We start from the raw sequence: 63,466 nt of genomic DNA, 5'->3' as shown, positions 1-63,466 counted from the left end.
CACCCACAACACACTCACTCTTCTACACACCCACAACACACTGACTGTTCTACACGCACACACACACACACACACACAACACACTCACTCTTCTACACACCCACAACACACTCACTGTTCTACACGCACACACACACACACACACAACACACTCACTCTTCTACACACCCACAACACACTCACACCTCTTATCTCTCCCTCCCTCATTCACCCCCCCCCACCACCACACACACCTGCCGTCTTTCATCTCATCACCACCACTACAAACACACACACACACACACACACACACACACACACACACACACACACACACACACACACTCCTCTCCACATACATACATACATACTCTACCTGCTTTCTTCAACCAACACAGACCCATGCTCTACAAGATGACCACTGTCCCCAACACAGACCCATGCTCTACAAGATGACCACTGTCACCAACACAGACCCATGCTCTACAAGATGACCACACCAACACAGACCCATGCTCTACAAGATGACCACTGTCACCAACACAGACCCATGCTCTACAAGATGACCACTGTCACCAACACAGACCCATGCTCTACAAGATGACCACTGTCACCAACACAGACCCATAACACAGACCCATGCTCTACAAGATGACCACTGTCACCAACACAAACCCATGCTCTACAAGATGACCACTGTCACCAACACAGACCCATGCTCTACAAGATGACCACTGTCACCAACACAGACCCATGCTCTACAAGATGACCACTGTCACCAACACAGACCCATGCTCTACAAGATGACCACACCACACCTTCATTTTGGCCATTCAGACATGTTGTAGACTTTTGTACACATAATCACTATGTTGTTGCCTTTTCTATCCAGTAGGTGGCAGTGCAGGATAGGAAATAGAGCAGTTGAAGTGCTTTAGTAGAAAGAGAGGAAACTAAACTGTAGGAAAACCAGACAAAGAAAAGCAGCGTGTGAACTAAAATGTGTGAAGTTATTGGAAATAAGTGTAACCACCTTCAACATACTTGTTGTGCAGACATTCTGCTTCAAGTGTCTAACATCTGTACTGCAATTAAAATGCTGAATCTACACAAATGATGCCACTAATGCATCATTAGTCACCCAGACACACACACACACACACACACACACACACACACACATATATACACACACACATACCCACACACTATATGAAATGTACTGTAGTTCCTCCAGTTTGAAACAGAGTTAAACATCTGAATATTAATCGTCAATCCTCTACTCTCTCTCTCTCTCTCACACACACACACACACACACAAACCTTTGCACCACCCTCTCTCTCTCTCTCTCTCTCTCTCACAAACACACACACCCTCTACCACCAGCCAACACACACACAGATAAGCAAACACTTCCCAGACACTACGGAAGGGATAACGGCCGCCGAGGTGTCCTGTTATACGGAATTACTGGACGAGGGCGAGAGGCAAAGAACTCCCCGACGCAGCAAGGGACATGGACATCGCCATGGTTACCCACAAAAACACTTTTTTATGAGCAGAAATAACAGCAGATTGCCATCTTAGTGCATTAGCCGTGGAGGCAGTGGTTCTCAAACTGGGCCATCACACACACTGGTGTGCTTGAGTGGGTAAGAGCCAGGTGTGTTTGGTGTTGGTATTATTTATGAGGATTTACACAGCAGTCACATTTTGTAAAGGTCTGTCAGGGAAATTCTTGCTTTCTTAAATGGCGTGTTTTATCCCAAAAACACAGATTCACTGAGCTCAACCAGCTGGCTATGATCAAGCGTTCTCCTTCACCAGCCTGTGAGCCAGTCACGTCAGTGGCACGCTGAGGCCCTTCTCATCTGCTGATACAGCTCCACTGCCATCCTTGATCAATAGCGGAGTGGGAATCGGGAGAGTCGGGAGAATTCCCGGTGGGCCGGTGGCGTTTTGGGGCCGGGGCTGATTACTCTGAGCTAAAAAGTGCATGATATTGCTGTTTGAATATGTTCTTTGCTCTGCCCTCCGACAGCCTGCACTGTGCAACTGCAGTTTTCAGGATGTTCATTATATCCATAACCAGAAGTCTTTCTTCAGCAAGCTACCATCAGAAGCCCACACTCATATACGACCTGTGTGCGCTCTCTCCCGTGCGCATGGAAATTGTGCTCCGTGTTGTAGATGTTTCAGTACTTTTGATCTGCTTTCCATATCTACATATACCGCTATATACTGCATACTGTATATTCTATATATTCTATTCTATAGAGAGAGATCAGTGTTTAGCTGCGTCATGAAACAATAGGCTTTGTCAGTCCACTTCTAAAGTCATATTGGGGGCTACACGTAAAACATGGCCGCTCGGTACAGGCCCTAGACCACCTGTGCACTCGCATACACAGACCCACACACTGCCCACACACACACCCTCCCTCTGCCCACACACACACACACACACACACACACACACAAACACATAGACACACACACACACACACCCTCCCACTGCCCACACCTACACACACACACACCCTCCCACTGCCCACACCTACACACACACACACCCTCCCACTGCCCACACACACACACACACACACACACACAAACACATAAACACACACACACCTATATACACACACACACACACACATACACACACCCTCCCTCTGCCCCCCCCCCCTCCACACACACAAACACACACACACACACCTATACACACACACATACATACACATACACACACACATACTGTACAAATACAGTTAATGTGGATGTTGTGTGTCCATCAACCGTCACACACACACACACACACACACACACACACACACACAGTCCTCAGTATCACGGTATCACAGAGCAACTGATTTCACATGACTAACCTCAGTGTGTCCAGTCTGCAGTTAGTGTGCTTCAGTCCAGCAGACAGCAGCTCCACTCCAGAATCCTTCAGGGGATTAAGGGTCAGGTCCAACTCTCTCAGCAGTGAGTTTTCTGACTGGAGAGCTGATGATATTTCCTTACAGGAATCTCCACTGAGACCACAACTGTCCAGTCTACAATGAGAGGACACATATATAGCCGTGTTATTCCAACTCCATGTTACATTGCTTTACTTTACTTTTGACTTTATGGATGCAGTTTGTAGTTTTGCAGTGTACACTGGGAGTACAAATATACCCAAACAGTCAAAGGTTTGGGCACCTAGTCATGTATGCTTTTTTTGTTTACAATGTTCATATTGCAGAATGAAACAGAGGGTCAAAACTATGAGCTTACACACATTCCAGGTGTCTACCTGAAGTTGGACAAGAGAATGCCAAGAGTGTGAAAAGCTGCTATCACAGCAAAAGGTGAAAAACCTAAAATATAAAACATTTTGCTTTGTTTACACTTTTTCTGTGTGAACCCTTTCATAGTTTTGACCCTTCAGTTTTGTTAAAACTAACTCACAACTGTGTTGGCGTGTCCAAACATGTGCATGGTAGTGCATCGCCTTGTGATTTCAGCTCAGTGTCACATGAGAGAACTTTCAGTTTAAAGATGCAGTATGTTGTTTTGAGCTACAGCTCTCATGGCGTGATCTCCTTCTCTGTTGCTGTGAAAGATCACGAATGTAGCTCTGCTAAAGTCTCCAGTACCACTAAGCATTTATATCAGCCCTCATATTCAAATGTTAAAGTCTCCAGTACCACTAAGCATTTATATCAGCCCTCATATTCAAATGCTAAAGTCTCCAGTACCACTAAGCATTTATATCAGCCCTCATATTCAAATGCTAAAGTCTCCAGTACCACTAAGCATTTATATCAGCCCTCATATGCAAATGCTAAAGTCTCCACTAAGTGTTTATATCAGCCCTCATATTCAAATGCTAAAGTCTCCAGTACCACTAAGTGTTTATATCAGCCCTCATATTCAAATGCTAAAGTCTCCACTAAGTGTTTATATCAGCCCTCATATTCAAATGCTAAAGTCTCCAGTACAACTAAGCATTTATATCAGCCCTCATATTCAAATGCTAAAGTCTCCACTAAGTGTTTATATCAGCCCTCATATTCAAATGCTAAAGTCTCCAGTACAACTAAGCATTTATATCAGCCCTCATATTCAAATGCTAAAGTCTCCACTAAGTGTTTATATCAGCCCTCATATTCAAATGCTAAAGTCTCCACTAAGTGTTTATATCAGCCCTCATATTCAAATGCTAAAGTCTCCACTAAGTGTTTATATCAGCCCTCATATTCAAATGCTAAAGTCTCCAGTACCACTAAGTGTTTATATCAGCCCTCATATTCAAATGCTAAAGTCTCCACTAAGTGTTTATATCAGCCCTCATATTCAAATGCTAAAGTCTCCAGTACAACTAAGCATTTATATCAGCCCTCATATTCAAATGCTAAAGTCTCCAGTACCACTAAGTGTTTATATCAGCCCTCATATTCAAATGCTAAAGTCTCCAGTACCACTAAGTGTTTATATCAGCCCTCATATTCAAATGCTAAAGTCTCCAGTACCACTAAGTGTTTATATCAGCCCTCATATTCAAATGCTAAAGTCTCCACTAAGTGTTTATATCAGCCCTCATATTCAAATGCTAAAGTCTCCACTAAGCATTTATATCAGCCCTCATATGCAAATGCTAAAGTCTCCACTAAGTGTTTATATCAGCCCTCATATTCAAATGCTAAAGTCTCCAGTACCACTAAGCATTTATATCAGCCCTCATATTCAAATGTTAAAGTCTCCAGTACCACTAAGTGTTTATATCAGCCCTCATATTCAAATGCTAAAGTCTCCACTAAGTGTTTATATCAGCCCTCATATTCAAATGCTAAAGTCTCCAGTACCACTAAGTGTTTATATCAGCCCTCATATTCAAATGCTAAAGTCTCCAGTACCACTAAGTGTTTATATCAGCCCTCATATTCAAATGCTAAAGTCTCCACTAAGTCTTTATATCAGCCCTCATATTCAAATGCTAAAGTCTCCACTAAGTGTTTATATCAGCCCTCATATTCAAATGCTAAAGTCTCCAGTACCACTAAGCATTTATATCAGCCCTCATATTCAAATGCTAAAGTCTCCAGTATCACTAAGTGTTTATATCAGCCCTCATATTCAAATGCTAAAGTATCCACTAAGTGTTTATATCAGCCCTCATATTCAAATGCTAAAGTATCCAGTACCACTAAGTGTTTATATCAGCCCTCATATTCAAATGCTAAAGTCTCCACTAAGCATTTATATCAGCCCTCATATTCAAATGCTAAAGTCTCCACTAAGTGTTTATATCAGCCCTCATATTCAAATGCTAAAGTCTCCAGTACCACTAAGTGTTTATATCAGCCCTCATATTCAAATGCTAAAGTCTCCAGTACCACTAAGCATTTATATCAGCCCTCATATTCAAATGCTAAAGTCTCCAGTATCACTAAGCATTTATATCAGCCCTCATATTCAAATGCTAAAGTATCTAATACCACTAAGTGTTTATATCAGCCCTCATATTCAAATGCTAAAGTCTCCACTAAGTGTTTATATCAGCCCTCATATTCAAATGCTAAAGTCTCCACTAAGTGTTTATATCAGCCCTCATATTCAAATGCTAAAGTCTCCAGTACCACTAAGTGTTTATATCAGCCCTCATATTCAAATGCTAAAGTCTCCACTAAGTGTTTATATCAGCCCTCATATTCAAATGCTAAAGTCTCCAGTACCACTAAGTCTTTATATCAGCCCTCATATTCAAATGCTAAAGTCTCCAGTACCACTAAGTGTTTATATCAGCCCTCATATTCAAATGCTAAAGTCTCCACTAAGTGTTTATATCAGCCCTCATATTAAGAGTCTATTCAACAACTTCAGGTTGGTCAGAATTCAGCTGCCAAACCTATAACTAAGACCCAGAGGTGCGATCACATCACTCCAGTTTTAGACTCACTGCACTAGCTCCCAGTATGTTTAGACTTATTATAACTAAGACCCAGAGGTGTGGTCACATCACTACAGGTTTAGACTCACAGTATGTTTAGACTTCAAGATTCTTCTAATTACTTATAAAACTCCTATACAATGGGAGTACAAATATACCCCAACAGTCAAAGGCTTGTGCACGCCTATGACTTTTAAATCAGTGACTTTAATGATTACATGTTTATGATTACATGTCACTACTACCACACACACACACACACAGTTTTACCTACTTAGCGGATGTGCATGTTGTGATCACTGGCAGCACCTTCTGAAGAACTTCATCTGGACTGAGGAGTTCAGTCTGATTTTCCTCTGGTGTCTTTATGTACTTCTGCAGGTCAAACTCAGCCAGCTGCTCCTCTGACATCTTAAACTCAAATGTCTTAGTCCCCCACTCTCCTGGTAAGAGCATCTCTACATGCAGATCTTCTGAGTTCATTTTGTGTTCCACTACAGCATGGTGATTCAGCTCATTCAGACAGTAGAACAGGTTGATCCTTCTGTCTGAGCTCCTCTGATCTCTGATCTTCTGTTTGACATACTGGACTGTTTGCTCTGAGCTATCTGATTGGCTACTGCTCTGTGGCAGTAGGTGCTTTAAGAGATTCTGATTGGACTCCAGTGAGAGGCCCAGAAGGAAGCGGAGGAAAAGGTCCAGGTGTCCATTCTTACTCTGTGAGGCCAGGTCCACTGCAGTCTTGTGTAGGTCATGAAGTGTTGCAGCTCTGAACAGAGCAGAGAGCTGAGAGCTTTGCTGTTGGCCAGGCATGTTTCTCTGTCTGTTGCTGAAGCAGAGGAACACATACAGAGCTGCAAGAAACTCCTGGATGCTCAGATGCACAAAGCTGAACACCTTCCCCTGGTACAGCCCAGCCTCCTCTCTGAAGATCTGAGTACACACTCCTGAGTACACTGATGCTTCTGTGACGTCAATGCCACACTCTCTCAGGTCCTCCTCATAGAAGATGAGATTGCCTTTCTCCAGCTGTTGGAAAGCCAGTTTCCCCAGTTTGTAAATCACCTCTTCATCTGTCTCTTTTCTCTCTGTGAACTTGACATGTTTCATGCCTGTCTGAATGACCAGGAAGTGTGTGTACATTTGAGTCAGAGTCCTTGGCATTTCTACTTTGTCTGATTCTTTTGATGTTTTCTCTACAACGGTGGCTGAAATCCAGCAGAATACTGGAATGTGGCACATGATGTAGAGGCTCCTGGATGACTTCAGGTGTGTGATGGTTCTGCTGGCCAGGTTCTCATCACTGATTCTCTTCCTGAAGTACTCATCTTTCTGTGGGTCGTTGAATCCCCTTATTTCTGTCACCTGGTCCACACAATTAGGAGGGATCTGATTGGCTGCTGCTGGTCGGGTGGTGATCCAGAGGAGAGCAGAAGGAAGCAGATTCCCCTCGATGAGGTTTGTCAGCAGCACGTCCACTGAGGCTGGCTCTGTCACATCACAACACTTCGGGTTGGAGCGGAAATCTAGAGGAAGTCGACACTCATCCAGACCATCAAAGATGAACATGACTCTGTGCTCTGAACTGGAGAAGACTCTGGGATCTTTGATTTCTGGGAAAAAGTGCTGAATAAGATCCACCAGACTGAGTTTCTTCTCCTTCATCAGGTTCAGCTCCCGGAAAGGAAGAGGAAATATGAAGCGGACATCCTGATTGGCTGTTCCTTCAGCCCAGTCTAAAATGAACTTCTGCACTGAGACTGTTTTTCCAATGCCAGCCACTCCCTTTGTCAGCACTGTTCTGATGGGTTTGTCTTGTCCAGATAAGCGTTTAAAGATGTCACTGCATTTGATGGGTCTGCCTAGTTCTGCTTCTCTCCAGGATGCCCTCTCTATCTGTCTGACCTCATGCTCATCATTGACCTCTCCTCTTCCCCCCTCTGTGATGTAGAGGTCTGTGTAGATCTCATGGAGGAGTCTGGTGTCTCCCTGCTGTGAGATTCCCTCAATCAGACACTGAAACTTCTTCTGCAGGTGGGATCTGTGGATCTGCTGATATCTGTGTGTAAAAACAAGATTAAAGACCATTCAAAAACACACATGCCTACACACATGCATACACACACACACATACAGATGATTAAAGGCCATTCAAAAACACACATGCACACACACACACACATGTACTTCCATGAGCCAGTGTGCCTGCCACACACACACACACACACACACACACACACACACACCTCACCTGCTAGCTCCATGGCTGGTGTGTTGTTCCTCAGAGAGGCTGGTGTTAGAGGCAGCACCCCCCTCCTCAGGAGCAGATCTTACTCTAGAGAACAAGCAGAGAACAACCTCCATCACCACATGAACTGACTACATTAATCACACACACGCGCGCGCGCGCGCACACACACACACACACACACACACACACACACACACACACACACACACACACACACACACACACACACACACACACACACACACACACACACACACACACACACACACACACACACACACACACACACACACACACACACACACACACACACACACACACACACACACACACACACACACACACACACACACACACACACACACACACACACACACACACACACACACACACACACACACACACACACACACACACACACACACACACACACACACACACACACACACACACACACACACACACACACACACACACACACACACACACACACACTCCTCACCTGCTAGCTCCATGGCTGGTGTGTTGTTCCTCAGAGAGACTGGTGTTAGAGGCAGCACCCCCCTCCTCAGAAGCAGATCTTACTCTAGAGAACAAGCAGAACAAATCCATCACACACACACAACCTCCATCACACACACACAACCTCCATCACACACACACAACCTCCATCACACACACACAACCTCCATCACACACACACAACCTCCATCACACACACACAACCTCCATCACCACATTAACACATTTCTGTGTTCTTATTTTTGTCTACTCTGTATGTTCCATGTGCTTGTGTGTGAACATGAACTCATTACATTAAACACATGACCTCATTACATTAAACACACACACACAAACACACACACACATGTATGACATTCTATAGCATGAAGACTAGAGTCAAGATCTTACTGTCTAGTAGTAGAGTCTCCTCCTGTAAAGTTGATTATTTGACCCATGGACTGATCACTCTTCATGGACACACGGGTGGGTGTAGGGGAGGGAGGCCTGTTAGAGCTAGCACCCTCCATCCTAGAGAAGAAGAGTAGAACTTCCATCAGGAGAACATTCCTGTCTCTACTCACACACACACACACACACACACACACAGTATGGCCTCCTGTTAGAGCTAGTGCCCTCCATCCTAGAGTAGAAGAGGAGAACTTCCATCAGGAGAACATTCCTGTCTCTACTCACACACACACACACACACACACACACACACACACACACACACACACACACACACACACACACACACACACACACACACACACACACACACACACACACACACACACACACACACACACACACACACACACACACACACACACACACACACACACACACACACACACACACACACACAAACTAAATTTAGCGAATATGTGAAATCGAAATGCTATTGTCACGTTTGATGCAATTTAGAAATGGCAGAAAGCGATGCACCATGAAGATCACCACTCCTGAGCTTTTAAGAAGTGATGTGTGGACCATGAAGATCACCACTCCTGACCATTTAAGTGATGTGTGGACCACAGAGATCACCACTCCTGACCATTTAAGTGATGTGGGGACCACAGAGATCACCACTCCTGACCATTTAAGAAGTGATGTGGGGACCACAGAGATCACCACTCCTGACCATTTAAGAAGTGATGTGGGGACCACAGAGATCACCACTCCTGACCATTTAAGAAGTGATGTGTGGACCACAGAGATCACCACTCCTGACCATTTAAGAAGTGATGTGTGGACCACGGAGATCACCACTCCTGACCATTTAAGTGATGTGTGGACCACAGAGATCACCACTCCTGACCATTTAAGTGATGTGTGGACCACGGAGATCACCACTCCTGACCATTTAAGAAGTGATGTGTGGACCACGAAGATCACCACTCCTGACCATTTAAGTGATGTGGGGACCACGGAGATCACCACTCCTGACCATTTAAGAAGTGATGTGTGGACCACGGAGATCACCACTCCTGACCATTTAAGAAGTGATGTGTGGACCACGGAGATCACCACTCCTGACCATTTAAGTGATGTGTGGACCACGGAGATCACCACTCCTGACCATTTAAGAAGTGATGTGTGGACCACGAAGATCACCACTCCTGACCATTTAAGTGATGTGTGGACCAAAGAGATCACCACTCCTGACCATTTAAGAAGTGATGTGTGGACCACGGAGATCACCACTCCTGACCATTTAAGAAGTGATGTGTGGACCACGGAGATCACCACTCCTGACCATTTAAGTGATGTGTGGACCACAGAGATCACCACTCCTGACCATTTAAGTGATGTGTGGACCACGGAGATCACCACTCCTGACCATTTAAGTGATGTGGGGACCACGGAGATCACCACTCCTGACCATTTAAGAAGTGATGTGTGGACCATGGAGATCACCACTCCTGACCATTTAAGAAGTGATGTGTGGACCACGGAGATCACCACTCCTGACCATTTAAGTGATGTGTGGACCACGGAGATCACCACTCCTGACCATTTAAGAAGTGATGTGTGGACCACGGAGATCACCACTCCTGACCATTTAAGTGATGTGTGGACCACGGAGATCACCACTCCTGACCATTTAAGAAGTGATGTGTGGACCACGAAGATCACCACTCCTGACCATTTAAGTGATGTGTGGACCAAAGAGATCACCACTCCTGACCATTTAAGAAGTGATGTGTGGACCACGGAGATCACCACTCCTGACCATTTAAGTGATGTGTGGACCAAAGAGATCACCACTCCTGACCATTTAAGAAGTGATGTGTGGACCACGGAGATCACCACTCCTGACCATTTAAGTGATGTGTGGACCAAAGAGATCACCACTCCTGACCATTTAAGAAGTGATGTGTGGACCACGGAGATCACCACTCCTGACCATTTAAGTGATGTGTGGACCAAAGAGATCACCACTCCTGACCATTTAAGAAGTGATGTGTGGACCACAGAGATCACCACTCCTGACCATTTAAGTGATGTGTGGACCACAGAGATCACCACTCCTGACCATTTAAGAAGTGATGTGTGGACCACAGAGATCACCACTCCTGACCATTTAAGAAGTGATGTGTGGACCACGAAGATCACCACTCCTGACCATTTAAGAAGTGATGTGTGGACCACGAAGATCACCACTCCTGACCATTTAAGTGATGTGTGGACCACGGAGATCACCACTCCTGACCATTTAAGAAGTGATGTGTGGACCACAGAGATCACCACTCCTGACCATTTAAGTGATGTGTGGACCACGGAGATCACCACTCCTGACCATTTAAGAAGTGATGTGTGGACCACGGAGATCACCACTCCTGACCATTTAAGTGATGTGTGGACCACGGAGATCACCACTCCTGACCTTTTAAGAAGTGATGTGTGGACCACGAAGATCACCACTCCTGACCTTTTAAGAAGTGATGTGTGGACCACGGAGATCACCACTCCTGACCTTTTAAGAAGTGATGTGTGGACCACGAAGATCACCACTCCTGACCTTTTAAGAAGTGATGTGTGGACCACGAAGATCACCACTCCTGACCTTTTAAGAAGTGATGTGTGGACCACGAAGATCACCACTCCTGACCATTTAAGAAGTGATGTGTGGAACGTGTTTGGATTTCCATCAGAAAGCGGAAAAATAACAAGTAGCCTAACGACGTAATCTATAGAATATTTAGGCTAACGATGTCGTAATCTGCAGAATATGTAGCCTAACGATGTCGTAATCTGCAGAATATGTAGCCTAACGATGTCGTAATCTGTAGAATATGTAGGCTAACGATGTCGTAATCTGTAGAATATGTAGGCTAACGATGTCGTAATCTGTAGAATATGTAGCCTAACGATGTCGTAATCTGCAGAATACGTAGGCTAAGGCCCAAATGAAATATCACTCCACAGCGAGCAGCCTGAGTGCACATCTGATAACGCTACACCCTGATAAGATAGGTAGGTAAACAGTCCGAGGGTGAGAAACTGCAGCTAAAGCAAGAATGAGCCTGAGTGCACATCTGATAACGCTGCACCCTGATAAGATAGGTAGGTAAACAGTCCGAGGGTGAGAAACCGCAGCTAAAGCAAGAATGAGCCTGAGTGCACATCTGATAACGCTACACCCTGATAAGATAGGTAGGTAAACAGCCCGATAACGCTACACAGCTAAGGCAAGAATGAGCCTACCGGGGTTTTGCCTCCCTCCTCTATGTCCGGTGCTTTTGTCACTTGTCTGATAGGCAGAATGGTTCATGGAGTCGCGGGCCGATAGAAAAAAAGAAAGCAAACTTTTCCCCAATCAGGAAATATTTGCTAATTTGGCGTCATCAAACATAGAGGCATACGATTAAGTGGTAGTGGTATGAGTGGTATGAGTGTTCATTCAGTGTGTGTGCGCGTCTGCGCGAAAGAAACTGAAGCCACTCATGTTGAGACATCCTAATGAGGCCCCTGATTAAAAATAATAAATAATAATGAATGTGGTTAACTTCCAAAAGTGTTCAATTGGATTGAATAAAATAATAATGAATGAAATTCCAATGGGATTATGGAGGAAGATTGGCAGCTCTAACATGACCTGCTGCTGATAGAGCTAGCGCCCTCCATCCTAGAGAAGAAGAGAAGAACTCCCATCAGGAGAACACACACACACACACACACACACACACACACACACACAGTATGTCCTGCTGATAGAGCTAGCGCCCTCCATCCTAGAGAAGAAGAGAAGAACTCCCATCAGGAGAACACACACACACACACACACACACACACACACACACACACACACACACACACACACACACACACACACACACACACACACACACACACACACACAGTATGTCCTGCTGATAGAGCTAGCTACCTCCATCCTAGAGAGGAAGAGAAGAACTTCCATCAGGAGAACACACACACACACACACACACACACACACAGTATGTCCTGCTGATAGAGCTAGCGCCCTCCATCCTAGAGAAGAAGAGAAGAACTCCCATCAGGAGAACACACACACACACCCCACACACACACACACACACACACACACACACACAGTATGTCCTGCTGATAGAGCTAGCTACCTCCATCCTAGAGAGGAAGAGAAGAACTCCCATCAGAACATACACACACACACACACACACACACACACACACACACACACACACACACACACACACACACACACACACACAGTATGTCCTGCTGATAGAGCTAGCGCCCTCCATCCTAGAGAGGATGAGAAGAACTTCCATCAGGAGAACACACACACACCACACACACACACAAACACACACACACACACACACAGTATGACCTGCTGATAGAGCTAGCGCCCTCCATCCTAGAGAGGAAGAGAAGAACTTCCATCAGGAGAACACACACACACCACACACACACACAAACACACACACACACACACACAGTATGTATATGGGGAAGAAATAACACTAAATAGTCCAGGCTACATTAAATAAATCCACAAATAAAAGGCGAACTATAATTACATTAATTACCCCTTGCGTTATGTATAGGGATGAGCGTATTCTCTCTTTTACAAAGTAGCCTATGCACAGCTGTTCACGAAGACGATTGTTTTCGTCACTTAACAAGGCACTCGCAATTTTGTCCAAACACCGCAACATTTTCGCAAATTTGACCAATCATCGTAGTTTCACCGTGGAATTTCACCTACCACAGCAGTCCCTCGCGCAGAATATTGAGCCAGATGGCACACTTACTTCTGCACCTTCTGCATATGACACCAAAGACTGCCCTAACGTGTTCGTTCCTCTGCAGTTTTGATGACAATAAATAGAAGGCTAACGTTAATGATCTGCTTACTTGCATCTCTCAACCTGGTGTTGCTAACCTACCTAGGCTATGAAAGTAAGTTAATTAAGGCCTACTTGGTTTACTGACATTTGAGTAGGCTATGCAACCCATTGGCAAACGTTTACCTGGGTATGTCCTTTTAGCTTATGTCATGTTTGCTAGCTTGTGGGCTTAATTTGAGTAGTGCTACCAAAATCATAGAAATTAATAAAATTGCAAGACATTTACCTCTTCTATGATCCAAGAATGATTTCATTCGAGTTGTTTTTTTAACATTTATTTTAACTAATGACATAGAACACGTTCCCAATTGCATCCACATATCGTAATGCAAAAAAGTTACACTCATAACCGAACACAGTGAGATGCAAGCCTTCTAATCCACTCAGAAATGTAAATAGGCTACTCTCACGTCCTTAAAGGGGAACCGATGTAATGACATTAAACAGAAGTGTAGTCAAATAGTTTAAATCAATATGAAATTACTAGATACTTACTTGCTATTAGTAATTATGCAGGCCACAGACTATGAATTATTAAAAAGATATGAACTTAATATGAATTACAAAATATATGAATGTATTGAAACATATGACATGATGCCATCTCTTTAGGTGACTGTCTTTTTTGGACAGTTCTACGAAAGGTTATACTGCTTTATGAATTACCTCAGTCAAAGCATTTTCACAAATAAAGTAGGCCTACTTTGATTTTCTGTAATCCTTACTGTTTACCTTTGATTATCCTTTTTTAATAAGCATCAAGATGATCAGTGTGATTTTGGTCTTACTAACCTTAATTGCCCTACATTTTAAAAAAAACAATTTTTGCAATTTTCACTTCCTCCCGCAATTTCTCCACAAGAAACAGCTAAAAACACTGCAACTTCCATCCAGGCATTTTAGGTCACAACAGTTTCAAAAAACCTCGCGAAATCCTGGAGGGACTGATTTTCTACCTATCCCTTACTGCCACTGGGGAAAAAAAAAAATTCCCTACCGACCCATGTCCTCAACTGACAACCAACAGGAACCAATCCTTTTTTTTTTATGCCTGATCGAGCTAGCGCCCTCCATCCTAGAGAGGAAGAGAAGAACTTCCATCAGGAGAACACACACACACACACACACACACACACACACACACACACACACACACACACAGTATGACCTGCTGATAGAGCTAGCACCCTCCATCCTAGAGAGGAAGAGAAGAACTTCCATCAGGAGAACACACACACACCACACCCACACACACACACACACACACACACACACACACACAGTATGACCTGCTGCTGATAGAGCTTGCGCCCTCCATCCTAGAGAGGAAGAGAAGAACTTCCATCAGGAGAACATACACACACACACACACACGCACACAGTATGACCTGCTGATAGAGTTAGCGCCCTCCATCCTAGAGAGGAAGAGAAGAACTTCCATCAGGAGAACATACACACACACACACACACACACACACAGTATGACCTGCTTATAGAGCCAGCGCCCACCATCCTAGAGAGGAAGAGACGAATTTACATCTAGTTGCTACTCTAATGGACAAATGGACTTCAGGTAAAGGATGCCGTAAGAAACTTTGGCATAATAATTGACAGTGACTTGAGCTTTAATAACCATGTAAAATCAGTCACTAAATCAGCATTTTTTCACCTGAAGAACATTGCAAAATTGAGGAACCTTATGTCAGAGAGTGACCTAGAAAAACGTATTCATGCTTTTATTTCAAGCAGGATAGACTACGGAAATGCCCTTTTACCTGGGATTTCCAAAAAAACTAGAAAGCAATTACAAACTATACAAAATGCAGCTGCTAGAGTCACCCCTATCCTGAGGTCCTTACACTGGCTTCCTGTCATCTATAGAATTAATTTTAAAGTTTTACTTTTTGTTTTTAAAGCACTAAATGACATTGGACCGAAATATATACATGACATGTTCATACAGCATACCCCAGCCAGATCACTGAGGTCTCAAAACAAAACTCTTTTGAAACTCTTTTCAAACAACTGCCAAAACAAAACGTGGTGAGTCAGCCTTTAGTGTTTATGCAGCTAAACTATGGAACAAACTACCAGAAGAGATTGAAAATGCTCCCACAGTTTCTATTTTTAAAGCAAAACTAAAGACCACACTCTTCAGTGATGCATATCATTAACATTGCTAATGTTTTCCTTTTAGTATGTATATATTTATTTTATTTTTTATCTTTTTATCTATTTCACTCTCTTTGTTCTTTTTTAATACATATGTGGTTTTATTGAATGTCTTTTATTGCGGTCATGTACTTTTTTACTATAAACTACACTGTTGTCTCCTCTCTGTAAAGCACATTGAACTGCTTGATGTAAAAAATGTGCTATACAAATAAAATTGCCTTGCCTAGTGTTGTCATGATACCAAAATTAATGTTTGATTCACGCTGCTAAGGCAGCCTGGAGACCATGGAGCAAATTCGCCTGAGATAGGGAATGAGTTATGCACAGACGCATGTGATAGACATCCGTGGCACCCAATAAACGGATCTGGGCATTTTTTTTTCAAATACGAGAAAATTAACGTTTGGTTCCCAGACCACGTCTCATTGAGAAGTGGTGGCGCTAGCCAGGCGAACCGAAGTCAAGAATTGCGATTTCGATACTTCTTCCATACTTTTAAAAAATGTATTTGATTTGGGGGGGCCCCCACCACCTTGACGTCATCAGTAATATTGAATATGCTGTAGTGTGATCATTCACGCCATCCTAGATTCTGCTTGACTCTCTCCACACACACACACATACACACACGTAAAATGATGGCTTATGTCATGTTTCTATTTCATATATTTTGAAATTCATATAAAGTGTATTTAGTTAATAATGTATAGTTTTTTATAACCTGGATAACTACTAGTAGCTAAACATATTTAGTCATTTGAATACTTCATATTGATGTTTAAACTATTACACTTGCATATTTGTAATGTGGTGTGTAGGTGTAATTGAGTGCCTGTCACTTTAAGAAATACGTGGTTTTAGGCTATACAAGTGGCACATAGTGCATAAGGATATGTGGATGAAATTCATTATGTTTTCTATGTCATTAGATCAAATAAATGTTCAAAAAACTAACAAGTCGAAGAAAATCTTTCTGGGATCAAATAACAGATAAGTGTCTTGCAATGTTCATTAATGATTTTAGTGATAAGGATTACCACTAAAGCAACGTGAAAATAAAAAGATGACCAACCAATCAAATTATATAGGCTATACTCACGATCAATGACAACGACTTCAAATTAAATCTGACGGCAGACCAAAAACAAAACTGGAGGTTTGCATTGAGAGGGTAGAAGCTTTTAGGAGTTGCAAGGGAAGGGGAGGGAGACAGACAGACCGTGTGTGTTGCTGTTACGAGTGTCAGTAGTCCAGGCTGCGTTGTAAGGCTACATTGCCGTGACATTGCGTGTTCCATACAGTAGGCTACTACATAACGTATGCTCCGTAGTCTACACATAGTCCTGTAGTGGTGGTCCAGTATGCAGTTGTGTGGAGGACGTAGCCTACACATAGTCCTACTGTTGTGGTGGTCCAGTATGCAGTTGTGTGGAGGACATAGCCTACAGTGTGTGAGGGAGGGAGGGGGAGAGAGACAGCGTGTGTGTGTTGCAGTCACAAGTGTCCCTAGTCCAGTTTAGGCTACTTTACATTTCCTGAAGGCTACAGTAGACTATGTGCCGCTATGCATTGCGAAAAATAAACATCAGGTGTTTTTTTTGTTCGTGACACTTGGCTTCCTCGGAATTTCCCCCTACGCCTCGACACTGGCGTCACCTAGGCAAAGTTGCAAAATGTTACCCTACATTTGCTTTCGAGTGATTAATTATAATGCTGTCTCCAACACGACTGCTTATAGGCTACGGCACTCCGACTGTTTTCTTAGCCTAGGTGAATTCAAACGTTCACGATGAAGGCTATGTTAAATCCTAAACTGCTGTGCGGCCTAATGTTGCCTCCATGTTAACTGTAGCGCGATCCTTCAGAAACGAAGCTTCGAGCTTGACTTGACGTTATCGATTTCGTACAGGACCTACATAGGCATTTTCAATTATTCACATTAATATGATTAATTATGATAAATGTCGGTGTTTGTATCTCTTACCCTCGTTTCTTCTTTTTGAAATAGCCCTCTTCCGAATGCACAAAATGGCGCGTCTGTTCCAACAAAAAAGTTTCGGTTTCGATACTGACATGTGACCATAGACGTGACGCTCAAAACTGACGTCTAGAATCGGTGAGCTTTGCAGTTTGCAAACTTAGTGCACTACCGCCACCTTCCGGGCTGAGGTGTGATATGGGAAGCTACTTTATATCCAGTTTAAAAAAAAATAAATAAATAAATAAATAAATAAATAAATAGAGAGAACAAAACTCAATTCTACTTGCTAGTTGGGTGAGCAACCAATCAAATTATATAGGCTATACTCACGATCAATGACAAAGACTTCAAATTAAATCTGACGGCAGACCAAAAACAAAACTGGAGGTTTGCATTGAGAGGGTAGAAGCTTTTAGGAGTTGCAAGGGAAGGAGGGAGACAGACAGACCGTGTGTGTTGCTGTTACGAGTGTCAGTCATAGACTGTATATATAGAACTGGACAGTGTGGCTGCATTCTGCAGTGTTCTTTGGAATTGAAGCCGCCGAGGCGACGCCATCTTGGAAAATTTGGAGCCAATTTGAAGTGCGGCTGCGCAGCAAAAGTTGAAGCATGCGCAGTGAAGAGGAGTCGCGGTCAGGCACGCCCACTCAGTTGCCACTCAGCGAGTTAAACACGCCCCTTGTCAAGTGAAACCCGCCCCCTTCTCCTTTCCACAACGCAGGTCGACTCGGCGCCGAAGGCTAGCTGGCTGGATGAATTTTGCGGCTGTGAGTTAGCTAAACAGTACAAACAACAATCGGTTTGTTCTTGTCTGGTAAGTGTTGCGTATTAACTGAAAAGTTTTTTTTGTCTATTGGTGTTCTTGAATACGTCTAAGAGAGCTTATTATGTTGATTATAGACTGTGACAATTTAGTATGGTGAATACTAATGAGCTAACAACAGAAATACGGACAGCGAATTACATGCTAACGTTAGCAGCTACATTAACGTTACCGTTAACAGGAGGCTAAGTTAGTCATTGAAGTGAAGATTAGCACACAGCTCCCGTAACAGTCGATGCATGATATACTTGGTTTTAGTTGTTGCTGTTTTCAAATATCTCAATGTATGCCATCTCAACATGGAGTAACCATTGACTGTACATGGGGATTAATAACACTAGACAGTCAGTACAGTATGATAAAGCAACGGTATGATGTGATAAAGCAACGCAAGTTAACGTAATGTGAAGCATGTACCTCATCAACCTCATGTTAATGTAACTACTAGCCAGTTTGCCAGCGTTGCATTTTTTCTAACGTTAACGACAGACACCTCTGTTAGAGCTACTTCTGTGATGGTAGGTCGGTAGCATAGGTAGACTGTAAAAAATAGATCGGTAGGTCGGTAGTTGTAGACCGCATAAGTGAATGATCGATAAATGAAACGCCTGCATTAAACACTAGTCTACGCCAAGAGCCAGTCACTTCTCAGGGATATCGGTGAACATTTGAGAAAGACCTTAGTTTTTCATCTAACGTCCATGATCAGTCATACTGATAACGTCATTTTTCAAGCTGACGCAAGTTAATAACATTCACACCGCATATTTAAATGTGTAGTTAACATTAGGTAGGGTGTGAAGTTTATTGCACACATATATTTAATTAATTGGTATTACTAGTGGTGTTAAGTGCCTGATTAGATGCTTTGTAATGTTGTAAAATTGTCTGACTAACTTTATTGTAACTTTCCTTTTTGCAGGTAAGAAATGGGTGATGCCTGAATGTACTGGAGGTGGCGGCAAGGTGGTCTCCATTAGTCTGCAAGCAAGGGTATGCCTACGTGAAGTGGTTTGGCTGGGGTGGTCTGAGGTGGCATTGTCCTCTCCCTTTCTCCAAGTCCCCTGACATCCATCTCCCTGACATCACCCACCGTCACTGGATCAACCTGAAGCCCCTTATACATGGGACATGGCACAGCACCACTACGTTCTGAAAACACATGACTTTCAATAACTTGCGTGGCACCAAGAAAGGTCTGCCGCTGCTCTGAACCTTCTGTTAATGTGACATCATTCATACTTGAGGCTGTACACATCCCTTTGTTTCTATTTTCTTTATTGATGTCACCCAAACTTCAACTTTCTGTATGCCCCTGAACTCACACAAATTGTAAATTGCAATGCGCCATTTAACCAGTGGTGTAGTTTAGTTAGTTAGTTGTAGTGGTGGGTATACTGTGAGCAACCCCAAATGTTATTAAATACGTATCCTTGCCTATTTTAAATGGGTATACTGAGATGATGATTCTTTTTAAATGGGTTTACTGTGTAGTCCAGTGTATCACGTAGACTATACCATACCACGGTCAAATACCGGTTAAATACCACTAGCCTTGGTATTTAAGTCAGAGACCATTGCTTAGTATTTAACTGTAGCCTACACAAAGATGTAGACATTACAAGAATATTAATATCAGAATAATTATTGGTTGATACTAAATCAATATTGAATGTTTTTTTTATTTCTTTTGTGATATATTATTCAGAATGCTGCAACATGACTGGTCTTCAATCAGCCAAAGAGGACACATCGTAACTCCTCTCCTAGTTACCCTCCATTGGCTCCCTACAGTAGCCAGAATTAAATTTAAATCTCTCACTTTGGCCTATAGGACACTGACTGGATCTGCTCCTTGTTATTTTAATTCAATGATCAAGATATACATCCCCAACCGCCCACTGCGGTCTTCTGATGAGCGTCTGTTGTGTCGACCAGTCTTAAACGCTAGGTCAAATTCAAGACTCTTTTCCTCAGTGGTTCCATGTTGGTGGAATGAGTTGCCCAGTGCTCTTTGTTCTTGTGATAGTTTTTGGTCTTTTAAGCACTTCTTATACATTATGGTTTGTATGCAGTAGTACTGTTTTATTTTCATTATATGCTGTTGATTAATTTGACATTGTTTATTATTGATATTCTCCTTAATGTAGTCTTACCATGTTTTTGTTATTATATTATTGACTGAATGGGCATTATTATTTATTATTGCTTTCCCCCCTCATTTTCATTGTTTATTTCATTAGGCTATTGATTGATCCCTGTTTTAAGTATTATATTGTTTTGTATTTGTTAAGGGTAACCATAACCATCATCATCATAATGTGGTATTTTCTTATGCACTTGAAACAAAGAATAAAAATGTTTCTTTAAACGTAGTACCACTTTAAACACATCACACACTGAACAGCAAAGTAGCTTCCTGATTATGTGTAAAATGTTTAGAGTATCCTGATGTAGTAGGTCCATGTTCTCATATTTTTACAGCTGACATGAAGGCTGCAGTATTACATTTTTGATTTATAATGGAGCACCCTCTTTGGTGAAAGACTAGCAAGCATGTGGTAGAGGCATACGATTACAGACTTATTGAGAGAGCCTATCAATGAGTTGTCACAGTTTTCAATTTAGACGTATTATTTTGAAATGATGTAAGTCTACGGGAGGATTTACACATCACTGGCAAGATCATATCAATGCAAAATGCTTCTCCAGCAGTGCAATCGCAGGTAACCGATACCTTAACGCATTTTCAGATACCGCTGTTCTGAGCATACTAAGCAAATTGGCCATTTGTAACTTTGAATCCCTCCTCACGTTAAGCTATGGTCCAATAATGTGTTCACTGAAACACAAGTAACGTTATTTGTCAGGCTGATTCATAAATGGGCATACCGAGGTTGTCGACCTAGCAGGCTAGGTAGCGTTTATTGCCATTCGCAAAACTAAGCAAGAGTTAGCTAACGTTAATGAAACTTAACATCGCCTTCTCCAGTGACAAAGTGTATTCAAATGAAGTTGCAACGATGATGGTGGCAATCACTGGTTACGTTATACCATTTGAAACAAGTAGGACTGTAAATGATGGTGACTATGGCTAACGTCACTTCGGATCAATATAGCAGAGCCCTTTTACTTTACCTATCAACTGGCTAATGCTAGCATGATGTAGCATGCTATGAGCTAATATACTTAGCATCTACGAAAGAACAGCACATATCTTTTTTCACAAAGAATCGGTCACAACTAACAACGATGTCTCTTACAAACAACTACACAATGTATGACTATCAATATGTATTTAGTCAGACTGTGATAAGATATAGCCTAATGATAATAACAGCAACACTTATTTAGGTTAGATTATGTGTCGAAATCAGGTGTCGTTAAAATAAGTGAGCGATGACGTGGTAGTGGCTGAAGCCTAGACGGTAAAACTTAATGGACAAAGCGTCGAGTCTGCAGCCAGCCAGCTGTCAATCATAGGTGTAAACACGCCCTTTTTAGATTTGTTAATATAACATTAAAAAAAATAATTTCAGTGAGAAAAGAAAAATTGTGTGTATTGAAGCATCTTGAAAACTATTTCTTCGAATAAAAAGTTGTAGATGCAAAAATAGTTTTAGGTGAGAAAAGTGACACGGAAAGTTGGCTACTTGGCCATTGAAATACATGGGGGTGGGCGGAGTTACACATTGTACTGCAGCCAGCCACCAGGGGGCTCTGGACTAACGCTCGCATCACTCTTAACAGACGGCACACTGTCCAGTTCTATATATACAGTCTATGGTGTCAGTAGTCCAGGCTGCGTTGTTAGGCTACATCGCCGTGACATTGCGTGTTTCATGGCTACTATATGCTCCGTAGTCTACACATAGTCCTACTGTAGTGGTGGCCGAGTATGTAGTTGTGTGGAGGACATAGCCTACAGTGTGTGAGGGAGGGAGGGGGAGAGAGACAGCGTGTGTGTGTTGCAGTCACAAGTGTCCCTAGTCCAGTTTAGGCTACTTTACATTTCCTGAAGGCTACAGTAGACTATGTGGCGCTATGCATTGTGAAAAATAAACATCAGGTGTTTTTTTTGTTCGTGACACTTGGCTTCCTCGGAATTTCCCCCTACGCCTCGACACTGGCGTCACCTAGGCAAAGTTGCAAAATGTTACCCTACATTTGCTTTCGAGTGATTAATTATAATGCTGTCTCCAACACGACTGCTTATAGGCTACGGCACTCCGACTGTTTTCTTAGCCTATGTGATGATTTTCCTGAATTCAAACATTCACGATGAAGGCTATGTTAAATCCTAAACTGCTGTGCGGCCTAATGTTGTTGCCTCCATGTTAACTGTAGCGCGATCCTTCAGAAACGAAGCTTCAAGCTTGACTTGACGTTATCGATTTCGTACAGGACCTACATAGGCATTTTCAAATATTCACATTAAAATGACTAATTATGATAAATGTCGGTGTTTGTATCTCTTACCCTCGTTTCTTCTTTTTGAAATAGCCCTCTTCCGAATGCACAAAATGGCGCGTCTGTTCCAACAAAAAAGTTTCGGTTTCGATACAGACATGTGACCATAGACGTGACGCTCAAAACTGACGTCTAGAATCGGTGAGCTTTGCAGTTTGCAAACTTAGTGCACTACCGCCACCTTCCGGGCTGAGGTGTGATATGGGAAGCTACTTTATATCCAGTTAAAAAAATAAATAAATAAATAAATAAATAAATAAATAAATAGAGAGAACAAAACTCAATTCTACTTGCTAGTTGGGTTTCTTTTGGACTGTGGACTGTGTGCTGGGCATGCTCAGTAAGTTCTTCATTGTTAGATCTTTCTCTTCTTATCTTATATCTTTCTTAGATCTTTCTCTTCTTATATCTTATATCTTTCTTAGATCTTTTTCTTCTTATATCTTTCTCTTCTTATATCTTATATCTTTCTCTTCTTATATCTTATATCTTTCTTAGATCTTTCTTTACTGCTCTCTTCATATGTTCCCTTTCTCTGGTATATTGTGTGCAGTCTAGAAGTTTGTGTTTTACATTTGTGTGCATACTTCAGTCTGGTGTTCATTTAAACGTTTTCTTGTTCTTTGTTTGATGTTCAATGGCACTGAACAGGCCAGATGTAAAGCGCGTACATTTTGCTTCATGCATGTTACTGTATGTGTTAACTATTGAAAGGAAGATGGTTTATTTCATGTTGCATAATATTAATGTAAAAGTTAAAAGCCCATAGTTAATGACAGAAATAACATGCAATATGACACATACACATACTACACATGATATACACGAGCCTAATGCGTTATATTTATTTTCCATGATCACTCTCCTGTATTTTATTTTCTAATTTTTGAATAGGATTGAATAGTCAGTCTGAATTCTCCTTGACTGAGAGAATCCTGAACTTTTGCTCTCTTTGAAATGGTTCAGAATAAAGAGCCTTAAAGAACATCAGAAGAAACAGCCTTAAAGAACGTTAGAATAAAGAGCCTTAAAGAACAGCAGAATAAAGAGCCTTAAAGAACATCAGAATAAAGAACGTCAGAATAAAGAGCCTTAAAGAACATTAAAATAAAGAGCCTTAAAGAACAGCAGAATAAAGAGCCTTAAAGAACAGCAGAATAAAGAACGTCAGAATAAAGAGCCTTAAAGAACGTCAGAATAAAGAACGTCAGAATAAAGAGCCTTAAAGAACGTCAGAATAAAGAGCCTTAAAGAACGCCAGAATAAAGAGCCTTAAAGAACGGCAGAATAAAGAGCCTTAAATAACGTCAGAATAAAGAGCCTTAAAGAACAGCAGAATAAAGAGCCTTAAAGAACGTCAGAATAAAGAACGTCAGAATAAAGAGCCTTAAAGAACGTCAGAATAAAGAGCCTTAAAGAACGTCAGAATAAAGAACGTCAGAATAAAGAGCCTTAAAGAACGTCAGAATAAAGAGCCTTAAAGAACGTCAGAATAAAGAGCCTTAAAGAACGTCAGAATAAAGAGCCTTAAAGAACGTCAGAATAAAGAACGTCAGAATAAAGAGCCTTAAACAGCCCAGTCTGACCGCGCCGGCTACACACACACACACTACAGTCTGACCGCGCCGGCTACACACACACAGTGCAGTCTTACCGTGCCGGCTACACACACTCAGTGCAGTCTTACCGTGCCGGCTACACACACACAGTGCAGTCTGACCGCGCCGGCTACACACACACACACAGTCCAGTCTGACCGCGCCGGCTACACACACACTACAGTCTGACCGCGCCGGCTACACACACACAATGCAGTCTTACCGTGCCGGCTACACACACACAGTCCAGTCTGACCGTGCCGGCTACACACACACACACTACAGTCTGACCGTGCCGGCTACACACACACAGTCCAGTCTGACCGTGCCGGCTACACACACACACAGTCCAGTCTGACCGTGCCGGCTACACACACACACAGTCCAGTCTGACGGCGCCGGCTACACACACAGTCCAGTCTGACCGCGCCGGCTACACACACACACACACACACAGTCCAGTCTGACCGCGCCGGCTACACACACACAGTCCAGTCTGACCGTGCCGGCTACACACACACACAGTCCAGTCTGACCGCGCCGGCTACACACACACACAGTCCAGTCTGACCGCGTCGGCTACACACACACTACAGTCTGACCGCGCCGGCTACACACACACAGTGCAGTCTTACCGTGCCGGCTACATACACACAGTCCAGTCTGACGGCGCCGGCTACACACACACACAGTCCAGTCTGACCGTGCCGGCTACACACACACAGTCCAGTCTGACCGTGCCGGCTACACACACACACAGTCCAGTCTGACGGCGCCGGCTACACACACAGTCCAGTCTGACCGCGCCGGCTACACACACACACACACACACAGTCCAGTCTGACCGCGCCGGCTACACACACACAGTCCAGTCTGACCGTGCCGGCTACACACACACACAGTCCAGTCTGACCGCGCCGGCTACACACACACAGTCCAGTCTGACCGCGTCGGCTACACACACACACACTACAGTCTGACCGCGCCGGCTACACACAGCACAGAGCCATGGTTCTGCCGCAGCAGAGCTCAAACAGCGAAAAGCGAAAACAGTTTATACCGGTTACTATAGTGACTATTTGTACGCCTTACATGACAGGTCCTGTCTGCGCAGCTAAAAAAATCGCCACTATTAACCTAAATAAGGCTTATGTTAAGCATGTTGTTGCGTGTAGCCTATTGCAATCCTGACTGCAATATTGTAACAAACTTCACTGCTTGTTAGTGGCTGCGTGTTGACTATGGCATGATGATAATTGTAACAATGTAATGGCAAACGAAGACACGAAAGACTAACTTAGCATATGCCTACTTGTTGTGTTTTATTATTCATCTGTACTTAAATGGCATGACGACAGGAACTTATTGCAAAGGATTTTGTGCAGCACGCTACAGAGGCTGTTGGCAATCGGTAAGTTTTTTTACGAAGACGTTGGTTAATATACTTTCCTGTAACACCACCAAATGTAGCGTTCTCTGTTTGTGACTTTGTAACGTGAGCTTTTTATAGCCCGAGCTCGGTGCCGCGTTGCATGGAAGGTCAACGTTGTGCGTAATGTGTGCCTGTGCGTGGGTGCGCAGGGAAAGCAATTATTTTTCTCCCCAAAACAAAACCCTTATTCCTCCACAAGTAGTGGACAATGATTGGGGAAAATGTATAATACAAAGGGCACGAACTAACATTGTGTGACGGGAGCCTAACCATTCTAAAATGGGGGGATAACTTGTTTCACGGGCAGAGAAAGACGTGCAACAGGACACGGGTATCATAAATGGCAGTTACAGAATTTTCGGTGACCGACTTTAACCGGTTAATGAGGCTCAGTGGCCGGTTAAGATTTTTTTTTAATTTCGCCATCCCTAACTGGCACACATCTTGGATTGATGAGAATTAAACATATTTCCTCAACTAGGATTTTTTAGGACTTTTAGTATGTTGTTCTGGACACCTCATAGAAATGATCTATGCTGATTTTTTTTATTTTTTACAATTAGTTCTATTTTTGGCTCCAAAATGAGTTACTTTGCCTGGACTATAAGCAGAGGCGGACAGAGTACACAGCTTCATTACTTGAGTAAAAGTACAGATACACTTTGCTAAATTTTACTCAAGTACAAGTAAAAGTACAACAGTCAGATGTATACTTAAGTAAAAGTACTGAAGTACTTGTTTTTAAAAGTACTTGAGTATCAAGAGTACAAGAGTAGCCTACATTTTCTAAATATTGCATTACTACTGCCACAGTGCTTACATTTATGTACAGAAACGTCCTACATGGAGTTATGAAAAATGTTAGTGTTTATACCTTGGAGAATGTAAACTGAATTGGAAGTAAAATCAAGTCATTTTCATCTTTTTACCATGTTGCCAGGGATGGGCAGTATTTCTAATACATGTATTTCAAATACAAAATACTATTTTGTAATTGAAACACTTGAAACGAAAACGATCATTAACTTGTTCAGAAAACTGAAATAGTCTGGCGAGGTGGGGCCACAGGTTGGCACATTCCCGGGATGGACCTGCTGTGTCTTCATCCATTGTTTCGTCCATGGTCTGACCATGGAGTTGACTTTGGCGGAAAGCTGAAGGTGATTGCTGATAGGCTGTCCCAATCAGTGGCGCCTGCACAATCCAATCACGTTTGAGAGGGAAACAACAAATTGAGGGTTTCCGAGATTTTTCTTTTTTTTATAAGTATGGATAGAAATGTAGTGGAGTAAAGAGTACAATATTTGCCTCTCAAATGTACTTGAGTAAAGTTATGAGTACTCCCCAAAAATGATACTCGAGTAAAGTACAGATCCCTCAAAACTGTACTCAAGTACTGTACTCAAGTAAATGTACTCCGTTACTGTCCGGATGTAGTCTACACATAGTCCTGTAGTGGTGGTCCAGTATGCAGTTGTGTGGAGGACGTAGTCTACACATAGTCCTGTAGTGGTGGTCCAGTATGCAGTTGTGTGGAGGATGTAGTCTACACATAGTCCTGTAGTGGTGGTCCAGTATGCAGTTGTGTGGAGGATGTAGTCTACACATAGTCCTGTACTGCTGAAGTGACTTGCTTTGTATTTCCCCTGATTTGTCCATCATCACACACACCACACACACACACACACACACACACACACACACACACACACCATAAAGATCAGAGCCATTATCTTACTGTCCAGTAGAAGAGTCTCCCTCTTTAAAGTGGATTGGATGACCCATAGATGCATCACTCTTCATGGACACACAGCTGGGTGTAGGGGAGTGAGGCCTCTTCTTCTGCTCTGGACTACAGCAAAACACATACCATTAGCTATAACACACACACACACACACACACACACACACACACACACACACACACAAACACACACACACACACACACACACACACACACACACAGATAGGGCTGGTTGTATTACTGCAATACTGTGGTCACGTAGGGCTGGGCGATATGGACCAAAACTGATATCCCGATATTTTGGGGCTGATTGGCGATATACGATATCAACACAATATTGATATTTCAAACAGAAAGAGCGAAGTGCTTCATATTCACTCAACACAACAATTATGACAACACAGCCAGTTTTAATTATATTCATTTCAGACTGCTCTAACAGAGCTGTGCAAAAAAGTGTAAACAATAACATAGGCCTACAATAGGCATAGGCTACAGTTGCTCTGATAAAGCTGTGCAAATAACAAAAGACCAAAAGTTGACCCTGACTGACAACGCAGGCCTACATTGTACTGCACAATGCAATAGGCTATTTTGGGCACAACAATATTGAAAAAACCTGCAGTTTTGTCACACAATGCAGTTTTTTTTACCTGTAAGGGTTTGATAGGGCCTAGATGACAAGCAAATGTAGACTATGATGGCCTAGACATGTTATCAACAACAAAAATAGTTTTAAACAATTAGGCTACTTAAACAACGTAACTGAGTCACTCATCAAGAGTGTGATAGACGCTACCGTCGTTTTGTATGCGTTCATTTTTGCATGTTCCGGTTCGTAAGAAAAATCCCTATGCACGATTGAATGGGGTTTCAGGAATCATAAAAAATGATGCCCTAACTGCTCGCGAGTCATGTGCTACTGTATATCGCTAAACGCAAGCACCCATAAGTGTATTTAAATTAGCTAGGCTATGTACCAAAAATTACATTTTACCGTGAGTCGAAGAGCTGTAAACAGTGTTGTAACTTAAATCTGCGTGTACAAAACCGCTTGGAGCTCCAGTGGAATTTTGATTTCACAACGAGAATTCTCGGTCTAGCCATTGATGTGCCGACGGAATAGGCATCAGCACCAACCTCTGATCAAGGTAAACAAAATCTGACTCAGTGTCCGTCATGTTTGAAAGTTTGTAGTGCTGCGAGGGAGAACGTGCACACGCAAGGGGCGCAGTTGAGCAGAGCAGCGGCTATCTGAATGGTCTGAACACAGAAGAGCAAGTGGCTTTGATAAAATGGCCCATTATTTGACATAATACCGGTATTACGATATTGTCTCAACTACATATCGTTTTCAAAAATATATCGGTCGTAGTCGTAATACCGATATATCGCCCAGCCCTATGGTCACCTGACGCCTACCGTGGGTCTGAGCTTGTCACCGTCAAAAAAAATCTGTGAAACATTGGCCTGCACATAGTGTGTAATGTGATGTGTTATGTGAGTGGTCATTGGCCTGCACATAGTGTGTAATGTTGTGATGTGTTATGTGAGTGGTCATTGGCCTGCACATAGTGTGTAATGTTGTGATGTGTTATGTGAGTGGTCATTGGCCTGCACATAGTGTGTAATGTGATGTGTTATGTGAGTGGTCATTGGCCTGCACATAGTGTGTAATGTTGTGATGTTTTATGTGAGTGGTCATTGGCCTGCACATAGTGTGTAATGTGAGTGGTCATTGGCCTGCACATAGTGTGTAATGTTGTGATGTGTTATGTGAGTGGTCATTGGCCTGCACATAGTGTGTGATGTTGTGATGTGTTATGTGAGTGGTCATTGGCCTGCACATAGTGTGTAATGTTGTGATGTGTTATGTGAGGGACCATCTTATGATTCAGGGTCAAAAGATGAAGCAAACCTGACCTTCCGCGTGTGTTGGGGAGCGCAATTTTCCAACATTCCATTTGTGTTTACTATGCGAGAGTCCAGCACAATCGTAACACTTTTCTATTCTCTCCAGTCAAACTCGATTTACACAAAGACGATAGACTTGAAAGCTGTAAAATTTGGCCAGAAAGGAGTCATACATGTTCACTCCATGAAAGTTGAAACAGAATAAAAAAAAAACATGTTGTAGTTTGTTAAAAATTTAACTCAACAGCGACATGTAGCTTAGGGCCTACCTTTGTTACAACCTGACGCAGCCATTAAGAAGTGCGGTAGCCTACCATTGTAACAGTAGCATAAGCGTCATGAATGTAACAGTTCTGAAATCGTGATAGCCTTGTTGGTAAACTGATTATTTCCTTCATGTCTGAAGCAATTGGTGGAATTTTAGGAGTTAAAGCGGTATACCGCAAAATCGTGGTCATTTCTTCCTTTTCAACCGCGATAAGAAAATATCCATACCGTCCCAGCCCTACATACACACACACACACACAGAAAGAGAGTGAAAGATTGTCATTATCTTACTGTCCAGTAGAAGAGTCTCCCTCTTTAAAGTTGATTGGCCGACCCATAGATGCATCACTCTTCATGGACACACAGCTGGGTGTAGGGGAGTGAGACCTCTTCTTCCTCTGCTCTGGCCTGCAGCAACATACACACACACACACACACACACACACACACACACACACACACACACACACACACACACACACACACACACACACACACACACACACACACACACACACACACACACACACACACACACACACACACACACACACACACACACACACACACACACACACACACACACACACACACAGGGCCAGCCGTGGCCTACTGGTTAGCGCTTCGGACTTGTAACAGGAGGGTTACCGGTTCGAACACCGACCAGTAGGCATGGCTGAAGTGCCCTTGAGCAAGGCACCTAACCCCTCACCCCCCGAGCGCCGCTGTTGATGCAGGCAGCTCACTGCGCAGGGATTAGTGTGTGCTTCACCTCACTGTGTGTTCACTGTGTGCTGAGTGTGTTTTACTAATTCACGGATTGGGATAAATGCAGAGACCAAATTTCCCTCACGGGATCAAAAGAGTATACAGTGTTTCCCATACATTGACTTATTTGTGACGGCCCACCACAATATCAACATTGACCACCACACAATGATTTTCCTGGTTGTACTAAATTGTGCTTATATCTGGTTAGAACAGGGATGGGCAAACTACGGCCCGCGGGCCGGATCCGGCCCGCCAAGCACTTTCATCCGGCCCGCCGAGCATTTCATTTAGGCTAGTTATCAGGCTGCTCGCTATTTTTTTCCTGCGATAGACGTTGGTTAGCTTTACTGCAAACTGCTTTTCACTCTCCTTAGATAACGTTTACAATGTCAATGTCAAAACATCATGTTAAATAGAGATAACATCATGTTAAACTAAGTTAACTCTTAGTTATCTCCTTTGCAGCAGATCTAACGTGAACATATGCAATCCATTTAATTGGGAACGCGTCTGCACTCACGAGAGGGAGAGAGAGCCGCAAGTTCCAGCTGGCTTGTGATTGTTGATAATTGATATCTCCTCCTTATAAGAAAGTTTTAAAAGGAAATCATGAAGGCAACAGTAGTTCCCACTACTGACCATTTAAAAACTGTGAGAGGGCCCAGCCGTAGGTACAGCACTAGCCATAGTGGAGCAGGCAGAAGATCATTGAGAAATAAACGTGAATTAAAGCGACTGTCTTAAAGCGATAGTGTACAATTTATACATTTGTTAAACAGCATAAAATTAGCAGTATTTTTAAAACAAATTAGCAGTATTTTAAAACAAATACTTTTCATACTAAATTATAGGCTATAAAAAATGTATTTTTTTAGGCGTGTGTCGTGGGGGGGGGGGGGGGGGGGGGGTTGTGTGGCCCGCCGGCCAATTTTCAAAACCCAATGTGGCCCTTGAGCCAAAAAGTTTGCCCACCCCTGGGTTAGAATCATAACCAAGCTGCACTAATTTGTTAAAAACTGTTACATTCGAGTTTATTCTGCAAACCTACCACCACAAATAGAATTTGTGGGAATCTGTGGGAAACATATATATAATATATACACACACACACACACAGACACACACACACAGCATAGGGATCAGAGCCTTTATCTTACTGTCCAGTAGAAGAGTCTCCCTCTTTAAAGTTGATTGGCCGACCCATAGATGCATCACTCTTCATGGACACACAGCTGGGTGTAGGGGAGTGAGACCTCTTCTTCCTCTGCTTTGGCCTGCAGCAAAACAATAATGATATAACATTATATAACACACACACACACACACATACACACACACACACAGAAAGAGAGAGAAAGATTGTCATTATCTTACTGTCCAGTAGAAGAGTCTCCCTCTTTAAAGTTGATTGGCCGACCCATAGATGCATCACTCTTCATGGACACACAGCTGGGTGTAGGGGAGTGGGACCTCTTCTTCCTCTGCTTTGGCTTGCAGCAGAAACACATACCATAAGCTTTACCACACACACACACACACACATCTTTGTTGTTGTTATTGTTATCTGTCATAAAACTCATGGTGTCGAGTCACAGATGTAAACATGTTCTTATCTTTGATGTTGTTGTTATTGTTGTTATCTTACCCCACAGTCATGGTCCTCTTTCTCACAGGAAGTTTGGGAACTCATTTTAGGCCACACCCCTTTTTCTGCAGCCTCCTTTTCCTGCTCTTACACTGGAGAATGATATCGGGAGAGACCAACATACACAGATCACCATTATACTACACCATTATCACTGGACCAACATACACAGATCACTATTATACTACACCATTATCACTGGACCAACATACACAGATCACTATTATACTACACCATTATCACTGGACCAACATACACAGATCAAATCAAATTCACCAGCATGATTTCATACCATTATCACTGGACCAACATACACAGATCAAATCAAATTCACCAGCATGATTTCATACCATTATCACTGGACCAACATACACAGATCAAATCAAATTCACCAGCATGATTGCATTTCCATACCATTATCACTGGACCAACATACACAGATCAAATCAAATTCACCAGCATGATTTCATACCATTATCACTGGACCAACATACACAGATCAAATCAAATTCACCAGCATGATTTCATTTCCATACCATTATCACTGGACCAACATACACAGATCAAATCAAATTCACCAGCATGATTTCATTTCCATACCATTATCACTGGACCAACATACACAGATCAAATCAAATTCACCAGCATGATTTCATTTCCATACCATTATCACTGGACCAACATACACAGATCAAATCAAATTCACCAGCATGATTTCATACCATTATCACTGGACCAACATACACAGATCAAATCAAATTCACGAGTAAGATTTCATACCGTTATCACTGGACCAACATACACAGATCAAATCAAATTCACCAGCATGATTTCATTTCCATACCATTATCACTGGACCAACATACACAGATCAAATCAAATTCACCAGCATGATTTCATTTCCATACCATTATCACTGGACCAACATACACAGATCAAATCAAATTCACCAGCATGATTTCATACCATTATCAATAGACCAACATACACAGATCAAATCAAATTCACGAGTAAGATTTCATACCGTTATCACTGGACCAACATACACAGATCAAATCAAATTCACCAGCATGATTTCATTTCCATACCATTATCACTGGACCAACATACACAGATCAAATCAAATTCACCAGCATGATTTCATTTCCATACCATTATCACTGGACCAACATACACAGATCAAATCAAATTCACCAGCATGATTTCATACCATTATCACTAGACCAACATACACAGATCAAATCAAATTCACGAGTAAGATTTCATACCGTTATCACTGGACCAACATACACAGATCAAATCAAATTCACGAGTATGATTTTATACCATTATCACTGGACCAACATACACAGATCAAATCAAATTCACGAGTATGATTTTATACCATTATCACTGGACCAACATACACAGATCAAATCAAATTCACCAGTAAGATTTAATTTCCATACCATTATCACTGGACCAACATACACAGATTAGGGGTGTGAATCTCTCATAATAATAAAATTAATGAGTATGATTTCATTTTCATACCATTATCCCCCTGGATCAGGGCTCCAGAGTGTGACCAATTTGGTCGCATATGCGACCTAATTTTTCAGAAGTGCGACTAAAAAAAATCGGAGGTTGCACCGGTGCAACCAGCTATTCGAGAGAGGAAAAAGTGTCCGATTTGAAACTCTACATTTGGTTCAATAACAGACACATATTTGGCCAATATCGTGGTTAAAACAAATCACAGATAGTGAAGGGCGGGACCTCCCCTCTGATTGGCTGTGGCCCAGTGCCTGTGTGTAAATTTGAAAATGCGTGTGCTGCAGAGAGAGAGAGAGGTTAGAGACCCGTCAGATAAACAGAGTGGATGTAGTTGCATTACAGTGTGGTCACATAGGCCGAGATAAATGTCCCCTCTCCCCACTGCCTTTCAGCGGCTGGCAGCAGCAAACCGATCAGACGAGCCCGAGATGATGATCAAGTTTATCGTTGCCTACGATAGGCCTAGTGAAACTTCCCTTCACCAAGTTCAGTCCGAAATAATTATTCACCAGAAAAATAGTTTGAACGTAAACCCGACGTACAGGAATGCCACTTGTGCCAAATGTATAGGAGTCATTGCAGATGAAAAAGACTTCTTAAAATTGTGAACAATGCATACAAGGCCTTCGAGAACGACAGATACAGATATCGCCGAAAAGGAGTGCGTCATTGACCGCAGTTACATGCAGGGAGTAGGCCTAACCCGGTTTTCAACAGCAATATTCGTTTTGCGCGCGAGTTGTGTAAACTCATTCTGATGGCATCTTTTGGCGCAAACCGAACATCGCTGCTACATTTAAAGCCCGAATATTCCCTGCATGTATACAGTGGTCATTGTGTACGGTGAATTGAATGGACACATTTAGATCGAGCACAGCAAGTCATTGCAATAGCCTATAATAATAGGCCTACCATTTTGTTACTGCATTAACCATGTTCTTATTGAAAATTTAAAAATACTAAAATTAAAAAGTAAATTGCATTGTGGGGCTGTCAAATGATTATTGCATTCATCATTGCAAAATCACATAAAAATGCCCCAGGCTACTTGGAACATCTCTTTAAATTGTGCTCAAATACATTTCTATGGAAGATGCTAGCATGGCGAGCTGGTTTAGCCAAGGCCTAAAGATCATGAAGGATAGTTTGTAAAACATTGAGCCATGAGATGTGCAGTTTGAAGCCCTTAAAAGACGTGCACTGTTAATTTACTCACTGTTATTTTTATTTAATACATCTTGAGATGTTTTAAGTTTAAATTTCAGCTCAGTGAAGCACTTAAAGCACCAACACTTCATTTTTATTTTTTTTTATTTATTGGTTTATTTGATAGGGACACTGCATATTAATGAACATTGTGTAATAAACACCATGTAAATATGCCAGAATTAGTAAGAAGAACTAATTTTCATCTGCAGTCCCTAGGCAGGTGACATAGGACAACACACTGTAAAAATAAATACATATAATGGTGACATATGCATTAACAGAATAAACAGAACACAACAGACAAAAAAACAAACAAAAAAAAAAAAAAAAACAGAAATACATGAAGACAAGGAGGACATAAGGGTGACATATACAGTACATTGACAGAATAAACAAACAAAATGAAACAGAAATACATGAAGACAAGGACATAATTCATCCACCTCTATACATTCAATTGATAGTAAAATTGAGTGGGTGATGAAATTACATGTGTGGCAGTTAAAAGTGAGTGCATCTCTGGTTTTCTAAGAGCCACTGTTTTAAGTGAGTTTTAAAGGTGTTATATGTAGGACACTCTCTTATTGGGAGGGGCAAGCTATTCCATAGTTTACCTCCTACTACTGACAATACGTTTTGGCCAAAAACGGTGCGTCTGAATGGTATTATACAGTCCCCTTTTACAGAGGCCCTTGTACTACCTCCACTTCCAAGTCTTTGGAAAAAGCCATGCAGCGGAGGGGGGGCAAGATTGTGCAGCACTTTATATACCAAACATGCATACTTAAAGTGTCTAAAATTGTCAAAGCTTAAAAATGTATGTCTCTCTAAGATATCGCAATGGTGAAATGACAATGCCTTTTTATCAAAAGTTTTTATGGCTTTCTTAAATAGCGATTCAATGATTTTAAGAGTAGTTATGCCGGTAAATGACCAGTTTATAAAACAATACTCAAAATGTGAAAATATCATGGTATATAAAAACAACTTGGCAGCCTTCAAGTCAAGAAATGGCCTAACTTGCTTAAAATTTAGCAAATTGAATTTAACTTTATTTGCCACCTTTTTTACATGACTTTTAAAGGTTAAGGTGGAATCATATATGACCCCAAGGTACTTAAATTCACTAACTAAATCAAGCTCCTGTCCTCTAAGGAACACATTGGAATGTGACACCTTCATATTTTGTTTGGTGAACGCCATGCAGACTGTTTTTTTAGTGTTTAGGTAGAGACATGATTTGGTGAGCCAGTCATCAATGTGAGCCATTGCAGCTGTAAGTGTGGATGCTATCTCTTGGTAGTTCTTAGCATGTGCAAAAATCACAGCATCATCTGCGTACATCTGGACATCAACATTTTTGCATGCCTCTGGCAGATCATTTATATAAAGTGTAAACAGGATTGGGCCAAGTATAGAGCCCTGGGGGACCCCTACTGGACATTCACAGAGTGGAGACTTTGAATCATTAATACAAACGCATTGCTTTCTGCTGGACAGGTACGATTTCATCCAGTTGAGAGCTTGCACAGAGAAATTAAAATAAGTGAGTTTAGATAGGAGAACTTCATGGTTAACAGTATCAAAAGCTCGCTTGAGGTCTAGGAAGACAGCACCAACATAAGAACTCCTATCTAGGTAGCCTTTAACCTTTTCCAAAAACAAACAATTGGCTGTTTCTGTTGAGTGATGGGCCCTGAAACCAAATTGCATAGGGTGAAGTGAGTTATTGCTTTTATTGAGATGTTGAATCAGTAATTTAGCCACCCATTTTTCAACTATTTTGGAAACTACAGGCAAAATGCTGATTGGCCGATAATTGGCCATATCTGACCTTTCACCTGATTTAAAAACGGGTGTGACCAGGGCCATCTTCCATGCAGATGGCACAATGGATAGACTTAAGGACTGATTAATCAGATATGTAATAGGCTGTATAAGGGTCTCTTCGTGCCGTTTTAAGAAATTAGTATCAAGGCCATAGATATCCATGGCCTTTGAATTTTTTAAGCCACTGATGATATTTGCTACTTCTGTTTCAGTTATTTGTTGTAGGTGGAAGATCGGCTGTGTATAATTAATGGGGCAAGTAGAGTAGCTGGATGAATTAAAAAGTTGGGTTATTTCATAAACAGAGTCGAGAAAGAAGATGTTCAGTTGTGTAGATAAAATGGTTGGATCTGTGACTAGTTCACTGTGAATTTTCAACTGTAGTTCTTAATTGTTATGATTCTGTTTTCTGCCAATCAGCTTGTTGATGGTTTGCCATATCTTCTTCCCATTTCCTCTTGCCTCTTCAATAGTGTTAATGAAGAAGTTGGCTTTAGTTTGTCTTAGCCTTTTTATTACTTTGTTTCTTAATGAGGTACATTTTTGTCTGTCTGTTGTAAGACCTGATTTTAAAGATTGTTTCAGTAATTTATCTCTTTCCTTCATAAGTTTCCTACATTCTTCATTAAGCCAGGGCAGTGTTTCCCTGCGTTTCTTTTGACTCTGCTTTCTGAGGTAGGGCCCCATAACTTTCCTAATTGTTGAGGTGAATTGGTCACAGTCACTCTCCAGGTCTCCTTTAGAGAGGACCCCGTCCCATTCAATCTCTCTCAGTGCTACACCAAGATTTTCCTGCTGACTAGTTGGAACTGATTCATATTTACATACAGATGTTTCCTGCTGACTAGTTGGAACTGATTCATATTTACATACAGATGTTTCTGAGGAATGAAAACGGTGTTTTATTAGCTTCCTGGCAAAAAGAATGATATTGTGATCTGACAGCCCTGTCATTAGATTAAAGGTCTTAGTAATTCTTTCTGGTCTATTTGTGAACAATAAATCTATTTTAGTTTCTGACCGATTAGTTATTCTAGTTGGTTGTTCAATTAACTGTGTAAGATTGAAATAGTCGGTAATGTTTTTAAGCTTTTTCCTTCCACTCTTATCACTCCAATTGACATTAAAGTCCCCCATCAATATAACCTCTTTGTTAAAATCCAAACTATGAAGGAGGTTCTTTAACTGATCATAAAATTCAGGCTTTGCTGATGGTTTTCGATATAGACAGATTAAAGTAAATGCCATTTCAGTTGAGAGTGAGATATTGACCCCAACACATTCAATGTCAGTTTCCCATTTAATTTGTTTGCATTTAATAGTACTTTTCACATATAATAAAACTCCCCCTCCCCTTCCCTGGTCTCTGTCTTTCCTAAAAACATCATACCCTGGCATAACAACAAGGGCATCCGCGGAGGAACTAGTTAACCAAGTTTCTGACAGTCCAAGAAAGTCAATATTGGAATTTACAAGCAAGTTTTCCAGTTGTTCACGTTTGGTTGCCATACTCCGAATATTTAAATTTTCATTAAGTTACTTTTCTTGTAGAATTACTAGTAGCTAAACATATTTAGTCATTTGAATACATCATATTGATGTTTAAACTATTACACTTAGGCATATTTTTAATGTGGTGTGTAGGTGTAATTGAGTGCCTGTCACTTTAAGAAATACATGGATTTAGGCTATACAAGTTGCGTATAATGCATAAGGATATGTGGATGCAATTCATTATGTTTTCTATATCATTACTGTAGATCAAATAAATGTTCAAACTAACAAGTTGAAGAAAATCTTTCTGGGATCATAGAACAGATAAGTGTCTTGCAATGTTCATTAATGATTTTAGTGATAAGGATTTACTAAAGCAACGTGAAAATAAAAAGATGACCAACCAATCAAATTATGTAGGCTATACTCACGATCAATGACAACGACTTCAAATTAAATCTGACGGCAGACCAAAAACAAAACTGGAGGTTTGCATTGAGAGGGTAGAAGCTTTTAGGAGTTGCAATGGAGGGAGGGAGACAGACAGACCGTGTGTGTTGCTGTTACGAGTGTCAGTAGTCCAGGCTGCGTTGTTAGGCTACATCGCCGTGACGGCTACTATATGCTCCGTAGTCTACACATAGTCAGGGGCGGAGCTACGTGGTGGCCAGGGGGGGCCACGGCCACCACTGGTCAAAGCTTGGCCACCCTGCTGGCCCCCCCAGCTCCGTTCAGTGAAAAGTAAAAAAAAAAGATTGCTGCCGTTTTCAACGGTAGCCTACTTTGAAAGGAAGTGTAGCCTACGGTTCTAATCAAATCGTGAGTAGGCCTAGTGCAGCAGCAGCAGGGGACAATTCAAGTCATCTGTTAAAAACACTTGACAGTAGACTACTACTTACTTAACCTCAGTAACAACAGGTGAGTTGATGATGACTTGGAACATTAATGTTAATAAAATGTTAAAATGTGACACGAATCATAGCAAAGTGAGCTGCGTTGGGCTGTTCTTGTTAGGTAGGCTCTGACATTGACGTGTGAGGCTGATCAAAAATAAGCGGATGCCCGCGGTAACGCTGTTACAAAAATATTTTGATAATATTCGGGTGAAATGCAAGCATATTAGGCACATATCTCCGGATGGCTCCAATAAAAGTAGGCTAATAGTGTCTAGCCTAGGCTACTTTATAAAAACATAATTTGCTGACTGCGTGTGGTTCTTGCCATAGCTGGTCAGGCAGAGCAGGCTGCTGCGTTGCCTGAGTTCTTTGTTACATTGCTCCGGTAATTGCAACGAGATGAAACCTTAACTGCGTGACAGAGCAGAAGTGGGGCTTTCCAACGAGACTAAACACTTGTCTGTGCGATCAAGTATGAAAATACAAAAAATCATGAAATTAAATCAAATTGCATCATATTTAGTTCACCTGCGCACCCACACTCTCGTTTGAATTAGGCCACTCGCGAACCTGTGAAGGCATAGATAGCCTATGGCATATCAGAAGAAAGAGGAGGCACAGGGCTATCCATTGGTACCAAGTATATCAATCCTTCTGGGCTATAAAAACAGACAACGTGACTGCAAAATAACATCATGTACAAAAACCAACGCTGCACAGCCATTACTCTCGTTTGAATTAGGCCCTACTCACGCACCCGTGATCGGATAGATATGCCACGCATGTCAGATGAAAGAGGAGACACAGAGCTATCATTTGATACCAAGTACATCCTTCTGGGTTATAAAACAGACGAAGTGACATCAAAATAATAACTTCATATAGCTCGACTTACTTACCACACGTTTTTGTGTGTTGTTGTGGTGGCAAAGCATGTTCATAATCCAACGCTATGTGTTTCTCTATGGCATAGCATGTTCATAATCCGGTTTTGAGATCCTAGCAAATTCCTACATGGCATCCAATTCAAGACTCACATTGCATCCCAATTTATTCGACAAAGAAACACCTTTTTCCCTTCACTTTGTTCATGGCTCATTGTTCTTGTTTGTGTATGGCACTTACAATGACCAGGATAAATGCTTCTAACTAAAGGTAGTGAAAAAGCCCTTAAAACAGTCTAGGGTTCTAAGGGTTAATGTCTTAATTCAGAGCCATGTTACTTACAGCCAAGTACTTGGAGTGGATAACAGAAAGAAATATAGTTTTGCCATCAGTAAAAGATTAAATATCTGCATACCATATTTGTAGTATTTATTGTTGTTCTTTGAGTTAACATCATTTGAATATGACTGATTAAGTAAGGTGCATTATCATAATGTACTTTTTATAGCATTGGCCTATTTATGGAAAATGTGTTGGAGTGGACAACAAACTGTTCAGGTTGTCTGTGAATGGACCTGTGTATCAGTGTTGGCTTTACACAATTTTAACACAGCCATTATTAAAACAGGGTATCCTAATCTTCAAAACTTTTGAGTAGTTTCATATTGTAGTTTTGATTCCCAAGTGCCACCCCAATAAAAAGTCTGGACCCAGCTGGCCCCCCCTATAAAATAATCCTGGCTACGCCCCTGCACATAGTCCTACTGTAGTGGTGGCCGAGTATGCAGTTGTGTGGAGGACATAGCCTACAGTGTGTGAGGGAGGGAGGGGGAGAGAGACAGCGTGTGTGTGTTGCAGTCACAAGTGTCCCTAGTCCAGTTTAGGCTACTTTACATTTCCTGAAGGCTACAGTAGACTATGTGCCGCTATGCATTGCGAAAAATAAACATCAGGTGTTTTTTTTTGTTCGTGACACTTGGCTTCCTCGGAATTTCCCCCTACGCCTCGACACTGGCGTCACCTAGGCAAAGTTGCAAAATGTTACCCAACATTTGCTTTCGAGTGATTAATTATAATGCTGTCTCCAACACGACTGCTTATAGGCTACGGCACTCCGACTGTTTTCTTAGCCTATGTGATGATTTTCCTGAATTCAAACATTCACGATGAAGGCTATGTTAAATCCTAAACTGCTGTGCGGCCTAATGTTGCCTCCATGTTAACTGTAGCGCGATCCTTCAGAAACGAAGCTTCGAGCTTGACTTGACGTTAACGATTTCGTACAGGACCTACATAGGCATTTTCAATTATTCACATTAATATGACTAATTATGATAAATGTCGGTGTTTGTATCTCTTACCCTCGATTCTTCTTTTTGAAATAGCCCTCTTCCGAATGCACAAAATGGCGCGTCTGTTCCAACAAAAAAGTGTCGGTTTCGATACTGACATGTGACCATAGACGTGACGCTCAAAACTGACGTCTAGAATCGGTGAGCTTTGCAGTTTGCAAACTTAGTGCACTACCGCCACCTTCCGGGCTGAGGTGTGATATGGGATGCTACTTTATATCCAGTTTTAAATAAATAAATAAATAAAGAGAGAGAACAAAACTCAATTCTACTTGCTAGTTGGGTTTCTTTTGGACTGTGGACTGTGTGCTGGGCATGCTCAGTAAGTTCTTCATTGTTAGATCTTTCTCTTCTTATCTTATATCTTTCTTAGATCTTTCTCTTCTTATATCTTATATCTTTCTTAGATCTTTTTCTTCTTATATCTTTCTCTTCTTATATCTTATATCTTTCTCTTCTTATATCTTATATCTTTCTTATATCTTATATCTTTCTTATATCTTTCTTTACTGCTCTCTTCATATGTTCCCTTTCTCTGGTATATTGTGTGCAGTCTAGAAGTTTGTGTTTTACATTTGTGTGCATACTTCAGTCTGGTGTTCATTTAAACGTTTTCTTGTTCTTTGTTTGATGTTCAATGGCACTGAACAGGCCAGATGTAAAGCACGTACATTTTGCTTCATGTTACTGTATGTGTTAGCTATTGAAAGGAAGATGGTTTATTTCATGTTGCATAATATTAATGTAAAAGTTAAAAGCCCATAGTTCATGACAGAAATAACATGCAATATGACACATACACATCTACACATGATATACACGAGCCTAATGCAATATATTTATTTTCCATGAACATTCTTCTGTATTTTATTTTCTGATTTTTGAATACAATTGAATAGTCAGTCTGCATTCTACTTGACTGAGAGAGGCTGCTTTTGATTGAAGATAGAATCCTGAACTTTTGGCTCTCTTTGAAATGGTTCAGAAAAAAGAGCCTTAAAGAACGCCAGAATAAAGAGCCTTAAAGAACGCCAGAATAAAGTGCCTTGAAGAACGTCAGAATGAAAAGCCTTAAAGAACATCAGCGTCCTGTCTTCAGCACGCCAGAACACAACGCAGTAGTCGGCCAAGTGCAGACCGCGCTGGCTACACACACAGTCCAGTCTGACCGCACCGGCTACACACACAGTCCAGTCTGGTGTTTCCCTATACATAATGTCCACTGTTTCAACTTGTGTGTCCCATCCTCAGTCTGGTAAAGCACATTTCCTCCTGCCTTTCCAATCCACTGATTTGACTAGCTGTTCCCTCTTTGTGTATGTTCTACAAATGTCTGCCTTCCCAATCCACTGATTTGACTATTTCAAATGAAAGGGCAGGATGTTGTTTATTGAGGCCATGACCCGTGTAAGACAGAAAAGCAGACCACACATTACGTTGAATGAAGGAGTAGATTTATTTCAGGAAGTGAAGCACTTTAGCTTTCTCTTGGCCTTAAGATTTGTTTCCGGCTCTTTTAGCCTATTTCTTCTGCCCAGTTCTGCTCCAATCCTGCACATGATGAAGTTTGGCATGAGAAGCTTTTTGTTATGCATAGCATGTTCAGGATGAGCACTTTCAATTTGGGAGCAAATGTTGCTCTGGCACAATTGTTGTAGTATATTTGTGTTGATCTTCTTCTTACTCCGCCATAGTGCAGGACCCTCTGACACCTCAGCTTCCATCTTCCACACAAGCTTGCCCAACAGCTCTGATGCTTGTATAAGGCCGGCATCTGGGGTGTAGCGCTTTCGCCATGTAAAACTCCCCTGTCTGCTGCGGCCATATGCATGCTCTCCCATTTGCTGGACAAGAAGGTCCTGGCACATGGAGCAGGATGACCGCTCAGGGTCCTTCCTGACCACATCAATGAATCACCCAGCAACATATATGACCTCCACCTCTTCCACCTGAAGAGCTACACCCAGCAACATATATGAGGGCCTCATTCTCCACCCAGACCTCCACCTCTTCCACCTGAAGAGCTACACCCAGCAACATATATGAGGGCCTCATTCTCCACCCTGACCTCCACCTCTTCCACCTGAAGAGCTACACCCAGCAACATATATGAGGGCCTCATTCTCCACCCTGACCTCCACCTCTTCCACCTGAAGAGCTACACCCAGCAACATATATGAGGGCCTCATTCTCCACCCAGACCTCCACCTCTTCCACCTGAAGAGCTACACCCAGCAACATATATGAGGGCCTCATTCTCCACCCTGACCTCCACCTCTTCCACCTGAAGAGCTACACCCAGCAACATATATGAGGGCCTCATTCTCCACCCTGACCTCCACCTCTTCCACCTGAAGAGCTACACCCAGCAACATATATGAGGGCCTCATTCTCCACCCTGACCTCCACCTCTTCCACCTGAAGAGCTACACCCAGCAACATATATGAGGGCCTCATTCTCCACCCTGACCTCCACCTCTTCCACCTGAAGAGCTACACCCAGCAACATATATGAGGGCCTCATTCTCCACCCTGACCTCCACCTCTTCTTGTTTTCATTTGTCTAATCCCTTAGCTAAAAGTGCAGCTATATTGCAAGATTGTACATTTGCAAAAGTCACTTAAGTCATTTAAGTTGTTAATCATTGAAGTTGTTCATCATTTTGTGCTCAATGAGGGGACTCACACATTCACACACGTCTTTAATGACTAACATTCATATTCTAAAACGGTATAATCCCATTTCTAAGGAATGTTCTTATGGGGATATGCCAACCTGTTGTACTGGATTAGGAGCATCCATGTCAGTACTTTTCCTGTGTTGTGTGATTGTAAAGGTTTCCATACAAAGCTCTCAGATGGTGCTGCTTCTAAGTGTAATGGTGCTGCTTCTGTGTCTGCCTTGTTCATCAGGAGTGGCTCTGAGTCGTCCGGTAAGCACTTTCCCCTGCTGGACTGGAACAGCGTTGCTATGGAGGCACTCTTGAGGGCAGCAGCAAATTCCCGGGCGGATGGATTGTACCGGTGCCCTCCTTTTCCCCGGATGATTGAGAACAAATTCTGTGTAGGAAGGTTTGTAGTGTTGAGGGAAATTCATTCTTCATTATTTGGAATGTCTTGCCACTTGTCCCACATTAAGCTTGAATGAATCATCCAATTACAATGTACACTACCGTTCATAAGTTTGGGCTCACCTGCTCATTTCAGCATTAAACTCCATTATAACCAGGTTCATGAAATAACAATCTTGAATGCTCTATGATGAGTGCACGGAAATCAGTCAAGATGTGCTCAAAAACTATGGGAACATTTTAGTGTTCAATGAAACCCATTTCCAATGTCTAATTAAAAAGTGATTGAGAGAATCCCAAGTGTGCAAAATTCTGTGTGAACACAATAAAAGTTGGCAGTTTTAAATATAAGAGCCTAAAATATAAAGCACAATGCTTTGTTTACTCTTTCATGGTTTATTACACACAACCAAGTGTGCTTATAATACAAAGCTTTGTTTTAGAAATGCTAACATTTTTAGACATTTGAAAGAATTCAACTTCTGTAATGATGGCTGCATATTGCACACTTGGTATTCATTCTCTAAAATCACCTTGAATTAGACAATCAAAGCCAAACACTCTCGAATCCATCCCATATGTGTTCAGCACATATTTTTGTACAATAATAATGACCGTAGAGCATTCCAGTTGATTATTTCATGAAACTGATTATAATGGAGTTCAATGCAGAAATGAACCCAAACTGTTGAACGCTAGTGTATGTACATATATGTTGTACATTTGTCCAGGGATTGTAGCTTGGGTGGATTTTTAAGACCATACTCATTGTCAATGTCCAGGCTTCAACCCCTGCAGTAGTACTGTCAGTAGTTACTACAAGTTGTAGAGCACAGTTTGCCCATGTTTTTGGCTAGCATCATAGCAACATCACTACAGTATTGTAATTGAGTATATTCTACTCTGGATAGATGTGCATATGTAGTGGATTGGAGTTGAGGCGTCTGTGCCTTTAAGACACAGCGGCCGTATTGTGTCACACCTGACTGACGTCACTAGATGCGACACTCATTGTACCAATTGAGGGCTCCGGTGTTTCTTTAAAAAGTACGGCGCTGGTAATGCCACTGCAGCGGCAGAGTCTTGTTTGATTGTTTACCGTGTGTCTGTGTTCAATGCGGGTTTCTTCGGCGAGCTGGAGCCTGTGGATATTCGTCTCTTGACTGCAAAGGTACGTTTATGGCTTGTTTTGCTCCGGTTTAGTCATATCAAATGATTAGATGGTCTAAAGTTTGCCCTCACCCTAGGGTGCAGTTGTTGGCGTTGTGCTTAATAGCATCATTGGCGGTGCTTTTGCTGTCCTTCCCCCTGAGAGCAACCGGAGTGTTGCAGGCCGGAGGCTAGGTGGTTTCTGCCTTTTTGTTTCGGTACGTAGCCGTCTTTTATACTGATTGTATCGCCCGTAGCATGATAACATTTGACCCACTGTATCTGCCCTCATTAGGCTGCTTAGGTTGACTGTACGCCCCTCCCCCGTTGCGAGGAAATCCCTGTGAATCCCCGGTTGCGGTATGTTGCTATCTCAACTTTAATGATTCCATTTTACTATTACATATGTGCTTATGTGTCTCCATTAACCTCTGTTGCACAGGTGGCCTGCTCACTGCAAGTAACTGAGGCTTCCTTCTCCCACTGACTGCTGTTTTGTTTATAGTGAATTTTATAACTACAACCACCTTTTGATCATTGAGCCCGGCCCGTCCTTCACGTGTGCCCAGATCCTCAGCGTGGTAAAAGAGTCTGCATGCGTGATTGTGTGGTGCCATTGATTGATTGGGTGTGTGTGTGTGCATGCGTAATTGTGAGGTGTGGGGTGCATGTGTATGTGTATGTGTGCGTGGGTGTAAGTGGGGTGCATGTGTATGTGTGTGTGTGTGTGTGTGTAATTGCATGCATGTGGTTATTTGGTTAGTCTCATTTGGGTTTGTGTAGTTTCCCCATTCTGTGTGTCATATATTTTGTTTGTTTTGTCTCTGCATTTTCTTTGTTCTTCTTTTTGTGAAACCCCATTGGTGGCATGTTCCTCCCCATGTCTTGGCGCCTAACACAGTGTCGTTTGCCTGAGTATTTGTAGTGCTTTCTTCTTAACGTGCCTTGCTGTGCCTGTTTGGGGTGTATTGATTTGCTGTGCTGAATGTTTCTGTCGGCGTAATCCCACTCTTGTTTTATAACCGCCTAAGTAGACGGAAGGGGACATCTGTCGGCCGTAGAGGCCTGGGTTATATGCTGCATAACCGGTGTGGGTTTTGCTGTGTCTTACCCCTTTTCTTTTGTTTCAGGAGTGGAGACTCGGCAGGGAGGCTGGGCACCTGGTGGTAGGGAATCTGTGTGTCTCACCGTCAGTGCAGTGTAGTGTCACCTTGGTGTGCAGTGTTCACGCGTGGTCTCTTTGACCCCTCTTCCAGATCGCCTCCCTGCGGTAAGTCCTCCCTCCTAGTTTATGTGTGTGTTCCCATAACCAAAGAACCAGTAGGCCTACTATAACCCAAACCAGTTCTGATTGTGTGTTGCTGCCCCATTTCTGTCCGAGTGCTTTGCACTCCTTTTACTGTCTTGTAACGTAGCTTTGTGAAGAGAAATAAAGAAATTATTATTTATTGTCATAGAATCCTGTCTCTGCTTCATCCTTGCACGAACCTGTGTGCTTTGTTCTGGTAACCTTTGTTAAGGCTATCCAGTGTAGTTATCAATCTTTTCCCAAGGGTGACGTAGGTCCCCTGGGTGGCGTAGTCGACACTTCCAAATTCTAATTAGTAACCTGGTCCCGCTACATTGCGGTAGGCTGCCGCAGCCGCCAGGCGCTCTCGTGCACCATCGAAAGCGATCTGGAGTCGGGCCTGGTGGTCCTGTACCCAGTCGCATACCCTTCCTCCCACTGGCTCACGGACTCTCCCCAACAGGAAATCCACTGGCAATTGTGGGTCTTGTCCAAACATCAGAAAATGGGGAGATTCCCCAGTAGCCTGGTGGGGCGTAGTATTATAACAAAACACCACGTGGGGTAAACAAGCCGCCCAGTCGCTCTTCCGGGATGCTGGCAAGGTTCGCAAGAGGTTGTGCAAAGTACGGTTAAACCGTTCACACTGACCATTGCCAGCAGGGTGGTAAGGGGTAGTGCGAGATCTTTGGACGTTATATATGTCACAAAGCTGTTGGATCAAGAGGGCCTCGAAACACCGCCCTTGGTCAGAGTGGACACGACCAGGTATCCCAAACCTATAAAACCATTCTGTTATCAAAACCTGGGCCACCGTGGGGGACCGCTGGTCACGTGTAGGGACGGCTACTGAATACTTGCTAAATACATCCGTAATTACTAGGACGCTCTCTAGGCCAGTGGTGGTAGGCTCTAAGGTGGTGAAATCGACGCAAATGATCTCGTTGGGCCGTGAAGCCAAGAGATGGCCCATGAAAGTGGAAGCAGGTGGACGCAAAGCCTTTGCCACCTGACACCTAGGGCATTCTTCACACCATTTCTGTACCTCTGATGACAATCCGGGCCAGTAACATCTCTGTCGCACCAGCTCTAGTGTGCGGCCAACTCCCTGATGCCCATGTTGTTGATGGAGCTGAGTCAGAACGTCAGACCGCAGTGAGGCAGGTAAGACCACCTGACGGCACTCCTCCCCTCCATTGGGGTGAAACACCCTACGATAGAGGACGCCTTCGACCTCAATTAACCTATCCCACTGCCGCAATAGCATGAGAACCTGAGGGGAAAGATTTTCCCTTTCTCTTCTAGTGGGCTGCCGTTGATCTTTCCAAAATGACAGAGCTTTCTGGATAGTGGGGTCAGCTGCCTGTAACAGTCTCATATCGCTAGGGCCATGGGAGGGCAAAACCGAGATGACTAACTGTGAAGCCTGGATGCTCACCTCTGGGGAAGCTGCCCGCTGCAACAGTTTAGGGATAGCAGTTCCCGGGGCCACCTCTTGCACCTCCCCCTGTTCTGGTTGGTACTGCCTTGACAAGGCATCGGCATTGCGATTAGACCTTCCAGAGCGGTATTTTAATTCAAAATCAAAGGACGCTAGCTGTGCAGCCCACCGATGTTCCACAGCGCCCAGTTTGGCCGAGGAAAGGTGGCTGAGGGGGTTGTTGTCTGTGTACACAAGACATTTAGCTCCCAGCAAGTACTCCCGAAACTTGTCTGTTATAGCCCACTTGAGAGCCAAGAACTCTAATTTCATCGAGCTATAATTGCTCATGTTCCTCTCAGTGGGCTTAAGGGATCTGCTCGCATATGCGACTGGCCGCACTTTTCCATCGTGCTCCTGGGACAACACGGCCCCTAAGCCACTGTAGCTAGCATCCACCTCGAGTATAAACGGACGATGGAAATCCGCATAAGCGAGAACCGGTGCCGATACTAGTCTACTTTTGAGCCCTTCAAAGCTGCTCTCACATTCAGCAGACCAAGACTCCCCTAGACTCCGTCCCGACGCCCTCCTGGACCTGCTGCCGCCAAGCTCAGCTACCAGCCGATGCAGAGGGGAAGCCAACTTGGCAAACCCCTCTACAAAGCGCCGGTAGTAACTAGCAAAGCCCAGGAAGGAGCGAAGCTCTGAGACACTGACGGGTCGTTGCCAATTGGCCACAGATTCCAGTTTACTGGGATCTGTTGCCACACCATCCTGTGAAATGACATGCCCCAGATATCGTACCTCTTGCTTAAAAAAGGTACACTTCTGGAGTTTGGCCTTGAGGCCCTGCATTTGCAGCCGAGTCAGGACCATTTCTAGCCTTTGCAGATGCTGTGTTACGGTGGATGCAAAGATAACAATATCGTCCAAATACAGTAGGACCGATTGACACTGCTGGTCCCCAAACATGCGTTGCATCAGCCTCTGGAATGTACTGGGGGCGTTGCACAGGCCAAAAGGCATTCTATTCCACTCGAACAGTCCAAATGGAGTACAGAATGCTGTTTTGGCCCGGTCTGCCTCGGAGACTGGCACCTGATTGTACCCGCTGGCCAAATCCATGGTTGAAAACCAGCGGGCGCCTGACAACATATCTAGGGATTCCTCAATGCGGGGTAGAGGGAATGCATCCTTTCGCGTCTTGGCATTGAGTTGCCGATAGTCAACACACATTCTCAAACTACCATCTTTCTTCTTCGCTAGGACAATGGGTGAGGCGAATGGGCTGCAACTTTCCCTTATGACTTGTGTCTGGAGGAGCTGGTTAATATGAGCCTTAACAGCCTCGTAGTCAGACGGTGGAATGCGCCTATAACGCTGCTTAACTGGGGCCTGATCCAACAAAGGGATGTCATGGGAGATCAAAGTGGTGCAACCTAAATCACCCTCGCATGCCGAAAAGACAGAGGAATACTTCAACAACAGAGACCGAACCTGCTCTTGCTCTGGGCCAGTGAGGGGGGAAAGATCAAGACCTCGTAGCTCATCCTCAATAGTCACGACGGCCGGAGGTGTACTGATAGGAGAGACAGTAATGGAACGGACCTCTACCACGTCTTTAGGTAGGCTGACAACGGAGGCTGTATTCACTTGGCCCAATCGTGTGCGAGGGTACAGTACTACATCTGTAGTACCCACATTAACCACCGGGATATACACAGTGCCTTGAGTCACCCGCACAAGGGCAGGAGATAACAACAACCCACCTGGTAACCCAGAGTCAACAGGCTCAAACAGAGTACTAAAACCGGAATATTGCTCAGAGCAGGTAGCTGCCACCATTTTGACTGTGCCCCCTGGAACTCGGCAAGGTCTCTTCCCACGCACTTTCACCGTGCCATCGCCGTCAAAGTTGGACTGGCTAACTGCTTGATGGCAATGTTGGAGCGCTTGAAAAACAGTGCGGGGAGCTGTGGACACAGATGGCAGATCAAACAAAGTGAGACCATGTTGTCCGAACAGTTCTTGGTAGCATTTACGGATAACATTCATGCCGAGCACACCGGGAACCCGGGAGCGCCCATCACCTGGAGGATCCCTAACAACCAAAACACCACAGTTACCCATCACCTTACCACAAAGCTGTACATCAAGCTCCAAATAACCCAAATAAGGGATCTCTAAACCATTTGCCGCACGCAGCTGCAACCACTGACATGATTGCAATCGCTCCTGACCCCATGGTTCAAAGTTCTTAGAAAAAAAACTTTCGGTTATAGTAGACACCATGGATCCCGTATCCAGCAGACATGGGACCTGTATCCCGCCCATGAGGACAGGTAAGTGTGGACAAGTAGACATTAAACCCTCCACCACATCAGCTAAACCTGGCGTTGTACTAGAGCCTGGGAAAACCCCAGCCGGACTGTGGCTCCTCAGCCCGGCGGGAATTAGTTTCCCGACTGCTGGGCTGATCGGGAAGGCCGGTTGTCTGAGAGTCGTGAGTCATTCCTCGAGACCAATAGGGGGGAACCCATAGCCCTCTCACCATCACAGTCCCTAGCATAATGGCCGGGTTGCCGACACCGCATACAAATCAGGGGTCCATCACGGGGAAACCGTCGTCTGGGAGGATCCTGTAGGGCAGTCATACTACGGGTAAGCTGGTCTATCTGGAGCTGTTGCTGTTTTAGCATCTCCTTCAACTCTGCCAACTCAGATTTTGGCGCCTCGTCAACATTGACATTACTAGTGGTCATTGCACAGGATGTACCCGAAAGACCAAGGGATCGGTCTCCCCCAGAGGGGAGAGAGTAACTACGGGGTCGTGGTGTCTCCACAGAACCCTCCTGCTCCCATCTAATGGCCTCTTTGCGGACTTCAATCAGCGTGGCCCGAGGCTGGTTACGAATAAACTGTTTCAACGCCCGGCGAAGAGCACCCTCTCGAACATGCTCCACAAACTGGTCACGAAGAAGAACATTAGCATTAATAATACCTTCAGGCGCACGGCCTTGCACTTTGTCCATTAGAGCCATTAAAGCAATAGAAAATTCAAGCAAAGATTCCCCCTCCTGTTGCTTCCTCGAGAAGAAGGCCTCCTGCAGGGCTACATAGGATTGAGGGCAACCGTACAACTCCTGCAATATACCAAAGATCATATCAGGATCCTCTCTCTCGGCCCTCGGTCTGTACCGAATCTCCTCTCTAGCTTCCCCCTCCAAGTGGTCGAAGAGAAAATATGCCTTGTCAATGGAGGACAAATGGCGGGCACGCATGCAGGCTGTAGCTTCCTCCATCCACTCACTTACACCTATACCTAAGCTTCCCCGGAATATTGGGCACTTCTTTTCCCTTGGGATAAATACCAATCGCTCAGTAGCCTGTGCCACTGAGGGGGCTGGATTGGGGGGGGACGGGATTGGAAGGACCGGCTACGTTTGCCCTTGTAAGCCGTTCATTCTCTGACCTAAGCTGGTCTATCAAATCCCTAAGCTCTTGTGCCTCCTCAGACGTCATTCTAGCCAATGACACGTACAATTACTGAACAAAAAGTAAAAGAACTCACAGAGAATGGCAGACTAGAGGTTCTGGAGGAGAGCTGTACACTGTAGGCCGTTCCCAACACTGGCTGCTGTTTTGTTTCTGAAAAACACTTTCACAACTCACACATACCACATACATACATACACACAGCAAGAATTGTGCATACAGAAAGGCTGAAACAATTCAATAAAATACAGAAACACAATGACCATGAAAGCAAAGATAGAATACCCGTCTCTGTTCTTTTATGCTGATCCTGCCGACTACGCCAGAATGTAGCGGGACCAGGTTACTAATTAGAATTTGGAAGTGTCGACTACGCCACCCAGGGGACCTACGTCACCCTTGGGAAAAGATTGATAACTACACTGGATAGCCTTAACAAAGGTTACCAGAACAAAGCACACAGGTTCGTGCAAGGATGAAGCAGAGACAGGATTCTATGACAATAAATAATAATTTCTTTATTTCTCTTCACAAAGCTACGTTACAAGACAGTAAAAGGAGTGCAAAGCACTCGGACAGAAATGGGGCAGCCACACACAATCAGAACTGGTTTGGGTTATAGTAGGCCTACTGGTTCTTTGGTTATGGGAACACACACATAAACTAGGAGGGAGGACTTACCGCAGGGAGGCGATCTGGAAGAGGGGTCAAAGAGACCACGCGTGAACACTGCACACCAAGGTGACACTACACTGCACTGACGGTGAGACACACAGATTCCCTACCACCAGGTGCCCAGCCTCCCTGCCGAGTCTCCACTCCTGAAACAAAAGAAAAGGGGTAAGACACAGCAAAACCCACACCGGTTATGCAGCATATAACCCAGGCCTCTACGGCCGACAGATGTCCCCTTCCGTCTACTTAGGCGGTTATAAAACAAGAGTGGGATTACGCCGACAGAAACATTCAGCACAGCAAATCAATACACCCCAAACAGGCACAGCAAGGCACGTTAAGAAGAAAGCACTACAAATACTCAGGCAAACGACACTGTGTTAGGCGCCAAGACATGGGGAGGAACATGCCACCAATGGGGTTTCACAAAAAGAAGAACAAAGAAAATGCAGAGACAAAACAAACAAAATATATGACACACAGAATGGGGAAACTACACAAACCCAAATGAGACTAACCAAATAACCACATGCATGCAATTACACACACACACACACACACATACACATGCACCCCACTTACACCCACGCACACATACACATACACATGCACCCCACACCTCACAATTACGCATGCACACACACACACCCAATCAATCAATGGCACCACACAATCACGCATGCAGACTCTTTTACCACGCTGAGGATCTGGGCACACGTGAAGGACGGGCCGGGCTCAATGATCAAAAGGTGGTTGTAGTTATAAAATTCACTATAAACAAAACAGCAGTCAGTGGGAGAAGGAAGCCTCAGTTACTTGCAGTGAGCAGGCCACCTGTGCAACAGAGGTTAATGGAGACACATAAGCACATATGTAATAGTAAAATGGAATCATTAAAGTTGAGATAGCAACATACCGCAACCGGGGATTCACAGGGATTTCCTCGCAACGGGGGAGGGGCGTACAGTCAACCTAAGCAGCCTAATGAGGGCAGATACAGTGGGTCAAATGTTATCATGCTACGGGCGATACAATCAGTATAAAAGACGGCTACGTACCGAAACAAAAAGGCAGAAACCACCTAGCCTCCGGCCTGCAACACTCCGGTTGCTCTCAGGGGGAAGGACAGCAAAAGCACCGCCAATGATGCTATTAAGCACAACGCCAACAACTGCACCCTAGGGTGAGGGCAAACTTTAGACCATCTAATCATTTGATATGACTAAACCGGAGCAAAACAAGCCATAAACGTACCTTTGCAGTCAAGAGACGAATATCCACAGGCTCCAGCTCGCCGAAGAAACCCGCATTGAACACAGACACACGGTAAACAATCAAACAAGACTCTGCCGCTGCAGTGGCATTACCAGCGCCGTACTTTTTAAAGAAACACCGGAGCCCTCAATTGGTACAATGAGTGTCGCATCTAGTGACGTCAGTCAGGTGTGACACAATACGGCCGCTGTGTCTTAAAGGCACAGACGCCTCAACTCCAATCCACTACACATATCATGACATGACATGTTCCTAGTATGAAGGTCTGCTCTCACAGCCTTCCAGACTTTGATATGTGTTCACGTTGAGTTGACGTCTCAGGGCTGTAAGTGTGTCAGCACCTGCAAGGATTGCTAGCTGTTAGCTCAAGGCAGTCCTGGTTCAGCCTTGCAGTGCAAAGGAAGCTCATGCTATGTTGCTGCATCTCCCTCCACAGATGAAGGACACTCCTGATGGGGATCACCAGAGCTCATGCTATGTTGCTGCATTTCCCTCCACAGATGAAGGACACTCCTGATGGGGATCACCAGAGCTCATGCTATGTTGCTGCATCTCCCTCCACAGATGAAGGACACTCCTGATGGGGATCACCAGAGCTCATGCTATGTTGCTGCATCTCCCTCCACAGATGAAGGACACTCCTGATGGGGAGCACCAGGCCCCATTGGCAGGGTGGAGGGGATGCAGCAACTCTGGCATCACACTGAAAGGAAGTTACACAGGAAGTGTAGAGGATTCCAGAGCTTTCCAAAGGTTGGAGACATTAATGGAACAGTGAACTAGTGGGAGAATAGGAACAGTGTTAACAAAGCTGAACTTCCAAGATGGAACAGTGTCTATGCACTTCTGCAAGTATTGCACTTGAACTGTGCTGCCCTTACCGAGGGGGCGTCTCCATGGGTTACGACCTTTGCACTTTCTGATGATGATGTGTTTCAGATGTGAATACATGAGGAATGTGTCAGACTTGTAGGAACACAGTGCCTTTCTACTGCTAGTCTCACATTAGAACCCACAGGGTATCTAACTTCATGTCATTTCCACCAAGTCTATTCCAAACATGGACAAACAGGGAAACATAGGACTTTTCAGGCAGCCAGGGAACTTTGTACAATCATTTGCACAACTACCACACTGTGTATTCCCACTATGTTAAGAATGGCGAACAAGCTACATTCTGCACTGAAAGGACCTGTGAACCTGGTGTACAGTGTACAGCTTGATTCCATCAAAATATGTTTATTCTGTTCATACCTAGTAAGCATGTGCTCTGACTCTTTCTACAGCTGCTCATGGAAATTCTGATTTTAGTCAGGGAGTCTTTGCTAAAACCTGCAGTGGGAGCCCTGTAATTCACTCATGCCAGACCTTGAGTTTAGGATGTCCAACATGGTGTTCATGTGCTCCAAGAACCCTGTAACTCACTCATGCCAGACCTTGAGTTTAGGATGTCCAACATGGTGTTCATGTGCTCCAAGAACCCTGTAATTCACTCATGCCAGACCTTGAGTTTAGGATGTCCAACATGGTGTTCATGTGCTCCAAGAAGTCAGCCGTTACCAAGGCCTCAACTGGCAGCCTTTTCAAGTCCACCAGCCATTTCATTCCTAGCAAATCCAATGCTAAGTCTACAGTATGTTGTGTCCTCTAGCAAGTGTGCATTTATAACATGTCATTTAGCTTCAGTCATGTCACCTGCAGACTTAGTGTGACTGAACACCTGTGTGGCCAGCCGGACGCTCGTGCTCATAAAAGGTGGCAGTGTGACATGTTTTGCCCTCAACTTTGGGGCCAGTCTAAGAGTGTGTTGTGGGTCTATGTGGTGGAACTGCTTGATGTGTTCCCACTTCACAGTAGCGCCTGCAGTCTGTGATCATACAATGGAATGACTTTAACATATGCCATCATCCCACTTGTGAACGTCTCTTACCTCTGAGTGTCTCCCTGCATATTTACATCAACATGCTTACATCATTATGAAACATTCACAATGACATTTCGTTAGCAAATCTGTTGCACTTGTTGCTGTGTATCTACATTTACATTTGGCATTATTATTTGTCATTTCCTTGACACTTTGAACCAATCTTGACTCTGTGTTTCTTCACATTGTTTCTAATGGATTTCACCAGATGTGGCACATCACCAGATGTGCCGTCCCATCACAGCAATTAAGTGTGCCGCAGTGGAGTCATCGTTAATGGTGAAGTTTGAGGGACTTTATATTAGTTGGCCACTGGTCACACACTGCCACGACCTGTTGGCAACATGTCGAGTGATGTTAGCCATACGTAACAAAGTCAACATGTGGCAATATGTCCAGTGATGTTAGCCATACATAACAAAGTCAACATGTGACATGTGAGAGGCATTGTCATATACAGTGGTAGCCTGTCATAAACATGGTAGACATGTTTGCTGTCTCCAAGGGCAGATTTGGCCAAGAAATGTCCTATGGCCTGCGTATGGAGGATGTGTCAACTTAACCATGACAACCGACATTGTGTTGTGTGTTGTTTGTTGGAGTACTACATGTCTTCATTGTGTTGTGTGTTGTTTGTTGGAGTACTACATGTCTTCATTGTATTGTGTGTTGTTTGTTGGAGTAGTACATGTCTTCATTGTGTTGTGTGTTGTTTGTAGTTGTAGTACATGTCTTCATTGTATTGTGTGTTGTTTGTTGGAGTACTACATGTCTTCATTGTGTTGTGTGTTGTTTGTAGTACATGTCTTCATTGTATTGTGTGTTGTGTGTTGTTTGTAGTACATGTCTTCATTGTATTGTGTGTTGTTTGTTGGAGTACTACATGTCTTCATTGTGTTGTGTGTTGTTTGTTGGAGTACTACATGTCTTCATTGTGTTGTGTGTTGTTTGTTGGTGTAGTACATGTCTTCATTGTGTTGTGTGTTGTTTGTAGGAGTACTACATGTCTTCATTGTATTGTGTGTTGTGTGTTGGAGTACTAAATGTCTTCATTGTATTGTGTGTTGTTTGTTGGAGTACTACATCTCTTCATTGTTTGTTGCTGTGTTGAAGCTATATTGTTATTGTTTGATTGTTTCATAGTTTTTCCATTGGTTGAATATCTTGGTTTTTTACAATGAATTACTTGTTTCCATTTGGATGTGATGCCTTGAGCCATGAGGACCATACACTGGTCAGCCATGTCTCCTTTGGCTGTCACCCCCTCTATGCAATCTGCCCCAGAGTTGTACTCCTGCAGGTTTTTGATGGCCATTTGACCTACAAGATCACAAGTTTATCTATCGTTTGTTTAGCAAACATAAGCAAACGTACGTCATGGAAGCTGAATAATGATGTGCACAGTCCTGTGGTCATATCCAGTTAAACCAGCTGGACCTACCGATCCCTCTAGGCTGGGGGTCCCTGTAGCTATGGTGACCACGCCATGCCCCAGCCAGTTGCACCACGGCCAAAAAGAAACAATATCTATAGAAATCACATATGTATTATAACATGGTTAATTAAACATTTGTTTTTTGTGCTTTTTTCACATTAGTCAACAATTTCCATTTCCAATATTCCCATACAAGGCAAATATTCATTATTACACGGCTCTTCATAATGCTGAAGAATGCTCTATTCACTTGAATGGGCCTTCCCAACGTTCGCTAATTCTCAATAACAGACCGTTGCTAAGTATAACAGACCGCTGTCAAGGAAAATGGGCTTTGTGCTTCTATTTCACGTCTTTCATATCACTACGCAAGGACTGGAACTTCATTCAAAAGTGAAAGCAGATGGTTGATCAGCTGTGTTCTAAAGAATGTTTGATTCAAGTTCAGCATGTGCTGTTGTCGAACTATTTGTTTCTCAGCAAATGCCACAATGAAACGGTAACAAATAGGCTATAGCCTAGGCTATGTAGACTAAAGAGTCACATCTTGGGGAGTTTATTGTTTCGTTTTGGCAAGTAGCCGTGTAATAAGCGGGATAATGTATAGAACGCCGGTCATTATTGATCCGCTGCGCGTCGGGGTCCGGTTCGCCCTGTCGGGACTTATTTTCCCAATAATGACCGGCGCAGTGGCGCAGAAAGTGGGTATGTGCTATATGCGGCGCATAGGGGCGCAGCTCCATGGGGGCGCCAAAGCGATGGTAAAATAATAATAATAATATATTTGGTATTTTCTATACGTAGCTACTGCTGTTTCTAAATCATTTCAACATGTACTCAATGTTTATTGTAGAGGGCTAACAGGCTAGGGTAGGCACCCTATCTCATAAGAACATCATAGACATAGAAGAGGGAGTGGGGGCGCCGTGAGTGCTGGGCGAGCAGATAGGCCTACGAGTAGTGAGTTGCCGTCTATGCAAAAAGATGGATACAGCAAAAAAAGCTGTTGACGACTAAAAATAGAAAAAGAAAGAGGGAAAATGAGATGGCATGTCGAGGGATGCACACACACACACACACACACACACAAACACACACACACACACACACACACATACACATACACATACACACACACACAAATAGAAAAAGAAAGAGGGAAAAGGAGATGGCATGTCAAGGGATGCGACAGCAGTTAAATAAGTGGACGGTGAAAGGCAACAGGTAGGATTTAAAGTGATGATGTCTGTACTTGGAGGCTTGCAAATATTCATGATAACAGACTAACTAGAGTTTGTTAAAGGAACCATATGTAAGATTGTGGCCAAAACTGGTACTTCAATCAATTTCAATTTACTGTAGAGCGGTGTATCCCTTCCTCCTCCCCCCTGACTCGAGGTTCCAACCCAGATGCCGAAACACTACTGACTTTGTGATTAGTAGATAGGTGGAGGGTGGCACATCAGGCCAAAACACAACATGACATGACAAAACACAACATCAACATCAGTTGAGGGCTGCAACTTCACTTTTTAAATGACAATATCCTGGCCAGACTACTGTTGTCAGATAGATAGATAGATAGATAGATACTTTATTGATCCCCAGGGGAAATTCAGTGATATAAGTATTTGAAATGAACATGATTTCTTAATGTTTAGTGACATATCAGGGCCATTTTATGATTAATTGAAATACATTTCTTACATACTGTTCCTTTAAGCATAATGCCGATTGAAACATAGCATACCATTCAGATAGCTAGGTGGCTACCATGCTCATACTGCACTTTTAATGGCCAACTGCAAACAGAAATGTCACACTCATTACATGTTTCCATATCCTAACAATGAAGGCTCCTAGTAATAACTTAATATTGTGTTGTCAATGTGGTGCAAACAAACAAGGCTAGAGTAGGCCTATCAGCCTTATCCTTTGTGAGCAATATCTGGCAAAAGGACGTTATGAGAACCGTTTAGACTCTCTTAAAGTGACAATGCACCATTTATCAATACTTATCAAGTATAACATCTAGTTAAACATCAAATTGGCAGCATTTATTTAAAACATATTCAATAGACACTAATGCACAGTAATAGTGTAAATTATTGGCCTTTTGTTTTGCTTTAGTTGTTTGTGTTTTTCTTTTGGGGGGGGGGGGAGGGGGGGCGCCAATATTGTTGCTAGGGTTAGCTGGGTTAGCTGTGCCCCTGGACCGGCGTTCTATATGAACAGGGCTCAGTCTCCAAGTGTCTCATGCGCAGGCTTGGAATTTCACCATTCTGGGGGCAAGGCCACTTGGCCTTCAGTTGGGCATATTTGGTGGGGGGCACAAAGGCCACATGTCAGGGCACCAAGGCCAAAACTATACAGTAGTAGGCTATAAAAATGATCAAAGTTGTATTTAGCCTATTCACTGGAGTAGACCTGAATCACTGTATGAAACATTACAAACACATGAAACATGACATTACATAGAACTGTAATTCATCTGATCATCTAATATGTACAGATATCTAGGCTATATTTAACATTTATTTTATATTTGGCCTGTTATGAAATCATGTATTGAACAATTTAAGCACAGCTCAACTTTAAGAAATTCAAATAGCCTAAGTGCATGCTTAGCATTTTGTGATCATTAAGGCTACTTTCACAAACTGTTAGTCAGCTGTATATCCTAGATTTTAATATTAACCAATATCTAGGCGACATTTGTAACATTTATTTTGCATTTTGCCTGTTATGAAATCATGTGGAAAAAAAAATGTGTGTGTGTGTGTGTGTGTGTGTGTGTGTGTGTGTGTTGATGGTGTGTGCGTGTGCTGCTGGTGTGTGTGTGTGTGTGTGTGTCCTGCTGGTGTGTGTGTGTGTGTGTGTTCTGCTGGTGTGTGCGCGTGTGCTGATGGTGTGTGCGCGTGTGCTGATGGTGTGTGCGTGTGCTGATGGTGTGTGCGTGTGCTGATGGTGTGTGCGTGTGCTGATGGTGTGTGTGTGTGCAAGATAACTTTACCATAACTAGTTCTGCAGGAGAACTAGTAGAGTTTGTCTGTGTGTGCGTGTGCATGTGTGTGCTTGTGTGTGTGTGTGTGTGCTGATGGTGTGTGTGTGTGCTGATGGTGTGTGTGTGTGCTGATGGTGCGTGTGTGTGTGTGTCCTGCTGGTGTGTGTGTGTGTGTGTGTGTGTGTGTGTGTGTGTGTGTGTGTGTGCTGATGGTGTGTGCGTGTGCTGCTGGTGTGTGTGTGTGTGTGTGTTGATGGTGTGTGCGTGTGCTGCTGGTGTGTGTGTGTGTGTGTGTGTCCTGCTGGTGTGTGTGTGTGTGTGTGTGTGTTCTGCTGGTGTGTGCGCGTGTGCTGATGGTGTGTGCGCGTGTGCTGATGGTGTGTGCGTGTGCTGATGGTGTGTGTGTGTGCAAGATAACTTTACCATAACTAGTTCTGCAGGAGAACTAGTAGAGTTTGTCTGTGTGTGCGTGTGCATGTGTGTGCTTGTGTGTGTGTGTGTGTGCTGATGGTGTGTGTGTGTGCTGATGGTGTGTGTGTGTGCTGATGGTGTGTGTGTGAGTGTGTGCTGATGGTGTGTGCGTGTGTGCTGATGGTGTGTGTGTGTGTGTGCAGGATAAAGAAGAGAAGAGAAACAAGAAGGGCTTCTGCAGACTCCAGCTACTTTTTCAACTCTCTGAAATTCCCTGGCTCACTAGTCTGATGCACGCACTTCTTTAAACCCATGATCAGAATCACCCCACCTGCAGGATAAAGGAGAGAAGAGCATCATCAATCAGTGTCCATGACGACCGTCTCCCAGTGAGCCAGACTGCATGAGAGACAGAGGGCTCTATTGTGACATCACTAACAGCAGCCATAACAAACACATTCACACATTTGACACACTGCAGCAGAAACAGGAAGTCCAACACCACTGGTCCAATCACAAGCACTTAGAGAGTGGCGTGGGACTCCACCAATAGGGATGGCTGGACATTCCCTTCATGGTGTTTGTGACCTGACTTGTGTTCAACAGACCCTCACTGGCCTTGAACCTGTGACCTTGGGCATGGGAGCCTGAGACACACTCAGATCAATAGGATTAGGACTCTCACTGGCATTACAGCCTATTGGGTTTGTGTTTACACTCAAACATTTGGCATGTCACAAACAAGACACACAATGACAGACAGAAAGAAAGACAAATATTAAAGAAAGAAATGGATGACAAGAGGAAAAGGGGGGAGAGGTGTGTGGGTGTGTGTGTGTTTGTGTGTTTTTGTATGCGTGTGCATGTGCGTGTGTAAATGAGATGAAGTGGTGTGATGGGCTGCTGGTGATGTGTTTATTGGTGTGTGTGTGTGTGTGTGTGTGTATGTGTGTGTGTGTATGTGTGTGTGTGTGTGTGTGTGTGTAAATGTGATGGGCTGCTAGTGATGTGTTTATTGGTGTGTGTGTGTGTGTGTGTGTGTGTGTGTGTGTGTGTGTGTTCATAACAATAACTATCATTTTCTCTGGCTCCCTTTCTCACTCTCTCAATCTCTCCCTCTCTCTCTCAATGTTTATGTGTGTTTACCTTTCAGCACACAATCTCACTCTTTTCAAACACGTACACACACACACACACACACACACACACACAATCACAAACACACACAAATATGCCCAAACACACTCGCGATATACACTTACAAAGACAGAAAGATAATCACAAACTTGCAAGAATACACCCATAAAAGACATACTTCCATAAACACACACACACACACACACACGCACGCACGCACGTACGCACACCCACACTCATGTAGATAGATAGATAGATAGATAGATACTTTATTGATCCCCAGGGGAAATTCAAGGTCTCAGCAGCATACATAACACACAACCACATTCTTTAACATCAGAAAGAGTAATAAAGTATATAATATAAAAACACAACTAAGCAATAAGGACATTAGAAGATAAAGAATGCTAAATATACTAAAAATACTAAAATACAAATTAGTGCAATATATAAAAATGCAATATATAAAAATATACTAAAATACAAATTACAAAAATACAAATTATACTAACTAACACTTAATCTAAGTCATTCTAGAGACAGTATCCACATAGTGGTGACTAATCAATCAGAGGCGCTTTCAATGACTGAGGCAGGGACTGAGCCTGTGATTCTTTGTGCATAGTTAAGATATGGTAAGGTGCTCTAAGGTGCTCTGTGCGAATGGGTGTCATGGTGGTAGTGCAATGGTGATAGTGGTAGTGGTCATGGTGATAGTGCAAATGGGTAAGTAAGTCCAACAGTGCAGCAGTGCAGAAGTAAAGTAAGGTAAAATCTATATATCTATATATTTAACTATTTAAGAAAATGTATAAGTGTGGCCACAGTTTGGCTGTGGCATAGAGGGGGGGGGGGGTTATGCATATGTGCTAATGTGCTAATATAGCACGCAAACAGTGCGGCATAAAGACAGTGATACAAGTGGCTAGTGGACAGACAGTACCAAACATGGAGGGGGTGAAGAGGCAGACAGACTATGCAGAGAAGTCTATCTCTCCTCTTCCCTTAAGTGAGGCATTAAATAGTTCAATGGCCCTGGGGACAAATGACTTTCTCAGTCTGTCTGTTGTGCAAGGCAGTGAGCGAAGTCTCCAGCTGATCAGGCTCTTCTGCTT

The 63,466-nt window shown here is 43.1% G+C and overlaps 1 protein-coding gene across 6 annotated transcripts; it reads right to left on the bottom strand.

Moving 5' to 3' along the window:
* Positions 1-2,788: 2,788 nt before the first annotated feature.
* On the bottom strand, positions 2,789-42,147 carry LOC143121004 (protein NLRC3-like). Of its 6 annotated transcripts, none has more exons than XM_076281416.1 (11): positions 42,074-42,147; positions 32,863-32,954; positions 32,592-32,707; positions 32,375-32,491; positions 30,738-30,854; positions 28,258-28,371; positions 9,085-9,204; positions 8,675-8,758; positions 8,173-8,256; positions 6,196-7,980; positions 2,791-3,042 (listed from the first exon to the last, which is right to left on the bottom strand). In XM_076281416.1, the coding sequence occupies exons 2-11, from the start codon at positions 32,905-32,907 to the stop codon at positions 2,856-2,858; spliced, it is 2,769 nt and encodes a 922-aa protein (XP_076137531.1). In that variant the 5' UTR covers positions 32,908-32,954; positions 42,074-42,147; the 3' UTR covers positions 2,791-2,855. The 6 variants fall into 6 exon arrangements, with proteins under 6 accessions (XP_076137535.1, XP_076137536.1, XP_076137532.1 ...); XM_076281418.1 differs by having other exon boundaries at positions 2,916-3,042; positions 6,192-7,980; positions 42,074-42,146; XM_076281417.1 differs by lacking the exon at positions 42,074-42,147 and having other exon boundaries at positions 2,790-3,042; positions 32,592-32,733; positions 32,863-33,243.
* Between the last annotated feature and the right edge of the window lie 21,319 nt (positions 42,148-63,466).

This window comes from Alosa pseudoharengus, unplaced genomic scaffold (genome assembly GCF_046254945.1).
Source record: "Alosa pseudoharengus isolate Yale_2024_CS ecotype anadromous, Long Island Sound unplaced genomic scaffold, YU_APseudo_1.1 YU_APseudo_1.1_scf_126, whole genome shotgun sequence".
Lineage (NCBI taxonomy): Eukaryota > Metazoa > Chordata > Actinopteri > Clupeiformes > Clupeidae > Alosa > Alosa pseudoharengus.
This window is presented reverse-complemented; position numbering and strand designations above follow the sequence as displayed.

Excerpts from the sequence above, each read along its gene's own strand:
- LOC143121004 (XM_076281416.1), bottom strand. The coding sequence starts at position 32,907 with ATGAGTTCCCAAACTTCCTGTGAGAAAGAGGACCATGACTGTGGG. Across the intron at positions 32,708-32,862 it reads AAGAGGACCATGACTGTGGG|CCAAAGCAGAGGAAGAAGAG; the intron begins GTAAGATAACAA and ends TTCTGCTGCAAG. Across the intron at positions 7,981-8,172 it reads ACCAGCCATGGAGCTAGCAG|ATATCAGCAGATCCACAGAT; the intron begins GTGAGGTGTGTG and ends TTTTACACACAG.